At 38.5% G+C, this 72,089-nt stretch overlaps 1 non-coding gene and 1 pseudogene across 1 annotated transcript; one reads left to right on the top strand and one right to left on the bottom strand.

Annotated features, from left to right (window-relative positions):
• Window positions 1-24,139: 24,139 nt before the first annotated feature.
• TRNAV-GAC (transfer RNA valine (anticodon GAC)) lies at window positions 24,140-24,215 on the top strand. Its single transcript has one exon. It is a non-coding gene; the product is annotated as a tRNA-Val (tRNA).
• Window positions 24,216-27,582: 3,367 nt separating this feature from the next.
• Window positions 27,583-35,830, bottom strand: LOC136405609 (microfibrillar-associated protein 1-like; annotated as a pseudogene).
• Window positions 35,831-72,089: the final 36,259 nt, after the last annotated feature.

Below are 72,089 nucleotides of genomic sequence, written 5' to 3'. Positions count from 1 at the left end.
AATGCTTTTTTAAAATGCTAGCTCTCTAATCATACAGAAGAAGCAAACAGATTGCTACTTGGCTTTTATTTGCTTATTGGGAAAAAGATTTTGTGTGAGTGTCTGTGCATGAATTATAAAAATTTATGATTATGTGACAGGACATATCTCATTTATTGTCACAAAACTTCTATTTGTTAGTTTCTAGGCAGGCTGATTTGGTACTGGGCAAGAAAAAGTTCCATAGGTTCAGAATCACAAGCACTTCAGTAGAAACCTGCCACTCTTCTCTCATAGCCTTACCATAGTGATATTTATTCCTCCTTAAAACTGATTTATTGGTAATCTATAAAATGATGGACTCATAAGATGCAGTTCAACTCTTTAATTTACCAATGAAAAGTTAAGTCAAGAGAAGTCAAATTCATTGCAAAAGATCACATATTAAGTGATTGATTGAACTGTGACTGAAATGCAAAAGCTCTGGTTCCTGATGCAGTTTGCTAAATAACCCCTTTCAGGTTTATTAAGAAATATTTTTTTTCCACTGATGATGAGAAACATTGAGCCAAGAGGCATATTTTAGATCTTGAAGAGTAATTCTCAAATTTTCATTGCATATAAATCACCTGGTGGGCTTTGAGATTTTGCACTACTTTCTGTTTATTCCAATATTGCTTGTTGTAAATCAATTTTTGAGTACTAAAAGTTAGAATAAAAATGCTAATCTCTTTGTTAATATTTACTCTTAATAGAACCCTTTTTTGCATATCAAAAAAAAAGGAAAATGTAGGACATCAGAGTAATGGTGGTGTGAGAGATACCCCTGATCTCTCCCCTTGAAATTTTAACAAATTGAACAGCTATAATACAGTAAAAGAACCTCTGGTGGGCTCACAGGCTGGTCTGAATAGATCTGCACATGGAGTTCATTAAAGGCTGGAAGGTTTGAGAAGGGAGGCAGAAGATAAAACATACTTGTGGTCCAGAGGGGAGAAAAATCTAGACTGTCTAGGTTATTGTCTGCCAGGGCCTAAGAGAGAGCAGAAACCTAAAGTGACTGGGTTGTCTTCTGCCAGGAGAAGTGGAAAGACTGAGGAGCAGTGGAAGAGATACTAAAACAGAATAGCACTAGAACAAGGGGTCATGGTCAGCATTCCCTGTGGTATACTGGAAACCCACACTCCACACAGAGATAGACAAAAGCAATGTGAGTCCCCCCACCAGCTACTCAGATTTCACTTCCCTCACCTCATGGGGTATGAAAAGTAACAGAACCACAATTCACAGCTAGTTCTACAGAGTCACTCTCTCCCTTGAAGAACAGTGTCTAGTCCCTGGTCTGTTGAGACTTGGGGAGGAAGACCTAGAGATCTGAGATCCCCATTGCTAGAGCTATAATTCCCTCACAATATGACCCACCTATCATCTCGACTACAGCCCTGCCTGCATCATTGCAACAGCAACATCTCAGTGGAAGTCAGCTGAGAAATTTCATAGAGTTAAAGCTTGTAATAAAGCACTACCTACTGGAAAAAAAAATTAAAAATCCTTTCAAAACTAGAATTTCTCTTTTTCTTTTGAATTTTATTTTTTTATTTATTTTTATTTTTTTAATTTTAATTATTATGGATGTTTTGTTTGTTTTTTGTTTGTTTTTGCTCTATGTTTCTTAGTGACTATTCCTTTTTACTTTTCACTATTTAAATTTTTTATTTTATGTATTTTTATTATTTTATTTTTGAATTTTTTAGTTATTTCTGTTAGCTTTCTTAACAATACCACTCTCAAATTCCATCAAGGAAGACAAAATCAAATATCATGACTAAACAAGAAAAGATGTAGTTAAGTAAGTAAATAAAAAATTTCCAAAAACAATCTCAATCACAAGGAAACTTTGGAGTTAAACAATAGAGAGTTCAAAATTGAAGTTCTGAAAATACTCAATGAGATGGAAAAAAACAATGATAGGCAATTTAATGAGCTCATAAAACAAACTGAGTACTCAACTAAGGAGATTGAAAAGAAAAACAGACATGAAAAACTCAATATTTGAATTGAAAAATGAGCAAGTTTAATTAATAGAACAGGCCAGAAAGAAGAGAGAATCAGTGACACTGAAGACAGGCATCTAAAGATGCTACAAAAAGGAGAGAGAGATTCATTAATTTAAAAAACTTAAGTGAACTCTACAAGAATTATTTGACACCATCAGAAAGAGCAATGTAATAATAATGGGTATATCAGAAGATGAAGAGAGGGGGAAGGGAATGGAGAACATATTCAAATAAATAATTGGTGAAAATTTCTCAAGCTTATGAATAGTTAGATCCTTGGATTCAAGAAGCAAGAAGAACACAGAGTTACTTCAACCCAAACATACCTACTCCAAGGCACATCATAATAAAATTGTCAACAGTCAGCTTGACCAAGTGGTGGTACAGTGAAGAGAGCATCAGCCTGGGATGTTGAGGACCCAGGGTTGAAACCCTGAGGTTTCTGACTTGAATGTGGACTCAGCAGTTTCAGTGTGGGGTTGCCAGCTTGAGCATGAGATCATGACCTCAAGATCACTGGCTTGAGCCCAAAGGTCACCTGGTTAAGACCAAGGTCACTGTCTTGAACGAGGGGTCACTGGCTTGGGTGGCTCCTCTAGGCAACGCATATATGAGAAAGCAATCAATGAACAATTAAAGTATCATAGTTATGAGTTGATGCTCCTCACCTCTCTCCCTTCCTGTCTCTCTCACTAATAAAAAAAGAAAAAAAATCATTGACTAACAAAAAGTCCATCAGATTATAATCAAATTTCTCAGCAGAAACTCTATAAGCCAGAAGAGAGTGGACCCAGACAATCAAAGTAGTGAAAGAGATGAATTACCAGACAAGAATACTATATCCATCAAAGTTACCTTTCATATATAAAGGAGAAATAAAAGCTTTCTCAAACATATAGACTGAGGGAATTTAGCACTGCAGGAAATACGCAAGGGGGTTATTCAACCAAATGCAAAGAACCAAACAAAGTAAAACTACAAGTAAAAGTGCCAACAAGGTTACAATAAAAACAAGAATAATCTGTGAAAAAAATGACATACAAGGACAGAAGTTAAAGATCTTCTATAGCAAAGAAGGATGGAGTGCAAAAACACTCATAAGAAAACAAACCCTTATATATATAAAATTTTTTTCTTGATAATGTAGTAATAATCACCAATGAAAAAACAATACTTAAGTACATACCTTAAGAAAAGAGAAAACAGGCCCTGGCCAGTGGCTTGGTGCATAAAGGACTGTCCTGGCCTATGGATATTCTGTGTTTGATTCCCAGTCAGGGCACACAGGAGAAGTCGACATTTGCTTCTCTCCCTTTCATCTCCCTGTTCTCTCTAAGAGAGAGAACACAACCTCATAACCAGTGGCATGATTGATTAGAACATAGACCCAGGCACAGAAGATAGCATGGATAGTTTAGCATATCTGCCTCAGGTGCTAAAACTAGCTCAGTACTTGAACATCAGCCCCAGATGAAGTTTCCAAGTAGATCACAGTCATAGCACATGCAGAAGTCAGACTTACTATTTTGCCTCCTCTCACCAAAGAAAGAAAGAAAGAAAGAAAGAAAGAAAGAAAGAAAGAAAGAGAAAAGAAAAGAAACAGGGGAAGGAAATATGGTTACCACCAAACAGAAACAACTGACAGAAACAGAAAGAGAAGAACCAAAGAAGACACAGAGCTACAAGAAAATAAAGCATGAAATGGCTGTAAAAAATCCTCAAGCATCATTAATTACCCTAAATATAAATGGACTGAACTCACTAATAAGCAGGCACAGAGTAGCAGATTGGATCAAAAAGGAAAACTTAACTGTATGCTGCCTTCAAGAGACAAACCTAACCTGCAAGGACAAAAACAAGCTCAAAGTGAAAGGTTGGAAAAATGACAATGCTGACTTCAAGGCAAGAAAAACAAAGATGGACATTCCCTATTGATAAAAGGGAGACTATATCAAGAAGACAGAACTCCTCTTAATATATATGCACCAAATCAGAGAATATCATAACATATAAGACATCTACTAACTAATCTGAAAATAGAAATAAACAAAACCATAATCATAGTTGGAGATTTCAACACGTCATTTACAGTTGAGATAAATCATCCCAACAGCAAATCAATAAAGAAATATCAGGCCTAAATGACAGAGCAGACCAAATGGACACAATAAACATTTAACATTTCATTCCAGAACATCAGATTATACATTATTTCCCAGCATGTATGAAACATTTTCAGGATATACCATATGTTGGACCACAAAACTAACCCCAACAAATTCAAAAAGATTGAAATTATACAAGCATATTCTCTACTCATAACATTAAAATTTAACTCCAAAAAGGAAGCAAAGAAACCCACAAGAATGTGTAAATTAAAAAACATACTTCTAAATAATGAATGGATCAAACAAGAAATAAAATCAGAGCTCAAAAGATATATACAAACAAATAAAAATGACAGCATGACATATCAAAACTTTTGGGATGTAGTGACAGAAGTAATAAAAGGGAAATTAATAGTATTACATGCTTAAATAAAGAAACAGAAGAGATCCCAAATAAACAACATAACATCACATCTGAAAGAACTAGGAAACGAAGAACAAAGGCAACCTAAAGTCAACCGAGAAAAGGAAATAGTAAATACTAGAGCAGAACTAAATAAAATAGAGTAGAAAAAAACCTATATAAAAAAATTAATACAACAAAAAGGTGGTTCTTTGAAAAGATCCATAGAATTTACTAACCTCTGGCTAGACTCACTAAGGAAATAAGAGAAAAAAGTCAAATAAACAAAATCCTAAATGAAAGTGGAGAAATTACCATAGACATTATAGATATCAAAGGATTATACTAAAACACTATGAAATATTATATGCCACCAATTTAACAACTAGAAGAAATGTATGTTTATAGAACTATACAATCTTCCTAGATGGAGTAACAAAAGAGTAGAAACTTAAATAGACCCATAAACAGGATATAAAAACAACTATCAAAAATCTCCCCAAAAATAAAAGTTCAGGACCAGATGGCTACACTAGTGAATTCTACCAAACATTCAAAGAATAATTTGTACCTATCCTTCTCAAAGTCTTCCAAAAAATAGAAGAAGAATCAATACTCATTAACACATTTTATGAGGCCAACATATTCTTTATTTCAAAACTTGGCAAGGACAACACACAAAAAAGAAAATTACAGACCAATGTCTTTAATAAATATATTTATATAAGCAACAATCCTAAACAAAATACTAGCGAATTGAATACCACAATATGTTTAAAAAATACACTCCAGGAGCACAAGGGTGGTTCAACATATGTAAACTGATCAATGTAATACACCATGCCAACAAGAAAAAAAAACCAGAAATCATATGGTTCCCTCAAAAAATGCAGAAAAACCATTCAATAAGATGCAATACACATTTATGTTTAAAACACTCAATAATGTTGGTAGAGAAGGAAAGTACCTCAACATAATAAAGGCCGTATTTGACAAACCATCAGCCAATGTCATACTAAATCTTGAAAATGTGAAGACTTTTTCTATAAAGACAGGAACAGGACAAGGTTGACCACTCTCTCCACTCTTATTTTTCATAACACTGAAAATCTTAGCCAGAGCAATCAGGCAAAAAAAAAAAAAAAAAAAAAAAAAAAAAAAAAAAAAAAGAGAGAGAGAGAGAGAGAGAGAGATAAAAGACATCTTTATTAGGAAAGAAGAAGTAAAGGCATCACTTTATGCAGATGATATGATCCTGAATATAAAAAATTCCAAAGACTCCACTGAAAAACTATTAGAAACAACTAATACAATAAAGTTGCAAGATACAAAATCAATAGACAAAAATCTACAGCTCTCCTAGATGCCAACAATAAAAACTTAGAGAACAAACTCATAAAAACAATTCCTTTTTCAATTCCAGCAACAACAACAAAAATAAAATACTTGGGAATAAACAAAGGATGTAAAAAACTATATACTGAAAATTACTGAACATTATTGAAAGAAATTTTAAAAAGTAAATGAAATAAAAAAATATTCCATGTTCATAAATGGGAAGAATCAACATAGTTAAAATTATCATATTACCCAAAGCAATATGGAAATTTAATGCAATCCCCATTAAAATCCCAATATCATTTTTTAAATAAATAGAACAAAAATTCATCAGGTTCCTATGGAACCATAAAAAATCCTGAATAGCCAAAGCAATACTGAGAAAAAAGAATGAAAGTGGAGGTATCACACTGCCTGGCTTCACACTATACTACAGAGACATGATAATCAAAACAGCATGGTATTGACAGAAAAACAACATACAGACCATTGGAACAGAATTGGGAGCCCCAAAATAAAACCACATATACATGGACAAATAATTTTTGACAAAAGAACCAAAAAAGACACAATGGAGAAAAGAAAACCTCTTCAATAACTGGTACTGAGAAAACTGGAAAGCCACATGCAAAAGAATAAAACTTGACTACATCTTGCCCCATGCCCAAAACTTAATTCAAAATGGGTCAAAGACCTAAATATAAGACCTGAAACAATAAATTACATAGAAGAAAACATAAGTACTAAACTTATAGACCTTGGCCATAGAGAACATTTTATGAATTTGACCCCAAAGTCAAGGAAAGTAAAGGCAAAAATAAATGAATGAGACTATATCAAACTAAAAAGTTTCTGCACAGTAAAAGAAATTGTTAACAAAACAAAAAGGCAGCCAACCAAATCAAAGATAACATTACAAACAACAGCTCTGATAAGGGGTTAATATCCAAAATATATAAAGAACTCGTAAAGCAGAGCATCAAACAAGCAAACAATGCAAATTAAAAATGAGGAGAGAACTGAACAGAAATTTCTCCCAAGAAGACATACTGATGGCCAACAGATGTATGAAAAGATGCTCATTTCACTAGCTATTAGAGAAATGCAAATCAAAACTACAAGGAGAGACCACCTCACAACTTTTAGATTGGCTAATATCAACAGAACAGGTAAAAATAATTGTTAAAGAAGCTGTGGAGAAAAAGGAACTCACATTCACTGTTGGTTGGAATGTAAACTGGTACAACCATTATAGAAGACAGTGTGGTGATTTTTCAAAAAATTAAGAATTGAACTTCCATATTACCCAGCAATCCTCTTTTGGGTATCTACCCATAAAACTTGAAAACATTGGTATGCAAAGACACATGCACCCCCATGTTCATCACAGCATTATTCCCAGTGGCCAAGACATGGAAACAACCAAAAAGCCCTTCATTAGAAAACTGAATAGAGAAGATGTGGTACTTATATACTGTGGAATACTACTCAGCCATAAGAAATGATGACATCGGATCATTTACAATAACATGGATGGGCCTTGTCAGAACATTATACTGAGTGAAATAAGTAAATCAGAAAAGAAATGTAAATTATATCTCAAAATAAGTAAGCTTAAAGAGACATTCTAAACCTGTTACATTTTAAAGATTTCTAAAAAGTGCTTTTTAGGTGAAAGGAAGGGAGATAGTGAGGCAAGACTCCTGAATGCACCTCAGCTGGGATCTAGCCAGCAGCCCCGTCTGGGGCTGATGCTCAAATCAACCAAGCTACCCTTAGCACCTGAGACTGATGCACTCAGACCACCTGAGCCACTGGCTGAGGAAGGAGAGGAGGGAATGTAGGGGAAGAGGGAGCAGGGGAAAAGCAGATGGTTGCTTCTCCTGTGTGCCCTTACTGGTAATTGAACCTGGCACATCCACTGCTTGGCTGATGCTCTATCCACTGAGCCACCGACCAGGACCTAAGTAATTTTACTTTTATATCTCCATATTAAATACCATCACTTAAATTATGGAGTAGGGAAAATTATTCTAAAACTTGTTGTGAATGCCTTACAAAATATCTCACTAAATGATAATACAGTGATACCTCGGTTCTCGAACGCCTTGACTTTCGACCAAATCGGTATTCGACCAGGAAATTCGAGAAAATTTTGTCTTGGAATCCGAACAAATATTTGGAACTCGAACGTCCGAGATTAGCCGAGTTGAGCCGAATGGCGTTCATTAGGCTGAGCGTGCCTTGCCTGCGTCATCAGTGTGAGTCACGCTTTGTCACGCTTTGTGGAGAGAGAGAATCACGTTTTTGTGGAGAGAGTCACGCTTTGTGGTGAGAGTCACGCTTTGTGGTGAGACTCACGCTTTGTGGAGAGACTCACGCTTTGTGCACGCTTTGTACACTGAATTTAACCCTTAGACATGGGTCCAAAGAAAGCCAGAAGTGGTAATGCAGACAAAGGTAAGCGGAAAGCTGTGAGAACAACGATTGAGCTGAAAAAAGAAATCATTGCCAAATATGAACAGGACACACGTGTTTCAGATCTGTCTGCTGAGTATGGCATGCCAAGATCTACTATCTCAACTTTCCTTAAGAATAAAGCTGTTATAAAGGCTGCCAATGTTGCCAAAGGTGTTACATTGTTAACAAAGCAAAGGCCTCAGATAATGGAGGAAATGGAGAAGCTGCTTCTTATTTTCATTAAAGAAAAAGAGTTAGCAGGTGACAGCATCAATGAAGTCGTTATTTGTGAGAAAGCACCAGTAAATAGGCATATTTTTGGGGCTTGGAACAAATTAATCCAGTTTCCATTATTTCCTATGGGTTTCATTGTTTCAGTTCTCGAACAATTTGGTTCTCGACCGTTCTCCCGGAACGAATTATGTTCGAGAACCGAGGTATCACTGTATATACTTGAAGGAACTCAGAAACATTTTGTTGGTGTTATTTTATTTGGCAGCTTAAATATGCTGAATGATGAAAAATACCAACAGATAATAATTATTTTTTTATTTATTCTTCTTTTTTAGAGAGGACAGAGAGAATGTAGAGAGAGAGAGACAGAGAGGGAGAGAGAGGAGAAAGAGACAGAGAGTGAGAGAAGGGGGAAGAAGCTGGAAGCATCAACTTCCATATGTGCCTTGACCAGGCAAGCCCAGGGTTTTGAACCGGCAACCTCAGCGTTTCCAGGTTGACACTTTATCCACTGTGCCACCACAGGTCAGGCCCTAGGGATATTCTTAATATATGAATTTTCCTATTGCTATAAAGATAGAGTTTAAATTCATTCATTTTATTGATAATTTGCCATGCAATAGATGCTGTGTTTAGGCTACAAATATGAAGATGAATGAAAGACAAAATTAGAGTTCCTGCTCTCAAAAAGCTTCTACACTTTGCCAAAGAGGAGATAAATTAGATTTAGTGAACATTAACTGTAAAATATTGGGGGAAGGCTTTCTTAAGGAAGTAATCTCAAAAGTGCACTTAAAGGAGAAATTAGGTGGTTGTTTTTTTATAAAGAATATTAGGGTAAGGTCATCTGAGACTAGCATTACCCATTTGCTGAAAACAACTGGTAACTGAGTTCCCACCCATCCTTTCAAATGGAAACTATGGCACATAAAAGTCATATAATGCCACTATAAAGCTTATTACCATGAATTAATTAACTAATTTGCATTATACAGCCTCCTTTGTAACAGAGAAAGCTTGTTATTCTTAAAGTACATGACAATTACGTATAGGAGTTGTGCTGTGGAAGCCTGAAAGGTGTAAATTGTTTTATTCTAATGGCAGTCATTATATAAAGAAAAGATTGAATCCTTAATGAAAGGCAGACAGGAGTTACAACCCCTTTTTTTTTCTTTTCTCTTTCTACAATACTCTGAAAGGAGAGAAAAAAATCAAGCTGTGTGCATGCAGATATTTTTGTTTTGTTTTGTTTTCAATTTTTATTGAATTTATGGAGGTGACATTGTTCATAAAATCATATGTTTCATGTGTACAATTCTATAATACATAAGCTGTATATTGTATTGTGTGTTCACCACCCCAAGTCAAGTCTCCTTCCATCACCATCTATCCCCCTTTTATACTATTTTACCTCTCCCCACCCCCTTTCCTTCTGGTCTTCACTATAATATTGTCTGTGTCTATGAGTTTCTTCCTTTCCTCAATCCTTTCAACTATTTCACTGAGTCCCTCAAACTCCCTTCCCTCTGATAGCTGTCAGTCTGTTTTATGTATCTATGAGTCTATTTCTATTTTGTTTGTTTATTTTGCTCATTAGATTCCACATATAAGTAAAATTATATAGTATTTGTTTTTCTCTGACTGGCTTATTTCACTTAGCATAATGATCTCCAGGTCCATCCATGCTTTTGCAAAAGGTTAAGGTTTTCTTCTTTATTATGGCTGAGTAGTATTCCATTGTGTAAATACACCACAGTTCTTTTTGTTTGTTTGTTTGTTTGTTTGACCTACTCATCTATTGATGGGCACTTGGGTTACTTCCAAATATTGAATATTGTAAATAATGCTGCAAAGAACACAGGGGTGCATATATTCTTTCAAATTAGTGTTTTAGGTTTCTTCAGATATATTCCCAGAATTGGAATCACTGGGTCATATGTCAGTTCCATTTTTAATTTTTTGAGAAAACTCCACACTGCTTTTTTAGGGGCTGCACCAATATGCTTTCTACTAACAGTGAATGAGGATTCCCTTTTCTGTACATTCTCACCAGAACTTGTTGTTTGTTAATTTATTGATGATGAACACTCTAACAGGTGTATGGTGATATCTCATTATGGTTTTAATTTTCATTCCTCTCTTGATTAGTGACATTGAGCATCTTTTTATATGTTTCTGTATGTCCTTTTTACTGGCCATCTGTATGTCCTTTTTATTGGCCATCTGTATGTCCCTTTTGGATAAGTGTTTATTCTAGTTCTTTGCCCACTTTTTAATTGGACTGTTTGAGGTATTTTCATTTGTTTTTTGTGTGTATGTATTGAGTTTTATGAGTTTCTTATATATTTTGGATATTAAACCCTTATCCAATGTACCAGCAAACATGTTCTCCCATTCAGTAGGGTGTCTTTTCATTTTGTTGATGGCTTTCTTTGCGTGCAAGAACATTTTAGTTTGACGAAGTCCCATTTGTTTATTTTTCTTTTGTTTCTCTTGCCCGGAGAGATATATAAGAAAAAATATTATTACAAAAAATATCAGAGATTTTACTGCCTATGTTTTCTTCTAGGATTATTATTGTTTTGACTCTAACATTTAGGTTCTTAATACATTTTGAAATTATTCTTGTGTATGGTGTAAGAAGGTAGTCTAGTTGCTTTTTTATTTATTCATTTATTTATTTTTGAACATATCTGTCCTGTTTTCCCAGAGACATTTATTGTAGTGTTTTTAAAGCGATTAGGTAATTGACAATAGATCTATTTGACAGTTTCACGGTAGGCTGGTGTATTGATAAGAACCATCACTCAAGATGCCAACTTCAGTGTAAACTAAAGATATTGTTGTAAATAGGCTAAAGGTCACAAACAACAGATTGTAACAAATAAAATCTAGATGTTTCTTTTTTTTTTTCTTTTTTTTCTTTTTTTCTGAAGCTGGAAACGGGGAGAGACAGTCAGACAGACTCCCGCATGCGCCCGACCGGGATCCACCCGGCACGCCCACCAGGGGCAACGCTCTGCCCACCAAGGGGCGATGCTCTGCCCCTCCGGGGCATCGCTCTGCCACGACCAGAGCCACTCTAGCGCCTGGGGCAGAGGCCAAGGAGCCATCCCCAGCGCCCAGGCCATCTTTGCTCCAATGGAGCCTTCGCTGCAGGAGGGGAAGAGAGAGACAGAGAGGAAGGAGGGAGTGGGGGTGGAGAAGCAAATGGGCGCTTCTCCTATGTGCCCTGGCCGGGAATTGAACCCAGTCCCCCGCATGCCAGGCTGATGCTCTACCGCTGAGCCAACCCGCCAGGGCCAAAATCTAGATGTTTCTAAGCCATGAATCAAGGGCTTTGTATACTACAGAGACAACAATGACCTTCACCTTTGAAATACTTTGCACTCTGAAATAAATCAGAGTAGCATGACCGATGTGGACCACACAAGATGGTTATATAATTAAACTAGATTCTCTGCTGAATCACAAATCAAGAAGCACTTTTTAGTAAATTATCAAACCTAAGAAAACTAATGTTTCTGCATCTGAAATAAGCATTTAAAAGTTTTGCAGGAACCCTGAGTTATATTTCACACAATCTCTTCCTCTTACTAAAGAAGGCAGAGAAAATTAAATTAGGGTCAGCTAACCACTGGAAATCTTATATTTTCATTCAGTGAAATAGTTGAAGTTGTGTTTTAAGTGGTTCTAAATAAAAATGACAGCTGTGACAATGTGTAAATGTGTAAAATTAAAATGAGTCACTATCAAGCAGCCTTCCCTTTCCTATTATGCCTCATGTCAGGTTGCTTTAATGAGAAGTGATGGGACAAAATTGAGCAAAGGGAAGCCTCATCAGAATCTTAGGAACAATTGCGTAGTAGTGAGCTGTGTTAAAGGTGAATGAGTCTTACACTGTTGGTGGGAATGTAAAGTAGTACAACCATTATGGAAGAAAGTATGGTGGTTCCTCAAAAAACTGAAAATAGAACTACCTTATGACCCAGCAATCCCTCTACTGGGTATATACCCCCAAAACTCAGAAACATTGATACGTAAAGACACATGCAGCCCCATGTTCATTGCAGCATTGTTCACAGTGGCCAGGACATGGAAACAACCAAAAAGCCCATCAATAGATGACTGAATAAAGAAGATGTGGCATATATACACTATGGAATACTACTCAGCCATAAGAAATGATGACATCGGATCATTTACAGCAAAATGGTGGGATCTTGATAACATTATACGAAGTGAAATAAGTAAATCAGAAAAAAACAGGAACTGCATTATTCTATATGTAGGTGGGACATAAAAGTAAGACTAAGAGACATTGATAAGAGTGTGGTGGTTATGGGGGGAGGGGAGAGAGGAAGAGGGAAAGGGGGAGGGGGAGGGGCACAAAGAAAACTAGATAGAAAGTGACAGAGGACAATCTGACTTTGGGTCATGGGTATGCAACATAATTGAACGACAAGATAACCTGGACTTCTTATCTTTGAATATATGTATCCTGATTTATTGATGTCCCCCATTAAAAAAATAAAATTATTTAAAAAAAAAAGTGAATGAGTCTCAATGGGGAATTTCTTCACCTGAGTTATTTTAGTCTAAATTGGACAGAGCAAGCCAAAGTACATGCCACATATATAATCTTGTACTTCCAACTAGACAGATTAGATAACCTAGTAGTTGTTGGGTTTTGTACATTTTTAAAGAATATGAGTTTTTGATCACCAAAACTTCTTTAGGTAAGATGCCTATAATTTCCAGTATAAATTATATGAAGATGATAAGAACCTTCTGCTAATGGTATGATAGAGCTTGAATTACTTTATTGCTCTATTATAGGGCAGATGTTATACTAGGTGTTTTTCTAATAAATAAATATATTGTAGTGATAGAACTGTTATCTCAATATTTCAGATGAGGATACAAGTTTAATGTAACATGCACAGACTAGTAACCTATGAAGAAACAAGATAATAAATTAATTAATTGACACAAGCTGGTATTGAATAAAGTCCCTCACAGTAATATGCTTTTCTCATTGTAGGATTTTATATCATCAAAAATCAATTTAACGGCCCTGGCCAGTTGGTTCAGTGGTAGAGCGTCGGCCTAGCGTGCAGAAGTCCCGGGTTCAATTCCGGCCAGGGCACACAGGAGAAGCGCCCATCTGCTTCTCCACCCATCCCCCTCTCCTTCCTCTCTGTCTCTCTCTTCCCCTCCCGCAGCTGAGGCTCCATTGGAGCAAAGATGGCCCAGGCGCTGGGAATGGCTCCTTGGCCTCTGCCCCAGGTGCTAGAGTGGCTCTGGTCAACAGAGCGATGCCCCCGAGGGGCAGAGCATCACCCCCTGGTGGGCAGAGCGTCGCCCACTGGTGGGCGTGCCGGGTGGATCAGGCGCATGCGCGAGTCTGTCTGACTGTCTCTCCCCGTTTCCAACTTCAGAAAAATACAAAAAAAAACCCACAAAAAACAATTTAACTGCATTGTAAAAACCTTCAAATATTGTGAAATATAAATTAAGAAATCCACCCAGTGGATGCCTACCAAATACCCCATGCTGGTCAGTTTAATGGTGTTCCATAAATTCTCAAATCACAGTTAACTGTCATTAATTTTTTTGTGATGACAACTCTGATTATAGCCTGAGTGACTGAGACTAATGTCTTCTTCATGGGATATGGTGAATAAGACAGGAGTGTGAGAAAAGATTAAAGTATTCATATATCAATGAAAAGCCAATGATTCTCTCATATTCCCTCTCATCCAAATACTTTACGCAAATAAATCAACATTCCTTGCCTATGAAAAACCATGGTGGCCTAACTGGGAGAGGAGAAAAATAGATTGTGATCTAAGGGTTTCTTATATATACTTGTAACCAATCCTATCATTTAAATATAATATTAGGAACAGGATGAGAAATAAGTAAAAAAGAGTAGTAATTTTAAAATTGAATTAATAATTCAATTTGATATGAAATAAAATTTTGATATGAAAAAGAATAAGAGGATAGCTCCTGCTGTCATAAATAAATAAATCATGGGAAAATTATATAATATAGCTATATGTTAGTAAAAAAAATTATCCTCTTGTTATAAATAAGGAGAAACCTAAACAGAAAAATATAATAGAAGACAACTGTATTCAGACATTGGATGCTGCATAGTATTGTTATCCCTCAGAAAAGGAAAACAATTGAAGTGCTCCCTAATAGTATAAGACTTTTTGCCTGGGGAGCTATTCTGGAGTTGTAGTACAAAAAGGACCCAAACAGAGCTTAACAATCTTGCTGAATTGAAGAGATTTGTCACGAATAGTGAAAGGGCACTGAACTGAATATCAGAAAGAAGTTATTCAGAGACAGTATTTTGAAATCATTACAGGCCCTTATTTTAAATTCTTTTGCTGAATGTCAATATGTTCATATAGATTTCTGAATTTTTATCTCTCAGTGCTTTAAAGATGTTATTCTCTTGTCTCTCAATTTGTAGTTTCAGGTGGTAAGTCAGCTTAACTCTTTTCTTTGTTCCTATGTATGTCCTATGTACTACTTATTTATTTGTTTGTTTGTTTGTTTTGGTCTGGCTACCTTCAGGACATATTGTTTATCTTTAAAGTTCAGCAGTTTAAATTTGATGTTTAGATTATATGTGTATGTGTGTTTATTTATCCTGCCTAACATTCTCTGAGTCTTGGATATGTAGTTTACTGTCTTTCATTAATTAGGGGAAATTAATGAACAGCATGTCTTTATATATTTCTTATACTCTATTCTTTCCCTCTTCTTGTTCTGGGATTTCAAATACACACATGATAGATTTTTTTATATTGTTCACCTCTCTTGTTCTTACTTTATTCTTTAAAAAAGATTTCCCTCCTTTATTCTCTTTGTTTTTGATTTGGTTAATTTCTACTGACCTAATTTTAATTCAGTTATGCTAAACCTACTAATGAGCCTATCAATCATATATTTTACTTTGGTTACCATGCTTTTATTTTAATAGTTTTATTTGATTCTTACATATGTTTCTATCTCTCTGCTGAAATTTTCCCATCTGTGCATCTGTATATCCTTTAAAACAAGAACCTCTCTCATTTTAATCATAGCAATTTTTATTGATTTTTTAAACTTAAATTTTATTTTTCAATTACAGTTGATATGCAATATTACATTAGTTTCAGGTCTACAACATAGTGATTAGATGTTTATATACCTTACAAAGCATAAGTTTAGCCCTCATTGGACACCATACATAGTATTACAATATTATTCCTTATACTGTATTTTAATTCTTGTGACTAATTTTATAATTGCTAATTTATACTTCCTAATCTCTTTCAACTTTTTCATCCATCTCCCAAACTCCCTCTCTTCTGGTGACCATCAATTTGTTCTCTGTATCAGTGAGTAATAGCTATTTTTAGGATCCCTGTCTGATAGCTTTATTATCCAAATTACATCTGAGACAGATTTTACTTGCTGCATTCTCTTGAGCACATTTTTTTCCTTGTTTTAATGTGGTGCATAATGGTTCTTATAAATTTTTGTTGAAGATGAACATTAGACATGTGTTAAATAAGTATTCCTGGGATTCAACACACCTCAATTTTTGCTAGAATGTTAGTTGGCCTGGGGAATCAGTTTGGTTAAGTATTGAGCTGGCTCTAGGTTTTGTTGTTTTAGTTGCCCTCAATACACCATAGACTTCAATTCCCCTCCCAATGTCATGATTCTGAAGACCCCTCTGCCAGACAATTATCTGTTTCACTTTCATTTTAGATCTTGCCTTGTGCTTATACTTCAGATACGGTCTCTTTCCATCTTCTTACCCATCTTTCTGCAGGATTGATGTTCATTGTTACTCAGTGCTTGATAATCTGCTAGTGGGGTAAATGCAGCCTTCTCTTTTCTTATGGTTTTATCTCAGTCTTCAGTCAGTTATTTGTCCCTGGGTGTTGCGAGTGGAGCCTACCCACTGATTCTCTCTTTCCCTCAATAAGAGGAAACTTTTAATGGTTTGGACTCATTATATTTTATTCTTCCTTTCCAGTGTTAAGGGTGTTGTTATTTGTTGAGCTGATTGGTTGGTTTTAATTTGCTTTCCCTAGCTGCAAAGGATTGCTGCTTTTTTCCTAGTGATGTAAGTATTTTGTTCTGTAAGAGAGAGAAAGAATATGGATATCAATCAGTCTTTGCACTTTTCTTACAGTTGTTGCTATTTACCTCCCATAGGCATGCCAGCCTGGTATGATTGGTGGAGAAGAATCTGTGGGTTCAACTTATCTCCGTATGTGGGGCTTCAATGGTTGCCACACTCATGCTGGCCTATTCTCAGACTTCAGCAATTGATGGCTGATTTTTAAATTTTAGCTGATTTCTTCTTGTGTATCAAATCCAGTGTCTGCCTCAGGTAAGCAAGAGCTTGTATCCTGTATTTCATTAAAGGTGTCATCTTCATATTTATATATTTTATTAGTTAGGTTTATCATTTCAGTGATAAAAAACATTGATTGAGCCTGACCAGGCGGTGGCACAGTGGATAGAGCATCGGACTGGGATGAGAAAGACTCAGGTTCGAGACCCTGAGGTTGCCAGCTTGAGCGCGGGCTCATCTGGTTTGAGCAAAGCTCACCAGCTTGGACCCCAGGTCGCTGGCTTGAGCAAGAGGTTACTCAGTCTGCTGTAGCCATGGTCAAGACACATATGAGAAAGCAATCAATGAACAACTAACGAGTCACAATGAAAAACTAATGATTGATGCTTCTCATCTCTCTTCGTTCCTGTCTGTCTGTCCCTGTCTATCCCTCTCTCTGACTCTGTCTCTGTAAAAGTAAAAAAAAAAAGCATTGATTGAGAAAAAAAATAATTGATTTAAGGAAAACATTGATTATGTAGGTAACCTCCATTTTTCTGTTGAAGGGGTAATGCAATACTCTCTTCAACTAAACTAAAGTAACATTGAAACACTTCTTGAACACTAAATGTTAGGTACTTTGTAACTTAGCAATTGATAAAGGAAATGTATAACTAAAACAACACATTTTCATTTTAAGAAAGAAATGCATCTAAAGCTACATAATATCCTCTACTTAACTTTTTTTTGTATCACACAATTTAACACAATATTGTCATTATTCTTTATGTATAAATAATTCATAACACATTTTGTTATTTAGTTTAATTAATGGATACTTAAGAGTGTAAGTTTTTTTGTAAATGCCTTTTTTTTTCCACAAATAGTGGATGCCATTCGAACTCCAAATTGAAATTTGGACCTCTTTCACATATCAGTCTAACTTGATTATATTTATATGCCATTAAATGTTTCTGAAAATTAGTTTTATAATATTCAATTTCAAATGCGATTTTAAATAAAAGTATACTTTAAAAAATATAAATATATTTAGTGTTTTGAATAGTTTCATTAACTTCAATTTTTTTTAAAAAATAGTCAATGGCTATTAAAATTATGTTCATTTGGTTCTGAATCAATTATAATAAATACATTCCATTAAAAAAAAAAAACACTTCAGGGCCCTGGCCAAGTTGCTCAATAGATAGAGTGTTATCCCTGGTGCACAGAAGTTGCAAGTTTGATCCCCAGTCAGGGCAGATATGATAAGCAACCAATGAGGGCACAACTAAATGGAACAACTAAGTGGAACAACAAATTTAATTCTCCTCTTTCTCTTTCTTTCTTTCTCTCTCTCTCTTTCTCTTTCTCTCTCTTCCTCCCTTTCTTTCTCAAATCAATGGAAAAATTTTAAAAATACAATTAAAATAACACTTCAGACTTGAATAGACATTTCTCTAGAGTAAATATGCACATAGCCAGTAAAAACATAAAAAGATGCTTAGCATCACTAATCATTATGGAGGTATTAGGGAAATACAAAGAAATAAAAGTAGGGACTCATATATTCGCTGTGCCAATATTTATAGCAGCATTATTCATAATAGTCAAAAGGTAGAAATGACCCAACTATCCACTGATGGATGAATAAATAAACAAAAGGTTTTTAAATGTTTATAAATATAATGGGACATTATTCAGTCTTAAAAAGAAATGAAATACTGACACATTACAACACAAATGCATCTTTTTTTTTAATCTTTTTTTAATTTTTATTTATTCATTTTAGAGAGGAGAGAGAGAGAGAGAGAGGAGAGAGAGACAGGGGGGAGGAGCTGGAAGCATCAACTCCCATATGTGCCTTGACCAGGCAAGCCCAGGGTTTCGAACCGGCAACCTCAGCATTTCCAGATCGACGCTTTATCCACTGTGCCACCACAGGTCAGGCAACAAATGCATCTTGATGACATTATGCTAAGTGAAATAAGCCAGAAACAGAAAAATTAAAAGTCATAAAATAGGCCCTGGCCGGTTGGCTCAGTGGTAGAGCATCAGCCTGGCGTGCAGAAGTCCCAGGTTCGATTCCCGGCCAGGGCACACAGGAGAAGCATTCATCTGCTTCTCCACCCCTCCCCCTCTCCTTCCTCTCTGTCTCTCTCTTCCCCTCCCGCAGTCAAGGCTCCATTGGAGCAAAATTGGACTGGGTGCTGAGGATGGCTCTATGGCCTCTGCCTCAGGCGCTAGAATGGCTCTGGTTGCAACAGAGCTACGCCCCAGATGGGCAGAGCATCGCCCCCTGGTGGGCGTGCTGGGTGGATCCTGGTTGGGTGCATGTGGGAGTCTGTCTGAGTGCCTCCCCATTTCCAACTTCAGAAAAATACAAAAAATAAAGTCATAAAATATTTTCATGAGATGATTGGAGTAGTCAAATTCATAGAGATAGAAAGTAGATTGGTGCTTGGCAAGGACTGGAGTAAGATAGAAGGGGAGGCATTTTCATTTTTAATGAATATAGAACTTCAGTTTAAGGGAGTGAGAGCATTGTGGAGATAGATGGTGATGATGGCAGCACAACAAAGTGAATGTATGTAATGCGACTACAGTATATTCATAAAAAAATAAAATGGTAAATTTATGCCCTGTATACTACCACTGTAAAAAAAAAAAAAGCACTTGTCTCAGTTATAATTATAAACAAAAGTTAATTTGTTGTTATTAATAAATTATCACCAGAATGGCAAAAAAATATTAGCCATTAATTAAGAAACATAACTACAATACCCAACTGTAACAATACTAACTATAGGTTTCTTTTGTATAAGTACCAGTAATTCTTCTGTATTATTACAGAGAAAATGACATTTTATTTATACTTGTCTTAATAAGAGATTTTTATTAGATATGTAAGAAGAAATGACCTACTAGTATAAAAGCAAATAATTCCCCCTTAAATGTGATATTTAAAATTACAAAGAGAAGAGAAAATCCATTAACTGGCTAATTAGAAAGAAGTTTATAATTCTGAGAACTTCTTAAATATAATTTGAATATAGCTCTGTAATTATGCAAATCATCATATATCTTGAATGGCTAGGTGACATATTAAATCTAATATAAGAATTGTGGAAGTGAATTATTGTCTAAAGGCTGCTAAATACTTTAAAATGTAAATTATATTATCTTAATTAATTATATATTATGTGCTAGTGTTTTTATTTTTTTATTTTTAACTTCTTGATGAAACTTCTGTTTACTGTTTGTTTTTCAAGACTTAGTTTAAGATGACAGATTTTTTGTTTCCTCTTCAGAAGCTATTTTCAGTCTGATATTAAAGTTTTCACTTCCATCACCATTTTTTAAAATATAAATGCTATCATTGAAGAACTGGTAAATTTTATACTTACATAATTAAAGCTTATAATGGTATTATTATAATTGAAATATTTTATAATAATCACTAATATATGAAGAGTGAAGAGCCTTGCAAATGAGAATAAAATTAATCATAATGGCTTACCAGTCATCATTTTTGACAGAATTAATGTCATAAAAGTCTTGTAAATGTTAAATTAAATATTTTCATTCTTTCTCCTTGCTCTTTTTTATCCTATCAGCATATTGGTTCATTTAGCAGTAACATTCATTTCTGAGCATATTCAATGGACACAGATAATAGTACTCACCAAGCAAATTTTATAGTTGGAATAGGCTCAGAATCCATGTTGGGTGAACTTGTTGAGGTCAGGAATAGTGGTGATATGAAAAGAGAGGCAAAACAAGAAGAATGAAATATATCTGTGTTTATAACTGTATTTGTTCTGTCCCTACATTACCCCATTGTACATTGCATAATTTTTTTTTTATCATTATATAACTTCATGTTGATAGGAACACAGAAATACTGAATTGATCATAAATAATTGGGAATTCCTATATAGATGATAAAAAGGCAAGAAAAATCAGAAATTATCTTAGGAATCATGCAGTCATAGCTCACTGTTGATTGAAGTGATTATCATTCAACAATTAGTGGCAAGATTAGTTATACAAGAGCAACTCTGAAAACCTGTTCATCTTGTCATTTTTCTCACCATGAATAATAAATTCTTTTACTCTATCAACTCAGCCATTCATCTGTTTGTCTCCATTACCCTTTCTCTCTACTTTTACTAATTATCCCACTGAACCATCTGCCTCCAAATCTTTCTCTTTGCTTACATTCAGAACTCTTGGACAGAATAAATGACTGTTAATACCATCCCAAATGGCTTATCTCTATTGAACATAATTATTGTATGGCATAGGGTATGCATACTGTGGCAAGGGTGCTTATTTCTGCAACATTCAGTGTGTCCTGAAAATAATTACAATAATAAAATAATTTTTCATGACTTTAATGTACCAGAGACTTTTTAAAATATATTTTAAATTAATTAATTAATTTAATGTATGCTGTAATATTTTGAAATGGTTGCTGTTAACATTTCAGGGTTGCAGAGGTAGAGAAATTCTAAATAAATTACCCATGGTTGCATGCCTAATAAGTGCCAAACCTGGAGTTGTTACTCAGTATTTTTGCTCCAGTGTTGTAACTTTGAAACTCCATGACACACTGCTTCCTCAAGCACCTTTTTGTTTCTTTGCAAAATAAGGATTTAGTCTAGAACAGAGGTCTCTATATACGTTACTCTTTTATTACACGTTACTGTAACTTAGGCTTTGTGGGTCATATATACTAGCTTTGCTCAGAAAGGTGCTGGGTACAAAACAAGCACAATTCCTTTAGAAAAAAAAATCTCTGCATTTTAATTTTCTTGATAGTAATAGCTATATTTTATGTAGTCTTCATATTTAACATTTCCAGAGCAGTGGCTCCTGCTTGTAGATAATTAAAGAAAACAGTTCCTGGATGAACGTGGTGAAGCAACTAGTTTGTCCAATACCTACAATACCTGGTCATAGTACTGAATACCAATTAAACCTAAAATAAAGAGCATGTCTATAAGCACCTTGTCAAAAAAAATTAGCAATTTCCCATTGTCTGTATTCTATATTGAAAGAAAAAAAGGGGGGGAAATCATACAAAGACTCAAAGTAACTTAACTGGATCACATTGTTTTTAAAATAATGGTTGTATGTATTCTTTGAGTACAGTCATTATTCTGAATGCTCCACGTGCATTATTTCATTTAATCTTTTCAACTTTGTATGATAGGTATTACAAACCATGGATTGTAATTTATCATCATTGCCTTCTACACATTAGGTCCCATCAGCATTATAGAAGAGAAGCCAAAGACTCTGTGTTTCCCAGAATCCTTTCTTTTGGAAGGTTCTGGCTTAGAGTCTTCCAAAGAGGAGAAAATGAGAGATTTGGAAAGCAGAGAGGAGGAGAGTCCATTATTCTTAAGAGACAATGGTGGTCAAATGCAGCCTCTCTTCAGACATCTTCATAAGCTCTGATTTATCAAATCTCTTCAGAAACTCCTGTTTTGCAATTGTGGCAGCAAGGGTTTTTCTTTCCTCAGATTCTGTGAGCATCTTCTTCACAATTGTGTGGGTCAGATACTGTGGAATCTCAGACGTATTTGTGATGTTTGACTTTTCCATCAGGTCTGTGCGTCAGTCTGAAGTCCTTCAGGGCTATTTCTGTGGATCCTGGGCTGCAGGCTTCTTCTCTAAATTTTCACTCCTCTACATTCTCCTGTTTTTATATTCCCTGATCCCTCTATTTAAATGTTTATTTTTTAAACATTGTAGTCACTCTGGTTATTTCTTGTTGGACCCAATTTTTTATCTCCATTTTAGAGATGAGGCCATTGTGTGAACAGTAACAGAGAAGCTTGCTAGTGGTCACTAGTTAGAAAATAGTGAAACCCAACAATTCTGTCCCTGAGCCTATGCTATTAAACAAAAAGATTTTATAAAAATAAAAAATTCTAAATCAGTTTCAGCTGACAAAGTTATGATTTTTTTATTACCCTAGTTTTTTTTACTAGGCAAGTAACTATTTTTGTGGTGATATAAATAAGCTTACTTTTAGAAAAGAATGTAAAATGTATTTGTTTAATTGGAAAATTTTGAAACTTGGGTACACACAATTGTAACAATGTTATACTGCTCACAAAAATTAGGGGATATTTCAAAATGAATATGAAATGATAAAATATTTTTTAATTTTTTTTTTTTTTTTTTTGTATTTTTCTGAAGCTGGACACGGGAAGAGACAGTCAGACAGACTCCCGCATGCGCCTGACTGGGATCCACCCGGCACACCCACCAGGGGGCGTCGCTCTGTCACGACCAGAGCCACTCCAGCGCCTGGGGCAGAGACCAAGGAGCTATCCCCAGCGCCAGGGCCATCTTTGCTCCAATGGAGCCTCGCTGCAGGAGGGGAAGAGAGAGACAGAGAGGAAGGAGAGGGGGAGGGGTGGAGAAGCAGATGGGCGCCTCTCCTGTGTGCCCTGGCCGGGAATCGAACCCAGGACTTCTGCACGCCAGGCCGACGCTCTACCACTGAGCCAACCGGCCAGGGCCTATTTTTTAATTTTTGTGAGCAGTATATTTAGGTCATGACATCCTTTGGTCCATTTATAGGTTTTATTTTATTTTAAAAAATTATTTAGCATTGTAAAGCCAGTAGCTGAGGCCACCATCACAGCTGCCTGGCTCATGTAGGTTCACATTTGATTCGGACAGACGGTAATGAAACAATGGAGCCAAGAACTGGTGGACCATTACCATTAATTCTAGCTCACACCCAGTGGGCGAGAAAACACACACAGTGGGAAAACACTTCCCTTTCCATTCAGGGCTTCCAAAGCCACTGAGTTATCCAAGTATTCCTAGAATCAAAGGTTTCTACCTCACCAGCCTCATTCTTCTTTGTTCCCCGTCTCCTCTCTGCACAAACTCTGCACAAGCTGGCTTCTCCTTCAGCACTCCACCATCTTGGCTGCCTCTCCTCTGCAATGCTGATGACAGGATCCCTGAGTGAGAAAGCCCCTGTCTCCCTTATTTTATAGTGTAGAAATTAAAGCCTTTAAGCCAATATACAAAAAAAAAAATTCTCTGATATAAAGCCACTTATCTGAGGCATAAATGGGATTCCTCATAAGAGTGCACCACCCCACATCATGCAACAGTCAAGGGTGTGGAGAAAAGCTTAGTTTTGAAAAGATCTTAGTATTAAAATGGTAGGAAAGGGGCCCTGGCTGGTTGGCTCAGTGGTAGAGCGTCGGCCTGACGTGCGGGGGACCCGGGTTCGATTCCCGGCCAGGGCACATAGGAGAAGTGCCCATCTGCTTCTCCACACCCCCCTCCTTCCTCTCTGTCTCTCTCTTCCCCTCCCGCAGCGAAGGCTCCATTGGAGCAAAGATGGCCCAGGTGCTGGGGATGGCTCCTTGGCCGCTGCCCCAGGTGCTAGAGTGGCTCTGGTCGCGGCAGAGCGACGCCCCCTGGTGGGCAGAGCTTCGCCCCTGGTGGGCGTGCCGGGTGGATCCCGGTCGGGCGCATGCGGGAGTCTGTCTGACTGTCTCTCCCTGTTTCCAGCTTCAGAAAAATACAAAAAAAAAAAAAAATGGTAGGAAAGGTCTTAAAACTAAGCCTTAGGCTATAAGGACCTTTCCAGCTTACAGCCTGTCTCCCACACCCATTGCAAACTATAAGCGAGCAAACATACATCATATTTGCAAACTTATTTGACCTACAAGCACATATTATGACCCCTTAATGTTGCCTCCTCTGTACACCTAAGAAAAATATTGGCATATATTTACTGTGGTCCATATGCAAGAAAAAAAAACACTCACAATCTATAAAACAGGGATTGGATTTATTAATGGTAATATATTCACATGTACTATAATGAAAACAAAAATAGATAAATCTAAGCAATATGATATTGAAAAAATATATAATCTAAACTAGTTTATATAAACAAGTATAACTTATATAATGTTAAAAATAGTTAATTAAGGAAACAGTTTTTAAGAATGCTTGTAAGTGTATGCAACTATATAAAACAGAGAACAAAGAAATGATGGCTATAGAATTCAATGTGATCATGATCAATAGGGAAGGTTAAGAGATATAATAGGAAAGCCACGAGTTCACAGTAGGTTATTTTTGGAAGTTGAGTCAACTTATTATAGTAGTAAAAATAGTCAACTTTTGAAAATTCACATTTTGCAAATACAGTATACTAAAAAATTTTAGATGTATTTTACTTGGTTAATATATAGTATATATATATATACATATATATATTTGCTTATACTTGTTGAACTTTTCTATCCTATACAATTTCTAAAAAAAAATTATTAGAAATCTCACACCTGTCATAATTCCATCGAGTTCCTCAGTTGAAAAGTTTATATAACAGATGAGATTATATATAGAATAGAGGACATTTAAGGTGTTGGCCTTTCCGGCAACTCTAACCCATTCTTTGGGTGACAACACACCTTTCCATTGGGTATTTGAATTCCCCACTTTATTTATTTATTTCTTAAGAGGGAGGCAGGGAGAGAAAGAGACTGGAACATCAAGCTGCTCCTATATGTGCTGTGACTGGGGAATTAAATCAGCAACCTTTGCGCTCCGGGACAATACTACAACCAACCGAGCTATCTGGCCAGGGCTTGTATTTCCAACTTTAGTCAGGTAACTCCAGTTGTAGCTGATAATAGTGGTATGGAAATATCTAAGAAATAGTTATTGGTTCAATGTTAGGCATGAGACCCAGGCCAGGCATATAAGAATACATCCTGTGTATTTTTCCAACTGAGAGATAGAGTTTTCTTTCTTCTATAAGTAGAGGTAAATTTTGATATTAGGTTGGACATATGTTATGAGGCTCCTGTCTTCTGAAGACCTGGCCTGGTCAAATGTTTCATACATTCTGGAAAAAAAAAAAAAAAAAGACTGGGGAAATGTGAGTGTCAATGGCATGGTCCCTGATTCCACTCATTTCTAAGATGTCTATACTCCTGCACTTTCAGTCTTCTAATTCAATGAGCTAATTATTTTTTGTTTCAGCAAAGACTTTATTGATCTTGAAACCCAAAATCATGTTTATTATAAAGCATCCACCAAACTCCTCATAAAAAATAAAAATTGTGTAGATTTTCTTGTTCCTCATAAATATGCCTCTATAAAATCTCACTTTCTCATCATCTATTATTTGCAGGCCTTCAGAAAATGTGATAAAATGACATGATAAAACCAATGATCTCTGTTTAAGTAACATAAAAGAAATTCACAACTTTTGGAGAATGGAAAGCAGAAGAAAAACTAAAATGGCCTTTGTGGCTACTTCAAAGAACACGGAAGTGATGTAATAACATTAAAGATAAGAACACATAGAAAGTTTACCTTATTCTTAAGTATTCTGGACTTTGTTGTTTAGACTTGAGGCAAATATATGTTATTTACCAAATGGATCAGAGCATTTCCCTCATAAGAGATGAGTTTGTAATGGAAATGCTGGTACATTCCCAGTCACTGAAGCAAGAAGATGCCAACTTAATAGCATCTCTATTCTCTAAAACCTAAGAAAATTATAGCCCAAGGGTTTGTCATCTAAAAACAAGAATATTGTCCTCTCCCCTCTGCTTACCGGAAAAAGAATCTACAGGTCTGAGGAATATGCCATTGTCTTTGATTGGTCCTTTTATCTTCTTTTCCTTTAAAATTTCCTTTCAAATAAAAAGGTCGATATTAGTATTATTATAGCCACATTTACCTAGCAATAAGGCAAAGCAACCATATGCAGCCTCCTTATCATATTTCACTTCTTTGTTACTTTTATTTAAGTTTTGCTTTCTCAATCAAGAAACATTTGGTAACATCAAGAGCAGGCCTTCTGATTAGCATCATTGTTTCTCTTTTCTAAGATTATTGGAGAATTTATGCTGATACAATGAAAATACTATTTTTAGACTGGTAACTAAGTATTATTAGATATGGGAAAATAGATTTAAACAAAATACGGTACTCACCAATTCTGAATATATCAAATTCTAAAAATTCAAATATGATTGAACATTAGTAAATTTGGATTGATTGAACTGTCAAGCTGACTCATCATTTTCAAAGAATCTATTTTCTACATTACTGATCTGCTCCTTTGTTGTTTTTTTCTTTTTTTCTTTTTTTTAAATGAGAAACAGGTTTTATGAGTGTAGATTTCTGTACGGTAGAAGTAATGTACTGTACCCTTACATGCCCATGTTTCTGACCCAAGCTAAGGGGCTGGAAAAAGAAATTTTAAATAGTCCCAAGTGAATTTGGGAAACTAGAGCAATGATGAAACCTAAGATTTCTCAGTAATAGTTTTAAGTGAAGATAGTCCCACCTGGAAGTTGATATCGATGTCTCTGCCTCTCCCTTCCTCTCTCTAGTATCAATTAATAACAACAACGAAATAGGACAAATATTCTCTCAATTACCTAGATTCAAAGTGCTTTTCTGTGGGTTTATCAGCAGGAGTCCAAACCTTACAAAGCACTTTCCAAAATTGGGTTCCCCAAGTGTTACAGTTGGCAGTCCAATAGACAGGACACATGGGTCATGTGCATAAAAAAATTAAGGGCTAGCCACTGAGACATCCCCTTGTGTCCCACAACTGGAAGAATTAGTAGTTGAACTTTAAGTAGTTTTCTGCTTCTTGGCAGATGGCCATTCAAATACATCTCGTACCCCAGCTGCCTTTTGTTTAAAAAACTTTGTGTTCTGGGCACTCTCTTGACCCCATGCTGAGTCAAAGGAGGTGGTGTTCTGATCCACAAGGTGGGTGTATTTGGTACGACCAGAGCGCCCGAAGTTCTTGACCTGCAATACTTTGGGAAGAATGGTTTTGTTGAAATGATCCTCCAGGGTAGGTGCACTGAAATCTCTCTTGCATACTTCTTCATCCTCATCCATGAAGAAGGCACCCCAGTGATAATACTTCTGTAAGAACTTGTATTTGCCCTTAACAGCTTTGTTGGTAATAACTTTGCCATTTGCCTGAAGCTCAGCTCGCCTCTCTTCCTCAGTTCGGTTTCACATACGTTCGATTTCTGCCTTCTCCTTCTCAAGCACTTCTCTATCTTCTCTGTCCCTCTTGATTCTCTTTAGCTCTTGAACTTTCCATGCCTCATATTCTTCCTCATCATTTTCATCATCAGTATTCAGTGCATCCAGTGCAGCCAGGGACCGCCTGTTTCCCTCCAGCTCTGTCTTGGTCTCCTCTTCTACAGTCTTGAGTGTGGACTTGCACCTCTCCTCAGCCATGCGTTTTGCCTCCTGCTCCAGCTCCTTCTGTTTCAATGCTTCAGCTTCACGTTCTTGAACTGTTACTCGATCCTTCTTTCGAATGAAGACTGGCTTAAGACGAGGCTCCATCTCATCTTCACTGTCTGTGTACTCTTCGTACTCGGACTCTGATTCTGACTCCTCCCCAGACCATCCTTCATCTTCCATGTCCATGACTTCCATCTCTTCATTTTTTCTCTCCTGTGCTCGCTGACGCATCATGCCACGACGCTGCTCTATTTTCTCATCATTAATTTCTTCCTCTTCTTCTTTGTAGCATCCACCAGGTATGAGAACAAATGTCAGAGACTTTCAGGAGTTAAGATGTTACTTTATTGGCCAGTTTAACCTGTGCAGGGGCAAACTCCCAAGATGTCCAGAGACACCGTGCCCACAAGGAGCTGCAAACAGAAGCCGCACCTGGAGCTTACAGCCAGGCCCTTATATATCCTAAGTGAGCAAGTATAGTACAGAAGCAGATGTGGCAGTTTAGCTATTGGCTAGGGAGGTCACACACAGCATAGCAACAGGGGCCGGCATAGCAACAGGGGCCAGTTTTAGCTTAGTGGTGAATTTCAAACCTAAACTTCTGATAAGGGTCTCTGACCTTCTTTGTTCCCAGCCTCACAAGAGCCATATCAGCACTTACTGTTCCTTCAATAGTTACACTCTTTGCAGCACTCCCTGTTCCTTCAATAGTTACACTCTTTGGCAGCCCCAGTACTCCCTGAATCTAACATTCCCCCATCTCTTTTGGGCATAAATCAAACCCTTGATTCTTCATCAGTGGGGAGAATGGTATAAGGCTGGGGCTCATGAGAATTTTCCACTTTAGCTGTAGCTATAAGCTAATTGGGTCTTATACACTGGCTAGTGATTAGCCTACTACGCCTCTCACAATGGTCAGCGATGAGCTCAGGGGGAGAGGGGTATTTATAGGCGAAACCTACAAGGTTACAATGTTTTCAGCACATTTGTACAATATCTTTGCAAAAGTACACAAGCACACACTGTTTTAAGAAAATGAACTACTTTCCTGCAATATCTGCAGGGCTGATACACAAGGAACCTGTCCTGCCTTGTATTTTTCTTCTCTGCACTAACTTCTTACAACTTGCACAAACCTTCTGCAACTTACACAAACCTTCAACTTTTATGCACTTTCTTATCCAGAAATAACTGGCCTTCATAACAACTTGCTTTTCCCTTTTCTTTTCAAAAGTACCTCTATACTTCATGCTTTCTATTATCAAAACCATACAATTCCTTTCTAGTCAAAACTCTTGATTTAAAAATCTTTAACATTTAGTGACAATTAAGTTGACTTTCTTTTTATCCTAGTTTCCCTTTTCCTAAAGCCTGATTAAAAGAGTCCTTAGTTAGTTCCTCTAGGCATTAGCTATGCGTGGACCAGTTAACTTCTGGTTTGTGGCTGAAGCAGGGCATACTGTCCTTCTCAGGGTCAGCTTACAAGGGTTAGCGGGGTCAGTCTTCACTGTCCACAAAGGTGTCTCTGCTGGGACTGCAAGCTTCAGCCGGCTGCAGTGGACCCAGGCGGGTATGCCTTCTACCTTGGCAGTAGTGGGGGTGCTCAGGATCATGGTGTGTGGACCCGTCTATGTGGCAGTCAGTCCTTGGGTGGTGTACTGCTAGAAGTGCCTCTTGGACAGTCTTTGAACAGTTTGCTGAGTAACCTGTAAAACCTTCTCATGTCCCTCTTTCCACAGCACAGACGTGTTCCTTGATGGGGCCGGGAAGCCTGGCAGGCTTCAATTCAATGACCTTTCTTTCTACTCTGGAGCAGGGCCTGCAAGGACTTGAGGAAATTATGATTAGAAATCTCTAGTTCCCCTCTGATCAATTGAGGTACAAGGGGCACAGGTTGCCCAAATAAGATTTCATAAGGGGTCCATTTATTGAGATAGGGGGTACATCTGGTTCTAAAAATGGTGAAAGGGAGGAGCTCAACCTAGTTTTCACCGGTCTCCCCTCTCAGCTTAATTATAGTTTCCTTCAGAGTCCTGTTCATTCTTTCTACCTGTCCTGAACTTTGGGGCCTATAAATGCAATGCAATTTCCAATTAATACCTAACTTAGTGGCTAATTCTTGAGATATCCTGGATATGAATGCAGGTCCATTGTCTGATCCTAGGGCTAGGGGAATGCCATATCTAGGTATGATTTCCCTTAATAAGACTTTGCAGACTGTGGAAGCAGCCTCTCCTTGCGTGGGGAATGCTTCCACCTATGCTGAGAAGGTGTCTACTAATACTAATAGATACTTATAACCTGACTTCCCAGGGGTCATATCTGTGAAATCTATTTCCTACAGTTCTCCCGGAGCTTTCCCCCAATACCTCACAAAGGGAGGCAACTTCTTATTCTGGGCATTTACCCTGGCACAGATGCTGCACCTCGAGACAATGGAGTGGACAATATCCTTGATGTTGGGCCCTACATAATACTTCCTGATAAGTTGTTCTAGCTTGTTTTGTCCTAGATGGGTACTAGTATGAATATCTCCTACTATTTCTCTTACTATTCCCTGGGGTAAATAGAGCTGGGAGTCTGGAAGCTCTATCTATCCCTGCTGATTTTTCTTCCCTTTCAACTGCATCCCTTCCTGCTCTTCTTCTGGGGAATATCTAGGATCTGGAGGTAGCATTGGCTTAGGCAGCAATGGCAGAAGGCTTTCTTGTGGCCCAGTGGCTGCCTCTCTTGCAGTTGAGTCTGCTAGGTTGTTACCCTTTACAATAGACGAGTCCCCTCTCTGGTGTCCTTTGCAGTGGATGATGGCAACTTTGGTAGGTAGCCAAATGGCATTTAAGAGGGCAAGAATTTCATTGTGATTTTTAATGTCTTTCCCCCCTGCTGTCAGTAAGCCTCTCTCCTTGTATATGGCTCCATGGACATGGGCAGTGGCGAATGCATACCGGCTGTCAGTGTAGATGTTGGCAACTTTTCCCTCTGCTATCTGTAAGGCTTGGGTGAGTCCTATTAGCTCTGCCCTTTGTGCAGATGTCCCTGCGGGCAGTGCTTTCTGCCATAGGACCTTATTTTCTATGGTCACTGCTGCCCCTGCATGTCGCTGTCCATCCTTAATAAAACTGCTCCTGTCAGTAAAGAGGGTCAGGTCTGCCTTCCCATATGCTTGATCCCTTAAGTCCGAGTGGGAGCCAGTCACTGTGTCAAGGATTTGTTTGCAACTGTGGGCCAAAGTGGAGTCGCTGGGTTCAGGGCAGCAGTTTTGAGGAACTGAACAGATGCAGTGTTCAGCAGCTGAGCCTGATACTGCATTAGCCGCACATTAGATAGTCACCTGTCAGAAGGTGCTCGCAGCACTTGCTCTACATAGTGTTCCTCAATGACTTTGATGTCCTACCCTAAAGGTAATTTACTAGCCTCCTTGACTAGTATGGAGGTGGCAGCAAGTGCCCTTAGACATGTTGGCCATCCCGAGGCTACAGGATCAAGTTTCTTGGACAGATAGGCAACAGGCCTCTTCTATGGCACAAGTTCCTGGCTCAGGACTCCTAAGGCTACCCTACCCCTTTCTGCTGTAAATAGCTGAAAGGGTTTGGCCAGATCTGGCAGGGCCAAAGCCGGGGCAGTCACCAGGGCCTCTTTAAGCACTTGGAATGCTTGCTTCTCCTTATCTGTCCATGTGAACTGCTCTTCCTTACCCCTAGTCAGTTCGTGCAGGGGTTTAGCTAGTTCTGCAAAGCCTAATATCCACAATCGGCAGTATCCTACTGCACCCAGGAATTCTCGTACCTGTCTCTTGTTAGAAGGCTCAGGGATCTGCAAGACTGTCTGAATCCGCTGGCTGGATAATGTCCTTTGCCCTCCCTGTAAGTTATACCCCAAATAACTTACAGTTTGCGTCACAATCTGGGCCTTCTTGGTGGAGACTAGATACTCCATTCACCCAAGATCTTGTAGCAGGTCCGAGGTAGTTTCCTCACACTCTCCTTCATCCTTGGCAGCTATAAGGATGTCATTTACATAATGGAGCAGTACAATTGATGGATAGGAGGAGCAGAAAGCCTGCAGATCTTTGCTGAGGGCTTCATTAAAAATGGTGGGGGAATTCTTAAACCCTTGTGGTAGTCTGGTCCAAGTGAACTGCCCCACCAGTCTATTATCTGGGTCATTCCATTCAAAGGCAAAGATCCCTTGGCTCTGAGGTGCCAGGGGAATACAAAAGAAGGCATCCTTCAAATCCGGGACAGAATAATAGGTATGGGTTGGGGACAATGAGCTTAGTAAGGTATACGGATTGGGTACCGTGGAATGAATAGTCTCTACCTGTGCATTCACCTCCCGCAAGTCCTGGACCGGACCATAGTCTTGGCTCCCTGGTTTCTGGATGGGAAGCAACGGGGTGTTCTAGGCTGATTGGCACCTTCAAAGGATGTCTGCCTCCAGCAGGCATTGCAAGTACCAGGCGATTTCCTGTTTAGCTCGGGCTGGGACGGGGTACTGCCTGATCCTAACCGGTCTAGCAGTGCTAAGCAGTTGCACCAGGACAGGTGGTTGGTGAGCAGCCAAACCTGGGGGGTTGGTTTCTGCCCAAACCTCAGGTTCCCCGGGCACACAGGGCATCTGGAATCTCTTCCTCGGCCTCCTTACCTTCTAGGACGGTGGCAAGTAAGTGTTCTTCAGACAGTGGGACAGTTACTTCTATGCTGACCTCTGCCTCTTTGTTCCCCATAGGGCTTTCCTCCCATCGGAAGGTTATGGTGGCCTGAAGTTTCTGCAATAAGTCCCTTCCAAGCAGTGGGTAAGGGCAATCTGAAATGACTAGGAAAGAGTGGGTGATGGTGCCTCGACCTAAGTCAGTAATTCTTGCGGTGGCCCATGGGTAGGCTTCTGCTTTGCCCGTTGCCCCTATTATCTTAGTAGTTGCCTTCTGCATCTGGCCCTTTGGTTTCTTTAGGACTGAGTAGGTGGCTCCCGTGTCGACTAGAAAGTCTATTGGTTTTCCTTTGACTGTTAAGGTGACCATGGGCTCCTGGGAGCTGGCGGGAATGGAGCTCTGTCCCCATCAGTCTAAGGTTTGGAGCAAGACCTCTGGGCCCTGCCTTGACCCTTGGATGTTGGCCTTTAACCTTGGACACTCTCTTTTCTAGTGCCTTTTCTCCTTACAATAGGCACATTGATCTTTTGCTATTCACCGTCCCTGGCCCTTTTGCTGTCCCCCTTTCCCTTTCAGAGGAGGTTTCTGGGCAGCAATTAGAATTTTGGCAACTTCCTTCGCCCTGCCAACCTCCGGATCATCCCTATTGACTACACCTTCTGGGCTATCTCTAATAGCTTGCTTCTATTCTCTCCTTTAAATCCCTCTATCTTCTGAAGCTTTTTCCTAATGTCTGAAGCGGCCTGAGTCACAAAGGCTATATTTACTAGTCTCCTGTTCTCTTCTGCCTCAGGATCTAGAGGGGTATATATTCTGTAAGCCTCTATGATTTTTTCTAGAAAGGCTTCTGGGGATTTCTCTCTTCCCTGGATGACTTCACTAAACTTACTGAAGTTGGTTGGCTTTCTAGCTGCTGCCTTGAGCCCCCTCAACAGAGCCCGGTGATACTGGAGGAGCGCGTCCCTTCCCCCAGTGGAATTAGGGTCCCAGGTAGGAGGTTGAGATGGGAGAGCATCTTCTATTTCCCTTCTTCCCTCCCAAGTTTCCTTTTCTTCTCCTAATACTGCCTTAGCAGCTTCTCTCATTATTCTGTCCTTTTCTTCAGAAGTGAAGAGGGTTTGTAAAATCTGCTGACAATCGTCCCAGGTGGGCTGATGGGTCCTAAAAATGGTCTCAAGGAGAGACATTAGTCTCTGAGGTTTCTCAGAAAATGGGGGATTCTGATGTTTCCAATTATATAAATAACTAGTGGAAAAAGGCAATAGATGAGGCAAGGAGGTGCCCGTGGGCCAGCATCTGGTGCCGGCAGTGCCTCCCGGAAAGGGAAAATGGCTGCCCTCCCAGAGGAGGAGGCAAAATGGCTGCCCTCCTGGAGGAGGAGGCAAAATGGCTGTATCTACCCACATATACATATACAGGTGTTGGTCTGGGTGTGGAGCCCTATAGACCATGGCTCTGACAGCAAACAAAATTGGAAGGTCAAAAGTGCCCTCTGTGGGCCATCCTTGAGCCAGCTGGCTCAAGGTCCGGAGGAAACCTGGACTCAGCTGCGGACTTCCATACCCCTGAGCCCGCTTCTGGAAATCAGAAGAATTCTTCAACAGGCACTCGAGCAGGGATCCCAGCACAGACTCCTGTTGTCCCATCCTAGATGACTCAGGAATAATGAGAAAGGGTAGGATACAGGCAACACACACTATTAACACAAGGAACACACCTGTCTCTCTCACACTCAACTCAGTCATTTGAGCTCAGACAAAATGTAGCACAGCACAGTGCAAAACGAATTCCTAATGTGACCGGTCACTCCCAAAGTTAAAAAATCCAAATATCCAAATTTCAGAGAGCGGTGTCCCACTTCTGAAAGCCCTGGGTAGGTTACCGGCAGCGTCCCACCTACTACCTCAGGATTATGTGCTCCGGAGCCCAAAAGCCAAACCAAATGAGGATCCTCCGGGAATACTTACTCAGCTCGAGCTGTCCTTCCGGTCTCCGACCCAAAACTCCACCAAGGGAGAATCCCGGGTGAGCCCCCAAAATGTAGCATCCACCGGGTATGAGAACAAACATCGGAGACTTTCAGGAGTTAAGATGTTACTTTATTGGCCAGTTTAACCTGCGCAGGGGCAAACTCCCAAGATGTCCAGAGACACCGTGCCCACAAGGAGCTGCAAACAGAAGCCGCACCTGGAACTTACAGCCAGTCCTTATATATCCTAAGTGAGCAAGCATAGTACAGAAGCAGATGTGGCAGTTTAGCTATTGGCTAGGGAGGTCACACGCAGCATAGCAACAAGGGCCGGCATAGCAACAGGGGCCGGTTTTAGCTTAGTGGTGAATTTCAAACCTAAACTTCTGATAAGGGTCTCTGACCTTCTTTGTTCCCAGCCTCACAGGAGCCATATCAGCACTTACTGTTCCTTCAATAGTTACACTCTTTGGCAGCCCCAGTACTCCCTGAATCTAACATTCTTCACTGCTGTCTTCTCGTTCCATGCCCCAAGCATCTCCTTCTACTTCTGAGTACTTTCTCTTACCACTTCAGGTTCCACTATTTTCTGATGTTGAGCCAATCTCTTTTCCACATCTTCACTAATATGGTTCTGTAAATGCCAGAGCCGAGGGTCGCTATGAATCCTCCTCCTGTTCCTCAGGTTCTGCTTCTTGTTCTTTGGCTTTCTTAATAAACTGAAATTCTTCATCCTCCTCATCTGAGGACTCCATAGGGGCATAGTCTGGCCTCTTTCCAGATACATAACATTTTACCTTCAATTTTTCCATCGAAATCTCACCTTTCTCATTGTGAACAGGGACAGCACCATCTGTGGACTGAATGGGCGGTTGTTTCATGAGTACACTTGGGACCGACATGTTCATGGCCATGGTGGTACTCCCGAAACTTCACTGATTCCAAATAGTAAACAGCTACAACGTCGAAGAACAGAAAATCCTCTTGTGGTCCTAGAAATACTAGACGCTGCAGTGCAACTGATGGGCTGTTCTTTTTTTCTTAAGTGAGAAGATGGAAGAAAGAGAGACAGACTTCTGCATGCACGCCAACTGGGATTCACCCAGCAAGCCCCTTACAAGGAGTAGGGGGATGCTCTGCCCATCTGGGGCCTGCTCCATTGCTCCGCAACTGAATTATTTTAGTGCCTAAGGCAAGTCCATAAAGCTATCCTCAGCTCTCTGGGCCAACTTGCTCCAACTGAGCCATGGCTGCAGGAAGAGAAGGAAGCAAAAGAGAGAAGAGAGAGGGGTAGAGGTGGAAAGCAGATGGTCACTTCTTCTGCGTACCTTGACTAGGAATCAAACCCGAGATGTCCATACCAAGGCTGATGCTCTACCACTGAGCCGCCTTGATCTGCTTCTTCTAAGAGTTACTGTAGATATGGGTTGAAGTCTTCCTCTTTTTTAAAAACTATTTATTTACTTATTATTTTAAAATAAAAAATGTATTTATCTGCATAGATTCAATGGAAAGACTTTTAAGTCCAACATAATATCCTATAATATTTTAAGGGATACCTTCTAAATATAAAGTTTAAAAAACACAACCTCTAAACCCCAACAAGTAATATATATAAAAGATATATATTTTTTAAACTATGAAAAATTAAAATTGATGGAATTTAAAGGAAAAATAATGAGCAAAGATACAGTCATAATGGAAGACTTCAATTCATTTCTCAAGTGATAGAAGAAGATCAAAATGTACAAAATTGATTCCTTGGAACTCATGAGTCATTATAGAATGATGTGCAAATTAATGACAAAATATACATTCTTTCAGGTGCATTTAGAACATTTTCCAAAATTGATGATAGGGCAGAAATGCAAAAATTTAATAAAGTTGATGTAAGAGCATAACATCTGATTTATATTCTAGCTTTCTGACCTAGTAGGCCTATAACCTTGGGCAACGTACATGGCTTTCTAACCTTGAAAATGTATTTAATAATACCAACAACACTCATTGGGTTGTCATGGGTCAGCACATACAAAGCCCACACACCTGGCATGTATTACAAAAATAAATATTATGTATTTGGGGGCATCAGTATTTCCTAAAAGTTGTTGAGAAAAACCTTACCTTAGTTATAATACATCTGTCAGATGCTTAGAAGGCTGTTATTGGGAAGAGTCTGGACAATTGATATAAGTAACAATGAAGGGCACACCAAGTGGGTAATTAAAGAGAGGCATATTTTGACATAAGTAACAAAAAGACTATGAATTGCCCTAATCAGTGTGGGTGGCCTTGGTACATGGTGAGTTTACTGTCACTGTAGGCATTGAAGAAATCTTCATGGCACTACTACAGAGATCAGGGAACAGTGGCATTCAAATTGTGCTCTGCCAGACCTGGGGGCCTGCACCTCTGCAGAGGAGGTTGTGGTAAAGAGGAATATTATGGTTGCTTCCCCTGCTCCCAGCCAGAGCAACTCAACTTATTTTCTGTTAAATCTACAGGGTTTATAAGTAGAATTCTTTCTGAAGGAAATGTTCTGCTATTAAAATAAACATTTAAGCATTACCACTGCTTATGATATTACCACATCAAGAGATGTTTAAACTATATAAACTCTAAGTTGTCTCCCAGTTGAAGTTGCTGTAAAAATTGCCTAGATTTTTCCCAGAGGCAAAAATGCAACACAGTCACCATAGAATAAAAATACAGAGCTGAGATAACTCACAGATTATGCAATATTCCTAACTGGGTCTCCTCTTATTTAAATTCATACAGTACTTGTCAAGTAGAGGCAGTTTCTACCTTTTGCAATATTGAATTTCACCTTTATGGTAGATTGATATTACTACATTTAGTCTTCCATTTTAGCTCTTGGAGACTTTATTCAATCACTCAACAGTTTACTGATACACACTCTTGTTACCTAACAGTGGAAGTGAAGAACTCCAGGCTATTTTTCGAAGTGCTGCTCCATGTTAATGGAAGGATTTTAAAATGTCACAAGGGAAGGTATTATTAGAAAGAAAATGAAGGCACCAGATTAAGCAAACCTAGATATGTTTTTAAATAGAATATAATTTTAAAGTCTTTCCAGATTCTTAGAAAACAAATAAAATTAGTTAACAATTCACTGTCTTTAGCACATTAATTTTTCCATAGCTAAAGTATAATATGATTACAAAGATTTACGTATGTACATAAATTTTTACAGCTTTGGGAAATAATATTGCAATTATGAATATTACAGAATTTATGCTTGGATTTTTCCTTTAATGACTCATTAGTTTATAACTCTGGTTCTTTGATAATTAAAACAGTACCCCGTCAATCCATGATAAACATGTTCTTATGTGCAAATAATGTCTGCATTGTGTTATTTCACTTCAAGGCTTTGTTTCTGGGACAAGCTAGTGGTAACAAAAGCTGAAAGCTTTCTCTCCAAACTACTTGTCAAAATGATACTACATTCATTTTAGATTTATGGACTATATGCATAAAGATCACATACTTATTCAAGCTTAGAATATTTCAATAGCTTTAAAATTATTTTCTATTAGGTAACATTTTCTAACTAAATTTTTATTAAAATGATTTGTTTGACATGTTCATTTTACAAATGACACTCTTTCAGATACTGCAGGGCAGTTAGACCTGATCAAAGGAGATCACTCTGCATGGTAATTCTCACTTTGCCTTAACTTTGACAAGATTTTATGGCAATCTGGTTTCTGTGTCCAATGAGGACACAGATCATTAATGAGGGCAAAGATCAGGTAACTCAGAAAAACATTTATCAAAATTCTTAAACACTTTTTCCATTAACTCCTAGTCAGTTTTGTTTATTTGGCTAAAAAAATTGAATTTATTCAAACTAGTTTTCACTTGATAGCAACTATTAACCAAACCAAACCAAAACAAAACAAAAAAAAATCAAGATTATAGTCAACATCATGCCCTGAGCAAAAAGAGAGGATTCTCTCTCTCTATTATAAAAATTCTCATTTTTTGGAGATTGAATAAGATAATGAACTACATGACAAAGCATTGAAATGCTTTGGCTTTTAACATTCTAAGAATTGAAATATTATAATATTTTTAAACCCCTTCAATGGAATATACATAAGCATATTCTGAATAAAGGATAATGTAGAGAGTTAATAATACGTCTAGTAAGTGAACCTTAGGCTTTATTGATTTTTTGATTAGAGTGTAGAAGTACTGTGTTTTGAATATCATTATATAAGTTATGCTTAGGCAAGTTGCTTGGCCTGGTGTGATTTGAAGTCTTTTGAATCATCAGATCATGAACCAGAGGCCAATATGGCTGCTTTGTTATTCCTTGGAAATAAACAAATGAAACCTCCAAGTAGTTTGTACTCTGGCAAGAAAGAATGTGCTCTATGATTTGCAGAATAAATTCACAATGAAGGGAAGAGACAAATTGAGAGAAAGAGACATGTCAAGTTGAATCATCATTGGTCTTTCAGTTTATTTTACTGAATATACAAGTTTTATGGAGTGCTGATATAGTGATTTAAAATTATCTAAAAGTTTACTGTGTATTAAGCTCTGTGATAAAAGATTCCTTGTTTTGTTCTTTATATGTTCCTTTAACATAGAGGAATTTTAAGTCTGGAAAGTATATTTTCAAAGCAGTTCACTCCTCTGGACACCATGCGTGTCCTAAGGTCCTTCTTTAAAGCAGCTAAGATTTACCAGTCACTGATGTAGAAAGAAGAAGACTTTATAAAATACCCAGTGAAGGAATTATCTGGGAATCTAATTTCTTCTAGTTTTCCCTCATAAATCATTTCAAGGTTTATTAAAACTTCCACCAGAGGGTGACTTAAAAGGGGAGATAAAACAAAAACAAAATTATTTTTATTTCACAGCAACTTTTAGAAATAATATAGCCCTGGCCGGTTGGCTCAGCGGTAGAGCGTCGGCCTGGCGTGTGGGGGACCCGGGTTCGATTCCCGGCCAGGGCACATAGGAGAAGCGCCCATTTGCTTCTCCACCCCCCTCCCTCCTTCCTCTCTGTCTCTCTCTTCCCCTCCCGCAGCCAAGGCTCCATTGGAGCAAAGATGGCCCAGGCGCTGGGGATGGCTCCTTGGCCTCTGCCCCAGGCGCTAGAGTGGCTCTGGTCGCGGCAGAGCGACCCCCCCCGGAGGGGCAGAGCATTGCCCCCTGGTGGGCATGCCGGGTGGATCCCGGTCGGGTGCATGCGGGAGTCTGTCTGACTGTCTCTCCCCGTTTCCAGCTTCAGAAAAATACAAAAAAAAAAAGAAAAGAAAAGAAATAATATAAATTAAAATGATTGAAATAGTTGAAACTAAAAGTCAAAATAAAGGTTGAGATGTCAACAAAACTGGCTATTTTTATACTTTGATTATGCCTGTTTACAAATAAGACCAGTTTATGATTTTATATGCATAATTTTATTATTTCACCTTTGTGCTAATTACTTGACTGTTAAACTAAAGAAATATTAAGAGCCTCAAAAATGTTGTTTCTGTATAAGTGTGTGTCTATGCTAGAAATTTTCTAACCAGATTGATAAAAAATACTCTGAATACTGAAATGTTGCCTGGACATTAAAAAAATGATTACCATAAAACAAACAACTTGAGCTCTGGCCAAATAGCTCAGTTAGTTGAAACATTGTTCCAATATGCCAAGGTTACACTGTGATAAGGTGTCAAGGAACTGTAAAACTTAGCATTAGCAATGTCATTTTATTTTATTTTTATTTTTATTTTATTTTATTTTTTTTACAGAGACAGAGGGAGAGTCAGAGAAAGGGATAGACAGAGACAGACAGACAGGAACGGAGAGATGAGAAGCATCAATCATTAGTTTTTTGTTGCACATTGCGACACCTTAGTTGTTCATTGATTGCCTTCTCATATATGCTGTAAAGCCAGTAACCACGGCCACCATCACAGCCGCCTGACCCATGCAGATTCGCATTGGATTTAGACAGTCGGTAAAGAAACAATGGAGCCAAAAACTGATGGGCCATCATCTTTAATCCTAGCTTGCACCCAGCGGGCAAGTAAAAACACACACTGGGCTCCAAAAACCCACTCATTCAGTGCTCACAAAGCTACTGACTTATCCAAGTTTCCTAGAATCAAAGGTTTCTAGCTCACCAGACTTATTCACCTCTGTTCCCCATCTCCTTCCTTCTCTCTGCACAAACTCTGCACAAACTGGCTTCTCCTTCAGCCCTCCACCATCTTGGCTGCTTCTCCTGGCTCCTCCACATGGCCTCTTTCTGCTCTCCTCTCTGCTCTCTCCTCTCATGCTAATTTCAGGAACAGAGAGAGAGCAAACTCTTGGTCTGCCCCCATTTTATAGTATAGAAATCAAAACCTTTAATCCAATATACAAAATAGGGAAGTCTCTAATACAAAGTCACTTATCTGAGGCATGATGGGATTGCACCACCCCACATCAAAAAGGGTGGGAAAGGTTTAGTCCTAAAACCAAGCCCCAGGCTACAGGGATCCTGCCTGCCCACAGCCTGCCCCCAACACACATTAATATCACCTGGGCTATGAGTTTCCATGTGGGCAGCGCCATCTTTAACAAAGTGAGCATAATATATTTTATCTGCTCAACATGTGCCTTGACCATGGGGCTACAGCAGACCGAGTAACCCCTTGCTCAAGCCAGCAACCTTGGGTCCAAGCTTTTGCTCTAACCTGATGAGCCTGTGCTAAAGCTGGCAACCTCGGGGTCTCGAACCTGGGTCCTCTGCATCCTAGTCCAATTCTCTATCCACTGCACCACCACCTGTTCAGGCAGCAATGCCATTTTAAAAAGGAAAAGTCAGGCTTCTTACCCCCCTCCTTTTTGTGGAGAAAGGAAAGAGAAGAATGCAGGAGCTTCCTGGCTTGCAAGGGCAACTGGGTCAGATAAGTCATAATTTAACTACAGAGCAAGGAAAATGGAACTTATCTCAGAATTCCTTCATTTCTCTTTTCTTAAAAGCCTTTAGAGTGTAGCAATGTTCCCTTTTGATAGATCTTATAGATAAACGTTGTAACAAGACAGTTAAATTCAATGAGCTTGTTAATGAGATTAATGACTTTTGTGCCATGCTCCCTCTCCTCTGAAGCCCAGTGTGTAACTGGGTCTATAAAAAGGGCCTCTGAACTGTAGAGGGGCTGCAGGATTTGGGTTTGTCTTACCCCCCTGTAGTTGCCAGCCAATAAACTCCTCAAAAATTCATCTGGACTTGGTATCTTTGGGGAATTTGCTGGTTACATTACAACAGGTACAATTCCTCGTCAGGGCACATGCAGGAGTCAACCAATGAATGCATGGGTACGTGGAAAAGCAGATTTATGTTTCTTTCTCTCTCCTCCCTCTAAAATCAATCAATAAATAAAAAAATAAAAGAACTGATAGGTTGCAAAAGGAGGCACACACAGGCCTGGTGAATCTGAAAAGAACTGTACTTGTGCATCTGCAGACAGACGGGCTGAGACAGTGGTGTCAGCAGCCAGAGGGTGAGAAGCCTCATCCTATACAAGACTGAGTTTGGGTTTGTTGGTCAAATAAGTTTTTAAATATGATATACAGTGTGTTTGTAAAGTCATGGTGCACTTCTGACCAACCACAGGAAAACAATAAAAGATGATAGAAATGTGAAATCTGCACGAAATAAAAGGAAAACCCTCCCAGTTTCTGTAGGATGATGTGGCAGCATGTGCGCATGTGCAGATGATGATGTAACACCATGTATACAGCGGAGCAGCCACGGCCATGCCAGTCAAGATGTGGATGGTACAGAGGAAAGTTCAGTGTGTTCTGTGGCTCGCTAAATTCGAATCCGTGACAAAGTGTAAAGTGAATATTGGAGCATTTATAATGAAGCACCACCACATAGGAATAACATTACTTGGTGAGATAAGTAGGTGAAGGAAACCGGCAGTTCGGTGGAGAAACCTCATTCTGGTAGGCCATCAGTCAGTGATGAGTCTGTAGAGGCTATTATACGGGATAGCTACCAAAGGAGCCCTAAAAAATCTGTGCATGAAGCCACATCAAACTGCACTGAATAGGTATGAAACTGAGAGAGTTTTCCTTTTATTTGGTGAAGATTTCACATTTCTATCATCTTTTGTTGCTTTGCTGTGACCGGTCAGAAGTGCACCGTGACTTTACGGACACACTGTATGTTTGCTCACTTATAGTTTGCATTGGGTGTGGGGGACAGGCTATAAGTGGAAAGGGTGGTTTATAGCCTAAGGCTTAGTTTTAAGACTGGGCTTTTCCCCACACCCTTGACTAATTGCATGATGTGGGGTGGTGCACTCTCATGAGGAATCCCATTATGCCTCAGATAAGTGACTTTGTATCAGAGACTTCCTTGTTTGTATATTGGATTAAAGGTTTTGGTTTCTACACTATAAAGGGGGGCAAACCAGGAGCTTGCTCTCTAGGTTCCTGAGATTACCATTGTAAGGTACTTTTCCGTGCTGAGGAAGAGGAAGGGGCTGGAGTCACGAAGTGTGGAATAATAAAAGGCTTTATTGCAACGGTTCTCAACCTGTGGGTCGCGACCCCAGCAGGGGTCGCCTAAAGCCATTGGAAAATACATATTTATTATACAATACATTTTAAAATAAAATATGTATTTCCGATGGCTTTAGGCGACCCCTGTGTTTTGGTCATTCGACCCCCACTGAGGTCGCGACCCACAGGTTGAGAACCGCTGCTTTATTGAGTACAGAGAGCATCCCGCCCAACAAGGTTCCCTAGTCCTGGGGACAGAGGCTAGGGAAGTCACGTGGATGAAACCACGTGTGGAATATTTAAAGGGTCTCTAGGGTGGTCAAGCTAATATGATGTGGTGAAATCTCATTGGCTGGCAGATGTTCGCTTTTTTTTCCAAAGGGCTCTTGGGAAGTTTCTTTTGGTGCGCCCAAGTGTGGGTGGGCGGTTCTAGCCAAAGTTCCCAGGTCTGAGTTCCTCATGTGATCGTCCCCCATTGCTGACCACCCCACATTCCGATCTTTTGGTGTTAATTAGGGGCACTGCTTATTTGTCTGGCTATTTCCTGTTGATTAGGGGCATCGTGGCAAGAGGAGATTGGAAGGTGGTGGCTTTGAGGGGTGTCAGGAGGAACATCTGTTTGGCAGTGGCTGGAAAGCTTTGCAGATGCAGTCCTGTAAGGATTTTTTTAAAAAAGAGGAGTAATAGGGATATCTGCATGGTCCAGGCTTTTGGTGAGCTGAAGATGGGTAGAGTCCAGGGGTCTAGCATGGAGGCAAGTTTGAGGCAAAACTGTATGCCAGGAGTGGTGTGCAAAGAGGAAAAGAAGAGGTTCCATCCATTCTCATAACCTAGACTTGTGAGGGAACTAGAGGTCCAGAGTGTGATGGCAAAACAGAGAAGGCAGCTCCTGTGTCCACAAGAAATGAGATAGACTTACCCGTTTTTGCAGCATTACCCTGGGTTTGGTGAGGATGATGGGGGGTCTCTGAGTCCAGGCCGTGTCAGCCATCCATGAGGTCTGCCTGGCTAGCATGGCCTTCCCATTTGGGTGGCTTGTCCTCCCTGTAGAGACATTGAGGAAAAGCCTGTTGCCCAAAGGGGCGATTGCTCCCCCAGTGACCGGGATGCTTGCATTCAGGGCAGGGCTCAGTGGGTAGCCACGGGCAGGGACGTTGTCAGGACCAGTGACTCTCCTTGCCATACTTAAAGCAAGCTGCTGGTAGGATTCCCCTTTGCAGCCCAGACTTGGGTGGGCACCTCCTGTGCCTTGACACTGTTGCTCTGCCAGCCTCAGGGCTGCCACAAGAGTCTGGGTTTGGAGTGTTACCATCTGCTGCATGCGGGCCTGGCAAACAGCCTTGGCCTTTTTCTACTAGTTAGGATTATTAAAAACTTTAAATGCCATGTTCACAGGTCCTGGATAGGGGTTTGGGGGTTGGAAATAAAGGAGGGGGGCTCCTGGGGAGCCTGGCACCCAGATCTGGCCAGAAACGCTGGAGCCAGAGGCAGGACAGGGCCAATGGCTGGCGGAGGATGACTTGATAGAAGAGGAGCTTAAGAACACAATGGAGAAGGGAGGGGCCTCTGGTCAGCTGGGGAGGAGAAAGAGAGACTGGTATTTTCAGGTGAATGAGAAAAGGAACATATGAAGAGAGGGGAGGGGGCTCTTGGAGGGAAGAGACCCTAGTGAAAGAGTTCCACAGAGGAACCAGAGAAGGGTCCCAAGAGAGGGGTGCCCCCGGTGGTCAGGCAGGAGGGGGAGAGAGTTGGGGGTCGGGCAAAGGAGGAAAGATCAGGAGTGGAGGGTTTTAGGTGAGGTTTCTCTGGCCAGAAAGGGCCTGCGTGATAAAAAAGGCAGCACAGAAATTAGGACAGGAGCGAGAATAACTAGAAGCCCTGAATGTAAAAGATCTCCAACCAGTTCCCAGCTTTTTGGGTGATAGTTAAATTGGTGAGGGTGTTAAAACCAAAAGTCCCTTCAGGAGGTCTCCTGGTTCGATTATGTGAGTTCTGTGGCCTGGCCACAGCAAAGAAGAAGAACAGTTTCTTCTTCTTTAGGGAGGGAGAGATCTTGGATAAGGCAATTCCAGGAGTATTTTTGGATTAGGTTTAGATTCCTGTGCCCCCATGGCCTCCCTCAGTCCTCAGAGTAATCAGAGATGAGAATTGGTGTCCCACAACTCAATCTCTGGCCACCAGACGGTTAAGTAAAGTGGATGTGCTCGGGATGTCTCCACGGGCACACACGCACTCGGAACGGAAAAAGACTTCCCTGACACAGCTGCAGTTTTGGACAGAGAGCCTCAGTGGAAAGAACTGAGGGGAGTTTGGAGGCAGGGGACTTACCACACTGTGCGCTGAAGTGGGTGGAAGGTTGGAGGTCCTCGTTTTTTCTCAGAGGGAAAGGGAAGAGGAGTGGTCCTTGCAGACTTCAACTCCTCCCAGGTTTTTGGCATTAAATGTAAGGTATTTTTCCCCGCCAAGCAAGAAGGAATTGGCTGGAGCCATGAAGTGTGGAATAATAAAAGGCTTTATTGAGTACAGAGTGCATCCCGCCCAGCGAGGTTCCCTAGTCCTGGGGACAGAAGCTATGGAAATTGCGCGGATGAAACCACATGTTAGATATTTAAAGGGTCTCTAGGGTGGTTGAGCTAATATGACATGATGAAATCTCACTGGCTGGCAGATGTTCACTTTTTTTTTCCAAAGGGATCCTGGGAAGTTTCTTTTGGCACACCCAAGTGTGGGTGGGCGGTTCTAGCCAAAGTTCCCGGGTCTGAGTTTCTCACATGATTGTCCCCCATTGCTGACCACCCCACAACCATTAGAGAGGAGAGCAGAGTAAGGCTACACAGAGGAGAGGTAGCCAAGATGGCGGAGTGCTGAAGGTGAAGCCAGTTTGTATAGACAGAAGGAGATGGGAAACAGAGGTGAATAAAGCTGGTGAGGTAGATACCTTTGATTCTAGGAAACTCAGATAAGTCAGTAGCTTTGTGAGCACTGAATGAGTGGGTTTTGGAGCCCAGTGTGTGTTTTTACTTGCCCGCAGGGTGCAAGCTAGGATTAAAGGTGATGGCTCACCAGTTTTTGGCTCTGCTGTTTCATCACTGTCTGTTCGAATCTAATGTGAATCTGCATGGGCCAGGTGGCTGTGATGGTGGCCGTGGCTACTGGCTTTACAGGGTTCGTTTCTGCTTCAGGGGAAAGACTTCTGTTATGTGTGGCAGTTTAAACAATGGAGGAGAAAGGGTGGTGGTGACTAAAGAATATTAAGATAAATGATGGGAGATGAAAAACTGTCAGGATACCCCAGGGTTGGGTGGAGGTATGTAGTATGCATCAATCAAGATTGCTCAGGTGGAGTCATGGGATTTGCCTGGCCCCTGGTCATTTAAAATTCAACCTGGCTAGTTGAGGCTATTGGTAAAGGGTCCTGGACCTGAACCTAACAATAACTTGACCGCCTAAGGTTCTTTCCATCTCAAGCCCTAGTAAAAAACTGGGCCAACTGAATCACCTCCTTATTACCCACATCTTGGGAAATATTATAGAGCATTCCTTCCTATTGCAACATAAACACCATTACCCTTAACACTAAAAGCAAAAAAAAAAAAAAAAATAGCGATCACTTTACACTTATTTCTGATACCATTATTGTTATGGGAATCTGAGTGGTTGTTAACAGTGTTTTTCAGCACAGCTCATTTCTTTTTGTTCCCATCAAATATGACTTTATTAACCCCAATATAGTATTGTTCCGAGAAAATAAAACCTTTAGGTACCTTTTACAATGTTTTTTGCAAGTTGTTTAAAAATTGCACTGTAGGCCCTGGCCGGTTGACTTAGTGGTAGAGCATCGGCCTGGCATGCAAGGGGTCCCGGGTTCGATTTCTGGCCAGGGCACACAGGAGAGGCGCCCATCTGCTTCTCCACCCCTCCCCCTCTCTTTCCTCTCTGTCTCTCTCTTCCCCTCCCACAGCTGAGGCTCCATTGGAGCAAAGATGGCCCGGGCGCTGGGGATGGCTCTTTGGCCTCTGCCCCAGGCACTAGAGTGGCTCTGGTCGCAACAGAGCGACGCCCCGGAGGAGCAGAGCGTCGCCCCCTGGTGGGCGTGCCAGGTGGATCCCAGTCGGGCACATGCAGGAGTCTGTCTGTCTCTCCCCCCATTTCCAGCTTCGGAAAAAAAAAAAAAAAAAAAATTGCACTGTATTATATACAATGACTTGTCTAGTGTCAAAAAAATAATATTTTTTTCAAATCTATAAAAGAGTCTGACCAGGTAGTGATGCAGTGGATAAAAGTACCATCCTGGAATGCTGAGGACCCAGGCTTGAAACCCCGAGGTTGCTGCTTGAGTGTGGGCTCATCCAGCTTGAGCACAGGCTCACCAGCTTGAGTGCTGGGCCGCCAGCTTAAGCATGGGATCATAGACATGACCCCAAGGTCACTGGCTTGAACAAAGGATCACTGGCTTTGCTGGAGCCACAAGGTCAAGGCACATATGAGAAAGCAATCAATGTGTTATAACAATGAGTTGATGCTTCTCATCTCTCTCCCTTCCTGTCTGTCTGTCCCTTTCTCTTTCTTGCAAAAAACAAAACACACAAAACTATACAACTCAGCCCTGGCCAGGTAGCTCAGTTGGTTAGCACATTGTCCCCATATGCCATCAATCCCTAGTCAAGACACATATGAGAATCAATCAATGAATGCATAAAGTGGAGCAACAAATTGATGGTTCTTTCTCTTGTCTTACCTTTCCTCTTTCTCTCTCCCTAAAATCAATCAATAAAAAACATTAATTGTACAACTCAGTATTTTTTGTATATTTACAGTTGTAAATTATCCTCACTATATTATCTTAATATATTTTTATTATCTCAAACAGAAACCCTATACTCATTAGCAGTAATTCCTTATTTGTCCCTCCTTGTAGACCCTGGAAACCACTAATATAGTCCCTGTGTAGGATTCTGGATTTTCCTTATAATGGAATCTTTTATGACAGAGACAGAGAGTCAAAGAGAGGGATGGATAGGGGCAGACAGACAGAAAGAGAGGGAGATAAAAAGCATCAACTCTTCATTGTGACACCTTGTTGTTCATTGATTGGTTTCTCATATGTGCCTTGGCCAGAGGCCTACAGCAGACTAAGTGACCCTTTGCTTGAGCCAGTGACCTGGGGCTTAAGTTGGTGAGCCTTGCTCAAACCAGATGAGCCCATGTTCAAGCTGGCGACCTTGGGGTCTCGAACCTGGGTCCTCCACATCCCAGTCTGATGCTCTACCCACTGTGCCACAGTCTGGTCAGGCTATAATGGAATTTTAAACATGTGTTTTTTTTTGTGATTGGCTTCTTCTACTTAGCATAAAGTTTTCTAGCTCAATGTATGTCAAAATATGTGCCAATACTTCATTGACTTGCATTGCCAAATCACAGCACATTTTGTTTATCATTTATCAGTTGATGGGCATATGGATTGCTTCTACTTTTTTGACTATTATAAATAATTCTGTTATGATTATTTATATACAACTTATTATGAAGACATATGTTTTCATTTCTCTGGGAGTGGATTTTCTGGTTCATAAGGTAATTCAATGCTTAGAAGTACCTGACTGGCACACTGGCAACTTTTATCATTGTCTGTTTTTATTTTAGCCACCCTAGTGTATAGGAAGTAGTGTCTCATTATGGTTCTGATTTACATTTCCCAGATGATTAATAATGTTGAGCATCATTTTATGTGCTTATTAACAATCTGTATATGTTTTTTTGAGGAAAGTCTATTTAGATCCATTGGCCATTTTATAATGAGTTATTTTTAGTATGAATTGTAAAACATCTTTATATAAATCATCCATGTATGTATCTCTTATCTAATACATAATTGGAAAATATTTTATCCTATTCAGTGAATTATCTTTTTATTTTCTTAAAGGTATTTTATGAATTATAAAATTTTTGAACTTTTATAAAGTTCAGTGTATCCATATGTTTTATATACCAGTAATTGAGCTTTTGGTATCATATTTAAGAAAATACCACTTATCAACAAAACGAACCTATTTACTACCATATATTTTTCTAAGAGTTTTAGAGTTTAACCATTCCAATTACATCTGTGTTCTGTTTTGAGTTAATTTCTATGTAATGTGAGAGAAGAGTTTGATTTTATTCTTTTGTGTGTGATATCCAATGTCACAATGCTATTTGTTCAAAAAAGTCTTTTGTCCCCATTGAATTTTCTTGGCACCCTTGTCAAAAATCAGTTGACCATACATTTATAGTTGATTTCTGAAATCTCATTTCTATTCCATTGATCTGTTTATCCTTATGTCAGTACTTAATCTTCTCTATTACTGTAAATTTGTATTAAATTTTGACCTTGGGAAGTATAACTCATACAACTTCATTAAAAAATAGCAAAATAACCCAGTATTATCTACCAATCCATAAATGAGATGTCTTTTTATTTGTCTTTAATTGCTGGTAATAAATTTTTGTAATTTTTGATATGTCTTGTACTTATTTTGTTAAATTTATTCCTATATATTTTATTATTTATGCCATTGTAAACAGAATTGTCTTAAATTAATTTTGGGGTGATACTATGTTAATGCATGGAAATGAAAATATTTTTCATTGAATTTGACCCTACAGACCTGTTGAACTCATTTAATAGTTCTAATATTTTGGTAGTTGGTTCCTTAAGATTTTCTAAATACATGATCACATTATCTGCAAGTAAAGACAGTTTTACTGCCTGACCAGGCAGTGATGCAGTGGATAGAGTGTCAGACTGGGATGCGAAGGACCCAGGTTTGAAACCCCAAGGTTGCCAGTTTGAGCGCGGGCTCATCTGGTTTAAGCATGGCTCACCAGCTTGAGTCCAAGGTCACTGGCTTGAGCAAGGGGTCACTCGCTGTGTTGTAGCCCCCTGGTCAAGGCAGAGATGAGAAAGCAATCAATGAACTAAGATGCCACAATGAAGAACTGATGCTTCTCATCTCTCTCCCTTTCTGTCTGTCTGTCACACACACACACAAAAATGATAGTTTTACTTATATTTTTCTAATGTGGATGTCTTTGTATATATTCTTGTCTAATCTCCCTGGCTAGAAGTTCAGTAGAATGTTTAATAGACATGGAGAGAACAGATGTCTTTGTCTTGTTTCTTATCTTGGAGGCAGAATGGAAAAGATTTTAAAGAAATTCTCTGCTGCTAAATTTCACTCTAGGGACTGTGTCTCTGAGATGGCTCTGACTACTTAACTCAAAAATGAAATTAAGTATTTTCAGATATTTTTCAATTCCTCCACTTCCAGCATTTCACAAACCATGTGCACTAACAAATGAGGTACTTGACATAACTTAGTCTTGAAAGGACCTGCCAGCCACGCCTTCTCCCTTCAAACAGTAATGGCTGTTTATTACACTTCAGTCAAGGCTGGCATATACATTTTCTCTAGTGTTAAGGAATTTAAAGTTTTTTTTTAAAAAAATACCTTAAAATTAGAAAAATAGTAAGAATAATGACAGTTGAAATTTCTAATAATTTCAGCTATAGCAATTATAAATGATAAGACTATGAGAAGTTTGGGATCAGTTACAAAGAATATTTATTTTAAAAACTCACATTAATGTGCCCTAGCTTCCACCTACTTGTGTTTCAGGACAATGGTTCCATTTAAGAATTCTTCCAGCCTGACCTGTGGTGGCGCAGTGGGATAAAGCGTCGACCTGGAACACTGATGTTGCTGGTTCAAAACCTTGGGCTTGCCTGGTCAAGGCACATATGGGAGTTGATGCTTCCTGCTCCTCCCCCTTCTCTCTCTCTCTCTCCCCTCTCTCTAAATATCAATAAATAAAATATTTTTTTAAAAAATTAAAAAAAAAAAAAAAGAATTCTTCCAGACTCTTTCATGGTTCTATGATAATGTCCAATTGCAGAAAAGCTGAAGTTGACTCCTGGAGAGTTAGCATAAATATACATAAAAAATGTTTTAAAAGCTGTAAATGGTATTTCATATTCTCTCAATGAGTAAGATAAAAAGAAGCAAGCAAATTTCTTTATCTACAAGATATAAATTTCTTATGGACATGTATGGCTCTTACCTAAAGTTTTCCATTACACTTAGAAAAAAATTTCTAACCATGTTTTAAACGAATTGTCTTACATAAAATTGTTCTTGGCAAACTTATCTTGTGCCATTTTTCTCCGACCTCAGTCTGCAGTGGTTATCCTACCAACCAACTAGCTTGCTGTTCCTGAAATAAGCTCCTGACTTAGGTGATATGGTTTCATTTACTTTAGTTTGGCTCTTATTCAAATATTATTTCACCAGGGAGGTCTTCTCTGACCATATAAAGATAACACTAACCAACATTTTACCCTGCCAAGTATGTTGATATAAAGTGATAAATACTAACATGATTATGTCTCATTCCTGTAAGCTTTCTTCTTCAACTAGTGATTGGCACATAGTAGGTACTTAATAAATAATTGTAGAATAAATATATTAATGAGTCAGTGTAGTCACCATTCCTCTATTTCACAATCTAAATTTATTAATGATTTTCTTATTAATTTTAATGGGGTGACATTGATCAATCAGGGTACATAGGTTCAGAGAAAACATCTCCAGGTAATTTTGACATTTGATTACGTTGCACACCCATCACCCAAAGTCATATAGTCTTCCATCACTTTCTATCTGGTTTGCCCCTCTGCTCCCCCCACCCATGATTTTCTTATAATTAGACTTACATTAAACATTTTGGGGTAATTACTATATCAGTGACATTGTGTATATTTTCTATTACTTTACATCAGAAGAAGTATTATATCAGTTTGTTCTAGTAATTATTAAGATGATGACTGCTAAAAGTTTCATGTAAGAAGTTCTGTTTTGTCTGTTATTAACAAATAGTTGATGAAGTAATATAATACATTGAGATGGTGTAAATATTTTGTCACTCAATAGTCATCCACCTAAAATGTTCAGTCTCTTTTAATGGCCCTTGTCTTAATCAATTATATTTATTGTTGCAAAACAATAATTTTTAATTCTACATATAATCCTTCCAAGTCCTTTCTCTCTATATCTTGCTTTCTTCTTTTCTCCTTCTTATTTTCTTTAATGTTTTGGGTATTGCTTTGGATTTATGGATTCTTTTATATTCTCTGTCCATTATAAGAATTTTTAAAAAGTTTTAATGTCTAAATTTAGCCAGTGAGAGTTTTTCCTTTTGACATGTTTAATTAAAGGATTTTTTTCAACTTTATTTTAATTTTTGAGTTTTTTAAAATTTATTGATTGATTTTAGAAAGAGAGGGAGAGAGAGAAAGAGAGACAGACAGATAAAAAATTGATCTGTTGCTTTATATTCCCTGACTGAGGATTGAACCCACAACCTTTGGATAGCAGGACAATGTGCTAACCAACCAAGCCATGCAGCCAGGGTTCAACTTTCTAATACATTAAGGTGTCACCAGGCTCAACTTGTACTGACTTTGGCTTTCTCCTAGAGTTAGCCATTTGTCCAAGGGCTCTGGTTTCTTTAAGTAGGAAATGGTATTTGGAAACCAAGATCTAAAAACTTATTGTGCCTATTGTTCTTAAGTATTATTTACATAGGCAATTTAACTAAACAATGCTAGGGAATATGCAAAATTATATGATTGTATGTAAACTTCCAAATCAAATCAGACACTCTACAGAGCTTTCTTTTCATCTGCTCAATCTCTTTCACATTCTTTTCTTTATTCACAGTAAAAATACTTCTCTGAATGGTTAATGTATTTACTTGCTTGATTCTAAAATTTATACAAAAATATGTAATTATTAGATAATTTTAATACCACTATGACTAATAAGCCAAAAATGGAAAACTCACACTTTTATTTCAGTTATTATTTCTACTGAGTATGTCCTACTAAATTTATACAATTATAGCACTATGCTCAAAAATTATGTTAATTTTTTCTGTAGAATTTTATATAAAGCAATGTGTCTTCATTTTTGTTTGTATTTATATGTAGGGTTCGCATTTTCATTCTCTTCCACTTTATTTTATTTTATATAAAAATCCTGTTTCACAAGCCAACATTATATAAGATAGAGAGGTTTACATTTTATTCAGAGAAAACTTACTCCCATCTCCTTCTCCCTTCAACATTACCAACTCTGCACATCCTAGTGTTAAAAATTTAGATGAAAACAATTTAGATGATAATAACAAACATTATTTAACTGTTCATAAATAAAGTCTTTATTTGGAGAACTGCAAGGGGAGAAAGTAGGAAGCTTTCATAAGTTGAATAAAGAGCAAGACAGAAAAAAATAAAAACATATCTGGTTGGCTGAACCACATAGTCAACTTAATTTAAGGTGTAAATGCCAAGAGTTGGGTTGGCCTTTGGGGATTAGTTGACTGGATATACTACACGTTTGGTCAAATATAACATTTAAGGGGAACAAAAGTTATTTAAGTTTAGATTTGTTTTCTTTGTTTTTTTATTTAGAAAATTAAGTTTAATGGGGTGACATTGATCAATAAGAGTATATAAGTTTCAGGTAAACATATCTATAGCATTTTAACTGTTGATTATGTTGTATACCCGTCACCCAAAGTCAAATTATTTACCATCACCATATATTGTCCCTCTTTACACCCATCCTCTCATCCCTCCTGCATGCCCCCTCCCACATGTGTGCAACCCTCTGGGAACCACTTCATTTTTATCTGTGTCTATGAGTCTCAGTTTTATATCCCATCTCTGTATGAAATTATACAATTCTTAGCTTTTTCTGATTTACTTATTTCACTCAGTATAATGTTCTCAAGGTCCATTCATGTTGTTGTAAATGGGCAATATGTCATCATTTCTTATGGCTGAGTAGTATTCCATAGTATATATGTACCACATCTTCTTCATCCAGTCCTCTATTGAAGGACACTTTGGTTGTTTTCATATCTTGGCCACTGTGAATAATGCTGTGATGAACATGTCATGTGTTTTTGCATTCCAATGTTTTTCAAGTTTTTGGAATAGATACCCAGTAGAGGATTGCTGGTTCATATGGTAGTTCTATTCTTAATTTTTTGAGGAACCACCATACGTTCTTTGTGCACCCTCCCCAAGAAGAATTGGCTCTATCTTTGGCCTAGAAAGTTATTTCATCAAAATAAAACTACAAAGTGCATATAATAAATTTTAAAATAGTTGTTAAACTAAGTACTCTAATAAAAGACCTATCCAATGCCCTCTGAGAAATATTTATTCAGTGTTTGTCTGTGACCACCATAGCAAGATCATATTGTTATAAATGTTGGTTAAATCATGGCAGGCTATCAATAATTAAGACATCATTATTAATAATTTTTTCTTTCCTGTTATAATTCAATAGAACAACTGAGAAGTGTAAATAAGACTGTTTTTGGATATGTTTAGCCCTAGTTTCTGAAACACTAAGAAAGTTTGAAAGTGCCATTGGTTAACAAGTAATCAGTATACTTCAGAATTTAGTTCTGCATCATAAACTATTCTTTTAGCATAGAAATGCATAGACTTCTTCATATGGGTTTTGCCTTTTACTTCTTATCACTTAGTAAGCCATAGATACTGGTAGTTATAAGCAGTGGTACTATTTTGTGACTTAAGAGGGCTGTTGTGTACTTTTCATAAATATTTATTCCTGATTTCCAAGTTGATTTTTAAACCCTATTTCTACATATAGCTTATGTTTATTAACATCTCTATATATGTACAATCAAAGATACAGTGATTTATGTACCATAGTACTAAATTTTTTTATTGAATTCCTATGTTCTGGTAGAAAATATTCATTAGCTGATGACTTCAAAAGTAGTATCTAATAAATGAGGAAATATTCTGAAATGTGTATTGGGGTTCATTTATTCTCTCTCTAACATAGATCTAAGCTTTTTTTTTTAAAGCATAACATACAATTTGTTGCTCATGCTGTTAAAAAAGGTTAAGAAGTAAATGTGAAGGTTTTTAGAGTGAGAACAACCTTTTTAATTGCTACAAAATTTCAGACACTCTGCTATTATAGAAAGTGGTTAAAAGAAAGGGAAAGAAATTTGTCAAGAAAAGATACTGTCACTTATTTTAGATGGTGATGAAATGTAATATTAAGAAAGGAAATTTTGTAATAAATAGCAAATCCACATACATGTTTATTCTTTCAGTCAACAGTATAATTTCTAGTCATTTATATTAAAGGTAAACATTCAATAATACAAAACTATATATGCACAAGGTTGCTTATTGCAGTAATTTTGTAATGGAAATATACAGGAAATAACTTCAATGCTTGACTGTTAAGAGATAGATGAGTTGGATAAAATATAAATGCATGCAATAGAGTAATAAGCAGCTTGAAGAATGAGAAATACCTCTATGAACTTAACTGGTATGGATATAAAGCAAGATAACAAGAAATTAGAAAAATTCCTTGGCAAGTAGGATGGGGAAACAGAGATGGCTGATTCAAACTGGAGTCATCCAGTACGCTGTCTTATCTATTTCCTTCTCCCTTGCATTACTACTTCCTTAAGCATTAATCCTTCAAGACAGTGGTGTTCTGATCAGCATCTAATAATCTTATTAACAAAGTCTTAGTTCTGTTGACCACAGAGACAGACTTTTAGTCCAACTAGAAATAACATCAAGGCCTCAGTTGTGTTTCAGCTTTAGGCCCAGAAAAGCAGCAAAACCAGATGAAGTGACACCATGGTTGAAATCAAGACTAGATGCAATGACTAATGATCCCCTACCCTAGTGCCAATCCATGAGTAAATACCACACCAAGAGGCCCTGGCCGGTTGGCTCAGTGATAGAGCAATGGCCCCATGTGTGGATGTCCTAGGTTCCTAGGACATCCCAGTCAGGGCACACAGGAGAAGTGACCTTCTGCTTCTCCATGTCTCCCCCTCTCTCTTCTCTTTCTCTTTTTCACTCTTCCCCTCCCAAAGCCATGGCTCAATTGGAGCAAGTTGGTCCTAGACTCTGAGGATGGCACCATGGCCTTGCCTCAGGTACTAAAATAGCTCGGTTGCTGAACAACAGAGCAATGTCCCAAGATGGGCACAACATCACCCAAAAGGGGGCTTGCTGGGTTGAACTGGTCGAGGCACATGTGAAAATCTATCTCTCTGCCTCTTTGCTTCTCACTTAAGAAAAAGAAAAAAAAAAAAGACCACATCATGAAAAAACATACCTGGAAAGGTGATGAATATTGTATTGAGATTCTCCCCTGAAACCTGCCCTAAAATTTCTACCTCTAGAAAATAGATAAATACCCTTAAGGCAAAGTACACAGTGTACATACTTCTCTCTCTAGAGCATGTCTGTGACTTTACACCCTTGCTTTTTAAAAGTATATATCTTTGCCTTCTTTCTCCAAAGACCCTTCTTTTGCCACAATAACTTTTTCCTGAGTCCATGTTGCATAACTGGCTCACTTCTTCTGACTCTGTGACTCTTTCTCTGAAGAGCCAAGAAGGCTTCACCTAAACTCACCCCTGTTGCTATAATCTTGCCTATTCTATCTTAAGCCCTTCTTTTGTTTTACTTTCCACAGCTTTAATAAATGTATTCTCAAAATTGCCTGGATTTGTGTTGTGGACTCTTTCCTGCATAATCAAAAATGACAGCCCACATTGCCACTAACAGACATATATTTCAATCAGTCAATCAATAAATAAAGCAGGATGCAACAAATAGGGTTAATAATGAAAGGAAATAAGACTATATTTAAGAATTTTACTTTTTCTTTTTAAAAACTATTAAAAATGAATTACTCAGTGTTTAAGTAATTTTCTAAGCCCAAGATAGAGCCACCACTGCAAACTGTGGTACCGTACCAGCAAACTGAAATGTAGAGAACTTTCGTGTCCCTGTAATGCTCTGCCTGACCAGAAATGTAGATATACAGTAAGCCAATTCCCAAATTCCAAGCCAACTCTAGGCCTTCTCACCACAAAGTTGACTCTGTGGCCACAGTTATTCAGATATATATTTAAATTTTTTCTTTTACTGGTTGTTTATTCCTTATGCTTCTTGCTTTTCTCCTCATTTTGTAGTTATCTAAATAGAGACTATCTTTTTAATGAATATTAAATAAAGTTTGTTTCTATCACCTATATTGTCTTCTTTAATCATTCTTTTTAATCAAATAAAATGTTTGATAATTTAATTATTTTAATAGGTTTTAGAGATGAAAATGCAATTTGCAGCTGACAGTTAATGATAAGGTATGATGCCTCTTGAAAACTTTGTTATCATTCTTTCTCTTATCATTCTTGTAAAGCCAGGAGTGACGGCCAGGGCCACCATCACAGCAGCCTGGCCCATGCAGGTTCGCATTGGATTCGGACAGTTGGTAAAGAAACAACGGAGCCACAAACTGGTGGGCCATAGTCTTTAATCCTAGCTTGCACCCGGCGGGCAAGTAAAAACACACACTGGGCTCCAAAATCCAATCACATTCAGTGCTCACAAAGCTACTGATTTATCCGAGTTTCCTAGAATCAAAGGTTTCTAGCTCACCAGACTTATTCTCCTCAGTTCCCCATCTCCTTCCTTCTCCAGCGTCAAACTGCACAAACTGGCATCTCACTCAGCACTCCACCATCTTGGCTGCTTCCCCTGGCCTCCTCCACGTGGCCTCCTCCCGCTGCTGGCTCTACTCTCTCTGCTCTCTCATGCTAACCTCAGGAACCAAGAGCGCAAACTCTCGTTCCGCCCGCACTTTATATTGTAGCTTCACAACCTCTAATCCAATATACAAAATAGGGAAGTCTCCAATACAAAGTCACTTCTCTGAGGCATGATTGGATTGTACCACCCCACATCAAAAAGGGTGGGAAAGGCTTAATCCCAAAACCAAGCCCCAGGTTACAACGATCCCCAACACACATTAATATCACCTGGGCGACGGCCTCACGTGGGCAGCGTAGCCACCTTTAACAAAGTGAGCATAATATATTTTATCTGCCCAACAATTCTTCTTATTATTTTCCTGGGTAAGTTATTCTTAAATTTGAGTCCTGCTTCTTGTGTGCAGATCACCAATCTAAACAGACTTTACTTTCTTTAAAAAAATTTATACACACACACACAGGAGATAAAGAGAGCAAGAGTAAGTTAAAAAATAATTTCTTCTCAATTTCTACTAGCTGGGCTAATAAACAAACAGAGACAAATGAACAGAAGAAAATGTCTAAAATTTATTATTTGAATGCACATATGGGGTGCCATAAAAATGAGACCTAAAATGCTTCAGACAATTGAGGTTTATATGCCATTATTGACAAAGAAGAAAAGGGGTTAGGAGTCTGGGGTTTTGAAAGGGAAATATGCAATTTACAGGTCAAGACAAAGCTGTATACATGATAAATAAGTTCCATAAGAGAATCCAGGAACAATGAGACATGGGGAGAAATCTAGCTAACATGTTTCTGCTTTGATCCTTCCTATCTAATGTCAAAGAGAATATCCTAAGATTCCCTTCATGGAGCAGACCTTTACATCTGAATCTTAGATAGGAGGGGGGAGGGTCAAAGGTTCTTTCTGGGTCTTTTATTAGTTTAAAGTCAATATCTCAAAACACACATTTTGGGGAGGCAAAACTTTTGTCCATTGTTGGGCAGATAAAATGTATTATGCTCACTTTGTTAAAGATAACACGAGGAGGCTGTCGCCCAGGTGATATTAATGTGTGTTGGGGTGGGCTAAAGGCAGGCAGAATCCTTGTAGCCTGGGGCTTGGTTTTGGGATTAATAAGCCTTTCCTACCCTTCTTGATGTGGGGTGGTACAATCCAATCATGCCTCAGAAAGTGACTTTGTATTAGAGACTTCCCTATTTTGTATATTGGATTAAGGGTTTGGATTTCTACACTATAAAATGGGGATGGAGCGGGAGTTTGCGCTCTTGGTTCCTGGGATGATTAGCATGAGAGAGCAGAGGGAGCAGAGCAGAGAGCAGAAAGAGGCCATGTGGCCAGGAGAAGCAGCCAAGATAGCGGAGTGCTGAGTGAGATGCCAGTTTGTGCAGTTTGACGCTGGAGAAGGAAGGAGATGGGGAACAGAGTCTGGTGAGCTAGAAACCTTTGATTCTAGGAAACTCGGATAAGTCGGTGGCTTTGTGAGCACTGAATGTGAGTGGGTTTTGGAGCCCAGTGTATATTTTTACTTGCCCGCCGGGTGCAAGCTAGAATTAAAGATGACAGCCCATCAGTTCTTGGCTCCGTTGTTTCTTTACCGACTGTCCGAATCCAATGCGAACCTGCATGGGCTGGGCTGCTGTGATGGTGGCCCTGGCCGTGGCTCCTGGCTTTACATCCATATATATATATGGGGAATTGTCTAAGTATCAAAATTAAACAAGTAACTCTATGGTTGACCTCAGGACCAACTGCACTGATTAAGGACCCTTCCCCACTGACACCAACCAATCAGTGGAGACCAAGACCCTGAAAGGGCATACCTGGAAAGCTGATGAATATTTGTTGGTCAAATAAGTTTGTAAATATGATATATATATTTGCTCGCTTATAGTTTGCATTGGGTGTGGGGGACAGGCTGTAAGCAGGCAGGGTCATTATAGCCTAAGGCTTAGTTTTAAGACTGATCTTTTCCCCACACCCTTGACTGTTGCATGATGTGGGGTGGTGCACTCTCAAGAGAAATCCCATCATGTCTCAGATAAGTGGCTTTGTATCAGAGACTTCCTTGTTTGTATATTGGATTAAAGGTTTGGATTTCTACACTATAAAATGGGGCAGAGGAGCCCATGCTAGAGGAGAGCAGAGAAAGGCCACGTAGAGGAGAGGAGAAGCAGCCAAAATGGCAGAGTGCTGAAGGAGAAGCCAGTTTTTGCAGAGATTGTGCAGAGAGAAGGAGATGGGGAACAGAGGTGAATAAGGCTGGTGAGGTAGAAACCTTTGATTCTAGGAAACTCGGATAAGTCAGTGGTTTTGGGAGCCCTGAATAAAAAGGGAAGTGTTTTCCCACTGTGTGTATTTCTTGTCCTCCAGATGCAAGCTAGAATTAAAGCTAATGGCTCACCAGTTCTTGATTCTTTTGTTTCATTACTGTCTGTCCAAATCAATTGCGAACCTGCATGGGCCAGGCAGCTGTGATGATGGCCATGGCTACTGGCCTTACAATATTCTATTGAGATCCTCCCTTGAAATTTCTCCTAAAATCTCCACCCTTAAAAGAAGTTAGGACCAAGGACCTAGAGAGCTCTTCCTCCTGGAAGCATACCCAAGCCTTTCCTCTCCTCCTCATTCTCTATTTCTCCCCAGGCATGTTTCTCTCTGCTTTCTAAATTCCCCCCTTTTTTTTGCTTTGTAGCTTGTTTCCTAAAGCCCATTTTTTTCTACCTTTGTGACTTTCTAAGTAAACTTTTGCTTGTATTTAAGTATTGGTTCTGAATTCTTTTCTAGCCAAAGCTCAAGTACCAAGGTGGCTGAACCAAGATTTGGTCTGACTCATCGATCTAACCATCATCAACATTACTCTATGATCAGAAGTTGGTCACATTGGAAGCTGATATAGAGAACCTGAAAGAAACTTTTTTTTTTTTTTAGTTATACTGTTCACAAAAATTATGGCATATTTTAAAATGAATATGAAGTGACAAGATATTCCCTAATTTTTGTGATCAGTATATTTCCTAAACTAAAATAAAATTATATTTCCAGAGAAAATAAAACCATTTCAAAGACAAAGAACTCTAAATCTGAACATAGAAAAGTTTTGAAGATTATCTCTCTGACATAAAGAAGCAAATTGGAGATAATGTAGTTAAATGGGTGAGTCAGCTCCTTTATATTATTCAGTTTGCAATCCAGTTCTTTAAGGAATTAAAAACAACTGTTCTACAAATTGAGGACAACTTGTCTTACAAATTGAGTCTTTGCAAAGAGAGAAAGCCTACCAATCTGTAAGGTATTTTCCCCACTGTGGAATAAAGAAGGGCGTAGCCACCAAATGTGGAATAGCAAAAGCTTTATTTAGTACAGCTCACCCTGGACGAGGTTCTCTGGTCCGCGAGACAGGCCAGAGAAGTCCCATGGATTCTTATGCTGGGGGGTAATTTATAGGGTTAGTAGGGTGATGGTGAGTTGAGATGACATGGCAAAATTTTATTGGCTGACAGATGGTCGTTCTTTTTCAAAGGGCTCTTGGGAAGTTTCTTTTGGAGCGCATGAGTGTGGGCGGTTTCAGCCAAAGTTCCTGGGCCTGGTTCTTCATGTGACCTTCCCCCACTACCAACCAACCTCACACAATCGTTTTTACTAGTCCCCAAACTGAAATCATATATCAGAGTTCATGCTGTCTGTCAGAGACAGAGATAAAATCTTTATGGGCATGTGGTTTGGATGGCTGTCAATCTAGGAGATAGGAGGAGGAAGTGGAGTTACATTTCCAAATCATCTCAACTCCCTTTCCTCACCAACCCTTTTATAAAGGGAAGAAAATGGTAGGTAAAGTTTTGGGGTTTTGTAAAGCCAGAAGCCACGGCCAGGGCCACCATCAGAGCAGCCCAGCCCATGCAGGTTCGCATTGGATTCGGACAGTCGGTAAAGAAACAATGGAGCCAAAAACTGGTGGGCCATAGTCTTTAATCCTAGCTTGCACCCGGCGGGCAAGTAAAAACATACACTGGGCTCCAAAACCCACTCACATTCAGTGCTCACAAAGCCACTGACTTATCCGAGTTTCCTAGAATCAAAGGTTTCTAGCTCACCAGCCTTATTCTCCTCAATTCCCCATCTCCTTCCTTATCCCAGATACAAACTCTGCACAAACTGGTCTCTCACTCTACACTCCGCCATCTTGGCTGCTTCTCCTGGCCTACTCCACGTGGCCTCCTTCTGCTTTCTGCTCTGCTCTCTCCTCTAATGATAATCTCAGGAACCAAGAGAGCAAGCTCCCGCTCCATCCCCATTTTATATTGTAGCTTCACAACCTCTAATCCAATATACAAAATAGGGAAGTCTCTAATACAAAGTCACTTCTCTGAGGCATGATTGGATTGTACCACCCCACATCAAAAAGGGTGGGAAAGGCTTAATCCCAAAACCAAGCCCCAGGCTACAAGGATTCTCAACGCACATTAATATCACCTGGCCGACGGCCTCACGTGGGCAGCGCCATTTTTAACAAAGTGAGCATAATACATTTTATCTGCCCAACAGGTTTCAAGGGAGAGTTAATCAGATCATAGTCAGTAAGTGTTTTGGCTTTGTAGTACGAAGGCTTTGTTTGCAGTCCTCTAGGACAGTGGTCCCCAACCTTTTTTGGGCCATGGACCGGTTTAATGTCAGAAAATATTTTCACGGACCGGCCTTAGGGTGAGATGGATAAATGTATCATGTGACCGAGACAAGCATCAAGAGTGAGTCTTAGACGGATATAACAGAGGGAATCTGGTCATTTTTTAAAAATAAAACATCATTTAGACTTAAATATAATTGAAACGGAAATAATGTAAGTTATTTATTCATTCTCTGCGGACCGGTACCAAATGGCCTACGGACCGGTACCGGTCCATGGCCCGGGTGTTGGGGACCACTGCTCTAGGACATAAAGGTGGGCCGCTCAAAGATTTTCTTAAATACTGTAGGCCTGGGAGTCATGTAAGCCTGTTCTGTTCAGATATCCCATTTCCTGGAACAAAGATTTTATTTGCATTAACCATTATGCTCACTGATCATAATCAAAGTGCCACCATTGCTCAAGCTAATATTTTAACTCCTGAGTACCCTCTATTTAAATGTCTCCTATTCATCTCAAGAATCTTGTTGGTATTGTAAAAACTCTGGATTTAGGGAACAAAAGACCATCTTGGATGGGTCTGTGTTTTGAGATGTAAAAGTTCTACCTAGTCTTCTACATAAAGGGAAGGGAGGAGCATCTCTTTGAAATGTAAACTTCAGAGAGGTAATTATTTTCAGAAGAAAACAAAAGAAACGTAATTTTAAAACTAATCTTATAAAAATATTTAAAATATTTGCCACAAATATTAGTAAAAATTTATGCCATCAGAGCAGGTAAACTAAACTTATTTTGTCTTCCAGAAACATGATTTGGATCCAAATGCTCTTTTATAAACATGAGTCTTGCATTATTATACTTGTCTCATGCTTACAATTTTAAAACAAAGCTCTAAGATCTCTGTTGGGTGTGAATGTCTATATATATCTATGTTTGTGTAGGTATGTATATTTTAGATTTATAGAATTTTTTACAACAGACGATATGGCCAAGATATATTTGTAAAGATCTTTATTTAAATAGCTTAAAGAAAATCAAGCATTTATAAGGTGACCAATCGTCCTCCTTTAGGGAGGATAGTCCTTCTTTTGTAAGTTCCATCCTCCCTTGAAAAGTGTCTTTCTACATGTCCTCCTTTTTAATATTGGAAGACTAATCTGTAAATGTCCGTATTTGATCTATGCAGAGTCGAACCATTGCATGTGATGTGACGTATTTGTATCTAAATGAGTACTTTTTTCTTACAATTATTATTAAAAATTAATAGGCATGTAAGCATAATTATAATATAAAATATTACAAATGTTTTTATTATGCATTTATCATCTTATAGTATATTATGTTGCAATGAATAAAATGTTTATTTACAATATTGTTTTCTTCAATTTATTTTTGTCCTCTTTTTTATTGTAAAAAAGTTGGTCACTTTAGCATTTATATAAATCTAGTATACTCTCAGACATACAGAAACTAATTTAAACATTTTAAAGTTTAAATAATCAAGGGTAATCTTTGATATAAAAATTGTTGGTTTAATTAAAATAGGCATGTCTTTAGAGCTATTAATATTAAATATAATACACACAACTTTTTTTTACCTAGGTTTATTAAAAACAAGCTTGTGGGGGTCCAGAATGAGTCACCCTAAAAGGTATTATGCAGATTTTATAGAGCTAGCTGTGGGCTCAAGAGAGACTTCTGCTCCCTCCCTTTTCTAACTGCCTTTAGAAGAATTTCAATTAGAAGCCTTGCCCATAGACATTATCAGTGATAACCTTTTCATCGCACCTGTTCAGCAAGGCAAATTTTTATTTACTAAACATCTGTTCTCTTAACACCCTACAATGACCCTTTGGAGCCTCCAAGGAGCATTACCTTATCCCTAGCTCTCAACATCTTGTACACCTCAATTCCCCTTTATACATGTATTTGAACCTCTCCTGCATATGGGATCTCTGACTCTCTCAGGTATGTGAGGTTATCATATATTAATTTGTTATTTTCTCTTGCTAATATGTCTCATGTTTATTTGATTAGACCAAACAGAATAACCTGAGAGTAGAGGAAAGTTTGTTCCTCCCCCACTAATTCATGTTGTCTCTGTTACAGAATTTGGTAGCAAGAAAGATTATTTTAGATGATGGTTAGCTGTTTAATGTCTCCTGAAATTTTCCTGAGTAATTGTTGTAAGGTTTGGGTTCAGGGCAACTTTTAAGACCAGAGCCCCGTTTAAAATTAAAATTTCCCTCACCCAATTTCTTACCCAGGCTGAAAGCAGTACATTTTCCACTCCCACTGTGAGGCTGTAGTTAATTGGCTTGCTATGCTCTGGCTTAATGGCTTCTTGGCCTTCACTTTGAAATGTAGCAAAAACTTTATCTTTGCAAAAGTCAGGGAAAGCTTACATTGCAGACAGACCTGACAATTAGAGGAGTTTAAATCACAATAAAAGGCTGGCTATGGGCCCAGGGGTACTATCTTCTGATAGGAGTCTTCTCAGAGATTAATCTCCCCACCCCACCAAACCCAACCTCCATTTCAAGGGCGGTATAAACCACTGGGAGGAGGAGGGACTGGTTTGCTTGAAGTCTCACTCTGCCTGGCCTGCCAGGGACCTTTTGAACTAGCACAGATCTCCTTTAAACAGGTGAGCTAGGAGGTAAACAATTTGGAGAAACTGGTGCCTCTCAAATCCATGTACAAAAAATATTACTTTGTATCTATAGAGGCAGTGACGTCAGCCGCTTTTTCCAAGACCCCTGACTAAACTACAAATACCTTTCTCCAACCCTCCCCAGGGCCAACATGGCATTTGGGTCCATCTTGGCATGCTTGCACCCAAGCGTTTTAAATAAACAATCCTTTTGGAATACACACCAGCCTTGTGTTTTCAGTTTAGCTCTCCTCAGTGCCCACCCATAGACCCGGGAAAGGGCTTAGCCTGTCAACTATTTCATATGGGATAAGGCAGTTCAGACCTGCAGGTCTGACCAGTTGGGAGGGGGTGGTTCATACCAACCTGCCAGTTGCCAAGAGAAGCTAAAAGGAGGCTTTCCTCTTCCCCAGTGGACCAGCCACCTACGATTTCAATCTCACAATTGTAATTGTATAGAAACTTTATTTAATATGACCTTATCTTTTTTTTTCTTTTTCTTTTTGTCTTTTTTTTTTTTTTTTTTTTGATCAGGGACATCTATTAATGCACCTCTCTCTCTTTTTTTAATCTGTTCAGTAGAAACAATTATTCCTTTGATGGTTGTCAGGACACAGCAGTGAGAAAAACCAGAGAGTGCCCCTATCACATGGAGCTTTCTCTTTTTTTTTTTTAATTTTTTAAAAATTTATTCATTTTAGAGAGGAGAGGGAGTGAGAGAGAGAGAGAGAGAGAGAGAGAGAGAGAGGAGAGACAGAGAAAGAGAAAGAGAAAGAGAAGGGGGAGGAGCTGGAAGCATCAACTCCCATATGTGCCTTGACCAGGCAAGCCCAGGGTTTCGAACCGGCGACCTCAGCATTTCCAGGTCGACGCTTTATCCACTGTGCCACCACAGGTCAGGCCTCTTTTTTTTCTTTTTTAAGTGAGAGGAGGGGAGATAGTGACTCCCGTATGCGCCCTGACCAGGATCCACCCAGCAACCCCTGTCTGGGGCCGACACTTGAATCAACCGAGCTATCCTTAGTACCTGAGGCTTTGACCAACTGAGCCACTGGCTGCGGGAGTGGAAGGGAGAGAGAAGTTGGGAGGAAGAGAAGCAGATCGTTGCTTCTCCTGTGTGCCCTGACTGGGGATTGAACCTGGGACATCCATATGCCAGGCCAATGTTCTATACACTGAGCAACTGGCTAGGGCTGACATGGAGCTTTCAAGCTAACAAGGTCTCTTTATCTTGGCACACTTAACATTTTGGACCACGTAATTCTTTTTTCATTTTGATTCAAACTAAACTCATCCAGAACCCTGACTCACCTACGTCCCTCTCCCTTGTACCTCTCCCTAACATTACTTCTCAGGACAAAGGGGTTTTGATCAGCATCATAAAACCTTAGGAAGGAAGCCTTTGGTTTGTTGACTACAGAGACAGAGTTTAAGTCAAACTAAAGAAAACACCTGGATCTGAGTTTTGTCTAAGCTCCAGACCCCAAAAAGCTGAGAAACCAGATGAAGAGACACCATGGCTGACATCAAGACTAGATATTCTGATCAATTATCCCCTACCCTAGTGACAACTAATAGGTAGAAACCGCAACCCTACTCCCTTAGATACCATGATGAGCAATTTTCCCCCTATATAACCCATCTCCTAAGAAACATTACGGAGCCAAATCTTTGAACACTAGCTAACCTACTGAAAATAAGCCTTTACTTTCAATGCTGCAAACTTCTGTTCGTGCCTTTTTGGGTATTGATGCATACAAGAAATAAACCCCTTTAGTCTGGTAACATGTTCTAAACATAATTGTTTAAAAAAAGTAAAGTTGATTTAAATACATGATAAAAGGTTACAAACAATCTTTTAAAATTATGTTTCATGGTATGTTTACTTAAAAAATAATTTCTAAAATCTTTTTGAAAACTTGTAATCTTAAAACTATGCTGTTAAATGATGGATATTCATTAAATATCTAGATAATTTTCAAAAAAGAAAAAAGCTGAAATGTAATTACTGAATATAAGGTAATGTATTTTGGGGGTTTTTTTAATAGAGGAACTGAAGATATTTGGGTTTACTAATAAATGGTTTTTGTGCCATATTGAAAAATTTACTATGAAAAATATATACTTTTAGAAATCATGAAACGAATTTATAAATTTTCCAAGCCACAATTGCTTTTCTAGTTTTTATTAAAAATTAGGTATAAGGAATAAGAATTTTGTTCCATATATGTAATGAAAACTACTATAAACAAGGAAAACATAGACTATATTTTAGTAAGAAATAATATGAGGTACAAAGATGTGTTTTTGGTAAAGGAAAAAGAAAGAAAAATCTTGTTCTAAAGTAAAACAAATGATTGTTCTGGAATGAGGAAGAGGAAAAATAAAGACATAGGACAAAATCTGAATCAAAAAAGCAGTTGTAGGCCTGACCTGTGGTGGCGCAGTGGATAAAGCGTCGACCTGGAAATGCTGAGGTCGCCGGTTCGAAACCCTGGGCTTGCCTGGTCAAGGCACATATGGGAGTTGATGCTTCCAGCTCCTCCCCCCTTCTCTCTCTCTGTCTCTCTCTCCTCTCTCTCTCTCTTTCTGTCTCTCTCTCTCCTCTCTAAAAATGAATAAATAAAATTTTAAAAAAAAGCAGTTGTAGAAGGTCTATGAAAAAGTAACCTAGAGAAAGGAATTTCATGTATGGTTAAGCTAGCTGAGATTAGAATGTATTCATTTAAGTTATTTTTAAATGAGTTTTAATATCAGAAATATACTGGTGCAAAATTAGAATTTGCTTTTCTCTTTGTAAAAGGACAAAGTTTTCTGAGATTATTGATCTAACAGTAAGAAATTATAAGCAAAGATTTTTCTTTGCCTTAGATAATCTGTTCAGGAAGCAAAATTTTTTTGTCTCACTAAAATAATTTACTCTGCTTTACACCATCTTCACTGGGTCTTTCATTAGTTAAGAAAACCTAATCTTTTTAATATTAAAAGACCTAAGGTTTATTTTTTAACTATCAACTTTCTGTATTTGCCTTCCAAGACTTTGTCACTTTGATTAAATGGATATTTTTGGGAAATCTCCCTAAATTTAAATTCTTAATAAAATCTTTTTGATCTCAAAATAATCTTGAGATTTTAAAGAGGGTTCCTAAAACATGTCAAAAAAAATATGTTCCATCTCCTTATAAAAAGAAAAATGTTAAACCAACATTTCTGCTCAACTTGACCAGAAATGTAGTCCACCCATTCAACAATTCTCACTCCAGACAAGGTTTACTATGTGGCCCAGTCAACCAGGTATTTTTTCTTTTTCTCCTTTTTGTTCCTTATTCTTTATGCTATAAAATCTTCCTGTCTCCTGTTCCATTTGCATTTCTCCAAATGGAGACCGTCCACTTCATGAAGTGTTAGACTTTGTTTATGTTACTTAAATTGTCTTCTTAACATGTTTACAAATACTACTTCACTTTATGGAACAAATTCTAATGCTAATTCACAGTGCATATTCTTATGAAATGATAGTTAAACTCACAACTAAACAGGTGGTCCAAATTCAGATTATAGGTTCAATTATATTAGTTGTTTATCTTCAGTACTTGTCATCAATGAAAGGATTGTTTGTTTTATATGTGTAATAAATTATGGTGGCAATTATGTTATCATGGATCACCATGATATCGACCTTAGTAAATATGTTTTGCCTGGAGTGATGTCACGGAAATGGCGCTGTGAGCAGCGCGTCCGACAGATCTCCCCAAAATCACAACAAATTTATCAACTAGAAACAGAAAAATTTATCCTCGGAGCATTCCGGAGTTCCACACAAACTGAAAGAAGTTAATTACCGCAGGGACGTTCATTCAAGCCGCGGAGGGAGTGCGCCTGTGTTTTTACTCTTTATTAATTCTAATTAGTGATATCAACAAGACCACCCTCAGATGCCAATAAGAAAGAGGAAATAGAATATTATGGATACAAAAGAAAGAGAGGTAACACAAATAGATGTGGAAAAATCTATGGAGAAAAGACTTAACATATTGGAAGCCTTGGAGCTAAATGACAGAATTTAAAATAGAAATCTTAAAAATACTCAGAGATATACAAGAAAACACAGAAAGGCAATTTAGGGAGATCAGAAAACAACTCAATGAACACAAAGAATATATTACCAAGGAAATTGAAACTATAAAAACAAATCAAACAGAAATGAAAAACTCAATTCACGAGCTGAAAAATGAGGTAACAAGCTTAGCTAACAGAACAGCCCAGATTGAAGATAGGATTAGTGAAATAGAAGACAAACAACTTGAGGCACAACAGAGAGAAGAAGAAAGAGACTCAAAAATAATAAAATATGTTTTGCCTGTATTATATCATCTAAACTATTAAATTGTAACTTTTAACTAAAATAAAATAATTATAAAAGTAAATGATGTGACTTATTTAGATTTTTCTCTTAATAAGTATGCAATTTAAATTCAAGGAATAGGGCATAGTTTGCCACCTAAAAAAAAAAAATCCCAGACTCATTTTAGTGACTACATAGTAAAGTGAAAGTAATGAAGTGTAAGTTGTATTTTAGTCCATCCTCTTAAAAGTACTTTTGTTTTGGAGACTGAAGGCCATTTTTATTTCCATAAAAATTTCTGTTAAAGGAAACAAAAGATAATTTATATCACAATTTTCTGCCAAAAATATTGACTTAAATCATGTTTTATAACACATTTTTAGTTATTAATTCATATGTCTTGGAAGTAGGATTACAAAAATAATATTTCAATAAATAATTTTACTCTATATTTAAAAATTAATTTATTATTCCTTTGCCAACAGCTCCCACTATGTTCCATAGCACAAGTACTTATTATTCACGATCTGAAAAACTGGATGTATTGTTTTGTGGCAAATACCCTGTTGGTCAAATAAGTTTGTAAATATGATATATATGTTTGCCTGCTTATAGTTTGTATTGGGTGTGGGGGACAGGCTGTAAGCAGGCAGGGTCATTATAGCCTAAGGCTTAGTTTTAAGACTAAGCTTTTCCCTACACCTTTGACTGATTGCATGATGCAGGGTGGTACACTCTCATATGGAATCCCATTATGCCTCAGATAAGTGACTTTGCATCAGAGACTTCCTTGTTTGTATATTGGATTAAAGGTTTGGATTTCTACACTATAAAGTGGGGCTGACCTGGAGCTTGCTCTCTCTTGGTTCCTGAGATTAGCATTAGAGGAGAGAGCAGAGAAGAGAGCAGAGAGAAGCCACGTGGAGGAGACCAGCAAAAGCAGCCAAGATGGTGGAATGTTGAAGGAGAAGCCAGTTTGTGCAGAGTTTATGCAGAGAGAAGGAGATGAGGAACAAAGGTGAATAAGGCTAGTGAGCTAGAAACCTTTGATTCTAGGAAACTCGGATAAATCGGTAGCTTTGTGAACACTGAATGAATGGGTTTTGGAGCCCAGTGTGTGTTTTTACTTGCCCACCAGGTGCAATCTAGGATTAAAGGTAATGGCCCACCAGTTCTTGGCTTTGTTGTTTCATTACCGTCTGTTTGAATCTAATGCAAATCTGCATGGGCCAGGTGGCTGTGATGGTTGCTGTGGATACTGGCTTCACACACCCTCTTAGAAAATCACTCAAATTATTTGATATTATGTAATAGAACACTAGGGACATAAGTTATTGCTGGCCTCTATTTTTAAAAATAGATTTTATTGTTTAAGCTAGACATTTATTAGTTTTTTAGGGTTAATTCACTAAAATTACATTTTATACATACAATTAATTATATTAACTTATAAAAAAACTGATCATGCCAGCTGATAATAATACAATAACATATTAGACTAGGCCCTGGCTGTTTGGCTCAGTGGTAGAGCATCGTCCTGGCATGCAGGAGTCCCGGGTTTGATTCCCAGCCAGGGCACATAAGAGAAGTGCACATCTGCTTCTCCACCCCTTCCCCTCTCCTTCCTCTCTGTCTCTCTCTTCCCCTCCCACAGCCAAGGCTCCATTGGAGCAAAGTTGGCCCCAGTGTTGAGGATGGCTCTGTGGCCTCTGCCTCAGGTGCTAGAATGGCTCTGGTTGCAACAGAGCAACGCCCCAGATGGGCAGAGCATTGCCCCCTGGTGGGCATGCCGGGAGGCTGTCTGACTGCCTCCCCATTTCCAACTTCAGGAAAATACAAAAAACACAGCAAAACAAAACATGTTAGACTAATTTCTTATTTGAAATCATGTATACTCTCTGTTCATATCTATGTTTCACTACAGTGGTAAAATTTAACTGGCTTAGTCTTCTGAAATGAAATCTGTTAGGGAAATAAATTTTAATAAAAACAAAGCATATGTATCACAAATGAATAAAACTGACAATTTAAATTCACTGGCCACTTTAATTTAACCAAGAAATTAAAAAAGGCTTACCTTTCTGTTTGGAAAAAAATTAGGATGTTGATATGTGAAAATAAATCATAATTAATTTTGTTTATATTTATGGATAGAAAATCCATAGCAAAAAACTTACCAACCCTTCTCTGCAGTGTCATTAGGTAATTATTGCTTTATTCCTTGTTGAGCTGAGAGTTGACGTCAGAATCCTTCTCAACACAATACTCTTAATAATCACAAAATTTGATATTAGATAAAAGCTACTTTTTATTTCTGTTAATATTTCCCATTGTATAACAAAGATTAAAATTTGCTGAAGCAACTATTTCGAATGTTTGATATACTAGTTTGGAAGTTAAAAGTACTATTATCACATTAG

This window comes from Saccopteryx leptura, chromosome 5 (assembly GCF_036850995.1).
Source record: "Saccopteryx leptura isolate mSacLep1 chromosome 5, mSacLep1_pri_phased_curated, whole genome shotgun sequence".
Lineage (NCBI taxonomy): Eukaryota > Metazoa > Chordata > Mammalia > Chiroptera > Emballonuridae > Saccopteryx > Saccopteryx leptura.
The sequence above is the reverse complement of the archived record's forward strand: the minus strand, read 5'-3'. Positions and strand labels throughout refer to the sequence as shown.